This window comes from Notamacropus eugenii, chromosome 1, assembly GCF_028372415.1.
Source record: "Notamacropus eugenii isolate mMacEug1 chromosome 1, mMacEug1.pri_v2, whole genome shotgun sequence".
Lineage (NCBI taxonomy): Eukaryota > Metazoa > Chordata > Mammalia > Diprotodontia > Macropodidae > Notamacropus > Notamacropus eugenii.
In genome coordinates, this window is record NC_092872.1 from 407,570,933 (window position 1) to 407,643,021 (window position 72,089).

Below are 72,089 nucleotides of genomic sequence, written 5' to 3' on the forward strand. Positions count from 1 at the left end.
AGATTCTAAATGGAAAAGAGTGTCAGCCTGCGTTGTCAGGGGAAAGTTTGCTCGCCTGGAATGCCAATGAAATCACATATCCCAAAGGGCATATGAGATTCTTGAAGGAAAGGTGCTATGCAATTTTCAAATAAAAAAAGCAAACTCGGTTCTTTCCATTGTCTCCCTTACCTTCTCTTTGATGGCTCTCATTAGAACCAAAGCTAGAGGAGGACAATAACTGGGAGCAGAGCCTTAGAAGAGGAGCATAAGGATGGGAGTAGGAGAAGGATCAACTGATGTCCCCCAATCTCCTGCAGACTCTATTAGCCTTCAGGGGCAGAACCATCTTCACATGCATATACACATGGTGCCCCTTCTGACTTCCCAGCAACTGCATTTAGCTCAATTTAACACATATTTATAAAATGTCTACATGTTCTGCCCCTGCTACTGATTTCTTGGAACAGTAATCTCCAACCAGACCCTTAAGGGAAGTTAATCACCTCCAAAGTCCCTGAGGAAGCTAATCACCTCAAACTGGAACTCCAGCTCAGGGGCTAAGCTGTCTGGATCACTGAGTGGGTAAGTACAGCCCTACCTAACCAGTCCCATACTTGACCATGCTTTATATCTCATTCCACTTTCCACCCCAAACATCTTGCCACCTGCCCTGTCACCATGGACAACCTGTTCCCACTTTTCCACCTCTTGTTTGGGTAAAGAGATAGAAATTGATACGCCATTGTTTGTCCAAAGGAAAAGTCAGTCGATTGCTATATGGATTGACTAACCATCCTTATAGTTCCTAAGATAAAGCCTACCACTGGCCCATGTGTTTTGACTTCCCGTGTTAGAATGTAAAGTGTTGAGCACGGTGCCTCGCATTTGGTAAGCATTTAATGCCTGCTTTCAGAAGACAAAGACAAAAGTGAAAACTGTTCCTGTCCTTAGTAAATTTGTACTTAACTAGGAAAAACAAATGTACACATGCAAAATATCCAAAAATACACAAAATAATTTCAGGTGGTGCAAGGAGGGGGCAAGATGGTAAGTTAATAGAGATACTGCTATCAATGTGCAGCACTGGAAAAATAAGACCCAGAGTCCAAGACCTATCTTGGACTATTTCCTCTCCTAGCCTGAAAAACAACTTCGACCCTTCAGTTACATGGCAATTTGGAAAGCGATATTTCTTAAAGTATGCTAAGGCAGATCATTTCCTACAGAAGAGAGATGTGGGGAAACAAGCTGCAGGCTACTATGCCTGCTGTCTGTGGTCAACTAACCCACTGCTTGATTTCTTTTGTATTGTATAAACAATAAGTAGGAGAAACAGAGCAATTACATTCAAAATAACTATGAAATAGGAAATATGTATGAGATTAACCACCCAAGACTTATATAAATATAACCATAATGCATTGTTTACAGATATTAAAGAAACCCTAAATAATTGATGAGATAGTCAGTGTTCTAGGCTGAACTATGCTAATGGAATAAAAGTTATAATATTACCTAAATAAACCTCCAGATTCATTGCTATAGCAATCAAACTATTGAGAGGACATAGAACTAGGCATAACAATAATAAAAATAGCCTACCAGACCCCAGGCACTGTGCTAGAGATACAAACAAAAAAGTGAAGAAGGAAAAGATCAAGAATTTTTTAAATTTTATTTTTTATCTGAATTTAATGAATGCCAAACAAAGAATATTTCTTCATAAGATAAAAGAGAAAAATGAGGACTATATGTGAAAATATGGATTTTTATTATGTACAACTTACTTTTTTAAACTATGTGGTAAATCCAATATGTTACTTTCAAAGTAGACCTGTTTTTCTGTGTTTTCTACTGAATCTGTTTTCTACAATGCATTTTAAACATCCATAAAACCTCCTAATCCCCTCATAAAAAGACAATCCTGTAACAAGTAAAACAATCCAAAAATGTACATATATCTCATTCCTCAAAAGTTTAAAAATAAGACATTGTTACTGTGAGCATGATACTATACTAATCCATTCCTATAAGTGTTACTTCAAAAATTCTGGACTTCCCTGATATACATGTTCCTGGTAGCTGGAATGATTATAACCCATCTATGTTGTAACTGTTAATCCATTTTTTCAGTCACATTCAACTCTTTGTGACCTTATTTGGGATTTTCTTGGCAAAGATACTGGAGTGGTTTATCATTTCCTTCTCTAGATCATTTTAACAATGAAAAAACAGGGTTAAAAGATTTACCCAGGGTCACACAGTTAGTAACTGTCTGAGGCCAGATTTGAACTCAGAAAGATGAGTCTGCCTGACTTCAGGCAGGCCTGGCACTCTATCCACTGCTCCACTTAGCTGACCCATCCATAACCCATCTGTACCTTCCTAGAATGTCTTCCTGTATTGCCATGGGGCCAAAAAGAAAAAAGAAAAAAATACCCACAACCCTCACCTGGTAACAGATGTCATTGTCACAATTCTCCCCAAACTTAACTAGTAGCCTGGTCCTTAGACAAGTCAGTCAATCAAACAGATGTATTAAGTGCCTATTATATGCCAACCACCATACTATGCTCTGGTGATACAAAGAAAAGCAAAATATTAAATACTAGATTGTTGTGTTTGTCTTTCATTCTCAAAGAGGACCATGACATCAAGATGATGACATGACTTGAAGTTGACTTTGACTTGAGTGAGGGAAGGCTGTGCAAAGTCACCAACCTCACTTTCTTCTCCTGAACCATCTGTGTCCAGTGGCCTAATATTCACCACGATGACTGGAGACGACCCAGGATGCAATGTGAGATCCTGGCCCATTCAGGCTAAGGTCTTATCACATTCTCACTTTGAGTGAGATACATCCATTCAATGAATAGTTACTCAAGGGACTGCCCCTTTAAAAAAAAGATCAAACTGGGAAGGGGAGACCTTCAGCGTTCCTGGGTAAAACAGAAAGAGTTACTATTTAGTAACTGTATATGTAATTATAATAGGCATATAAATATGAAATAATCAATTGAGGGAAGGTACTAGAATCAAGGAGGACAGGAAAGACTTCTTATAGAAAGTGTGATTTTAGCTGAGATTTCAAGGAAGCCAGGGAAGTCTAGAGGCAGAGATGAGGAAGGAGAACATTCTAGGCATGGGGACAGCCAGGGGAAAGGTTTGGAGGCAGGAGATGTATTGTCTTATTTGAGGAACAGCAAGGAGATCAGTGTCACTGAATCTCTGAGTATATGGAGACATATGAGACTATTGGAAAGATGAGGGTAGGGGCAGATTGTGAACATCAAGTAGAGGATTTTGTTTTTGATCTTGGATGCAATAGGGAATCAACAACAAACACAGAGTCTATCACTAGTCCATACCCAAACCCTTTAAAGCTAAGAATGATGGGATTTTAAGCCAGGAATGACCTAATTATGTCACAAAAGCTCATAAATTCAAGGTAAAGGAGACTCAGATATCAGCTAGTCCAGCCTCTTCATTTTACAGATTAGGAAATGGAAGCTCAGAAAGAGTGAGTGCATTGCTAAAGGTTACCTACTTGGTAAGCGGTTCAGTCAGTATTTGCAGTTCTTCTGACTCCAGATCTAGTGTTTCTGCCAATAGCATAAGCTTGGTAGCATCTGTCAGAAGTTATATTCTTCAGGCAAAACCTTCAAGAACCCAGGGTCACTTCAAAGTCAGGAGAATGCATTAGATAAGGATATCTGTGATGGATTTATTTCACTATTCCATGTAAAAGATATACCCTAATACTCTATTCCTCTGGAAACATTAAAAGGAATTTTAGCAATGCTGCCATCAGGGTCTATGACAGGGGTGGGGAACACAAAGGTGTGAGGACCTAGAGGGCCACATGTGACCTCAAGGCACAGGTTCCCCACCCCTGGTCTATGTAATAGACCTGTCAATTCCTTTTAATGTTTCCAGGGAAATGGGCATATCTTTTAAGTGGAATAGTGAAAGAAACCCACAAAAGATGTCCTTATTTCATGTTTCCTTTACTTGTGTATGCATATACACACATATACGTATATATATAAATGAGTGTATATATATATATGTATGTGTATACATATATATACATATGCCTACATATGTATATATATGGTGAAAATGGTTCAAAATTTTTATATGTATGAAAATTAGTCTATATTAAAGGAAAAGAGCCTTGTTTTCTATTCTATTCTTATTTTCAACTGCATGTGCTTATGGGTGGTAATAGGGGATTAGAGGGAGGGGGGGCCTCTTATAGGCTTGATAGAAAAGAAAAAATGAGGTGATTAATACCTTTAACCTCAAAGAATAAGACATGTAGGAAATGAAAAACATGTAGAAATTGCTGCTACTCCTTCCCTTTCATCTTCTATGACCATATTTCCCAAATTTTCTTCAGTATGTAACACACCTTGTGAACCTGCCAGAACATACCTAGACACACCAGGAGCATGCTATAGTCCCCTTCATGTCTTCCAAATACATCCACACTTGTATCCCCAACAACATTACATTAGTAGATGGATAGACAACAGACAGATGGATAGGTGGATAAATACAGATAGATGATAGAGGGATAGATGAAAGAAAGGAAGAAAGAAAGAAGGAAGGAAGGAAGGAAGGAAGGAAGAAAGATGGAAGGATGGATATAGATAGATAATTTAAAGATATTATTGGTCTTCACTCCTTCCACACAGATCAAACATCTTCTATACTTTAGGACAAGAATTTTGAACTTTTCTGTGTCATTGATCCTTTTAGCACTCTAGTGAAGACTATGGAATCCTTCTCATAATAATGTTTTGTTACTCACATTCACATCTGTTGGAAATGCTTTTAGTTAGAGGTTAGTGAAAATAAAGATTTATTTTCTTACAGTCCAAGTTCACAGATCCCCTGAAATATATCCTCAGACCCCTTTAGGAAAGTCAGGGAACCCCCCTCCCCTCTGCTTTTGTGAGCTGTAACCTCTTTGAGGGCAGAGTTTGCTTTTTTTCTTTTTTGTCTTTGTGTTCCTAGCACCTAACACAGTGCTTGGTATGTAGTAGGTGCTTAATAAATACTTGCCAAATCAAATGAAGCTGAATTCAATTGTCTTCATGAGTTCTTGTGGTTTAAAAAAAAATGTTGAGGTAACTGTGACGTGGAAAAAAGAAATTTACTTGAAGCCAGAAAACATGCATTAGAACCTGGGATGTACTACTCATTCATTTACTGGCTGTGACTGTGGGCAAGGCATCTGGTCTTTTTGAATCTCATCCATTGAATGGAATATACATGACACAGTATATATTTTATAGGTTTGTTAGGAGAAAAGTTTATCGTTGCCATTAAGGTAACATAAAAACATGAGCTATTATTGTTAATATTACTATCATCATCATCATCATCATCATCATCATCATCATATCATCCCTGATGATCAATCTTCAAGATAGTGAACCTCTTGTCATTAACTAGGTTGGTCCTCACAGGACAGTTACAGAGTGATTCTCCAGGCCTGGACTCAAAGCTTTTCCAGTTTGGTCGGACCTGTTAACTTTCCAATATACCTTGTCAACTCTACATCTTAATGGTCTAAGAGGGAGACTTTAATTGAGGTGATAAGAGGAGGAATTAGAAATCAACATCTTGATTACCAAGGTACTTACCACAACAGAACTCCCAGATTTTGAGAAGGTCATAGGATTCTTAAACTGGAAGAAACCTTAGAAATCACCTACTCCAAATTCCTCAATTTACCAGTAAGACAACTGAAGCCCAGAGAGGGCTGAGTGATTTGCTCATAGTCAACAATAGCACTGGAAAAGACACCACCAGATAAACCAGTAGTGACACTGGAATTGTTCTCAAGCTTCAGGAGTCTATAAACTTCCTGGGATAGACAGAGCCTCAACCATAATTGCTCTCCCCTAGTAAACAGAACATATATTTGATTGATGGCACAGTTTGCCTGTGACAGCATCCTGACCACACCCATCTTCCAAAATGGAGTAGACTCTGGAGGTAAACAGATGGTCCTGTCCACCACTGAAGCAAAGTTCAGGCACTTGGTCACTGGGGTCATTTAGGCTAGAGAAACTGTCACTCAAAGACTCCTTTGGTTAGAGGCTTCCTAGTTTTGGTACAGTCATGTTTGATTATAGAAGAAGCAACTACAGGAACCAAACAAAACTCTACAGGAAAACCCATGAGGACCCCTTAGTAACAGCACAGGAGCATGAACAAGAGGATCTAAATGGAGTTTTTTTTTACTCTTTCCCTGCCCCCAGGCATGTATGTAAAAAGAAAAAAGAATACCCCTCCACACACACACCAATTACCTTTGAGATGAGATTTAATGTACCAAGAGCTTGCCTAGGGCAAATTTTTACAACTAAGATATAAACGCCAGAAAAACAGAGTTTATAATGGAAACACTGAAGTTCTTACAGGGCCTCTGTGGCTATAGGAGAGGTGAACATTCTTGGGGGGGGGGGGGGGGGGAAGAGGGAAGATAAGTGGATTATACAAATATTTACTCAGAGAAGCTACATTGCAGATAATGAGGAATTTCTGCTTCCCTCCCCAAACTCTAACTTTATTTGTTTTCCATCCAAACTGGTTTTTATCACATTTGGGTTTTCTTAATAACAAAAATTGGTTGGCTGGAGAAGAGAGAGCATATCTATAACTTCTAAACTGTTAGTGGAGTATTGTAGTTTACCTTAGAGGCACTGAATCATATACCCTTAGAGCTTCAGAGCTGCAAAGAATCTCAGAGCTAAGTTCACCTAGTATAATTCCCTCATTTTACATAAGATGAAACTGAGGCCCCCAAAAAAGAAATGGCTTTTAGCATCATGCAATTTAGATCTGAAAGGAACCTTAGTGATTATCTAGTTCAATGCTGTCATTTTACAGGAGTTAACCAAGGACCATAGATGGGAAGTGGCATAAAGACCATAGGATTTAGAGGAGACTTAGAGATGATTTAGTCCAATGCCATTATTTTTATGAGAAGAGGAAACTGAGCCCTGAGGAGGTTAAGAGACTTCCCCAAGGTCACAGAGGAAACAAATAGTTGAAACAGGAGCTTAACCTTAGGCCTCAGCTCAAAACCATGTTCATTTTTCCTCCCACCCTACCTTTGTATAAGAAGTCATTGCTGGTGAGTAGAAGCACCACAGGGTTGAGAGCACAGGCTTTCTTACTCCTTGCCCAGGAATCCTACTTCCTAAACCCTTTGTGGGGTCAAGAAGGCTTCACAGAAAACACAAGGTCATTTCCCAAAGGACATGATTTACTTTTTGCCATTAAAAGACTTGGAAACCCTTTCTAAGTCTAAACTAATGCTTTAAGTCAGAGTAACAGAACATCTTGGGAATGGAAGCCAAGAAGTCAGAGGTAGTCAAATATTGGGATAAATTCAAGAACCATGAGATGGAAGAAAAGTACTTCTCTCAGAGCACAAATAATTCCAATATCTCGCAGCTGATGAAAGAACAGAAATGTCTAGAAAGAGAGTTCTGAGCCTCAGTTCACTCCACTTGTAAATAAAAATAACGTTCTAGATAATCTTTAAATTTCCTTTTAGTTATAGATCCTATGGACCTATATCACTTCCTCTCTCCACAATCAGTTGGAATAGCAGTAAACTGGTTACACATCAGCTGAAATGGACCTTGGAAATAATCTAGATGGATCCTATCATTTTCTAGATGAGAAAACTGAGGCTCAAAGGGAGTTGCCCAATGCTGCACAGGTTACAAATAGAAAAGTTGGAATAGAGTTTACCAGAGTTAGGTCCTTGTGTGACTTCTCATTTACTTCAGCAGCTAATTTCAAAGCAAAAACCAAAGGGAAATAAAATATTTCATCTTAATTCTACAACTTTGTGATGTCGGGCAATTCCTTCCCTTCGTTGGACTTCAGTTTCATTTTTTGCCCCTAAAAATGATTACATGGTCTGTAGCATCCCTTTCCTCTCTGACTGTCTATGACTGTGATTCTTTGAAGTAAGGCTCTCTGCTGTCTGTGTTTCAAAATGTGATGTGTCATTATTCATCTTGGACCTTGAGTTTCTAAACACACGCCACAGGAGACAAATAAAAATAACACAGAGAGGTTGTTTTTTTCTTTGTCTTCCTAAACAAATATGTGGAAGACTATCCCCTCACTTCCCAGGGCTTTTGTCCCCTCCCCCCAACTTGAGTTCCCTTTAGCCCAGGGGGGTTTATACCCCATTTACTCCCAAACAACTTTTGCAAATACAAAGTCTCCTCTTCTTCCAGGCAAGGAAAAACTTAATGCATTGCCCACACCCACTGCTACTGCTTCAAACAACTAGCCCATAATTCTGACCGTCAATCAGATTCCATTGTAAGGCTGTTGCCTAAGTAACCAAGATCCAGCCACAGAAATGGACTGAAGTGTATTGAAGAAAAAAACTCTCAACCTTCTTTTTCTAAGCTCCTCCTAAAAGAGTGAACAACTCTACTGGTTGCTTTAAAAAAAAAATCTGTAAATCATGCTCATGTTCATGGGAAAAGTACTGTATCAATATATATGTAGCTTCTTTCTTTGGCATAGCAAAAATGAACAAATAAATAAATGAAAAATAATCCGGATGTTCCAAAAACATGGAATAAATGAACAAAATATACAACAGGATATCAACAGAAAGGAATATCATTGTACTAAAAGAAATGACAAATATGAAGAATACAAAGAAATAAAGGAAGATGCAGAAAGAAGAAGGTAGAATCAGAACAATAGTATACAGAATGACAAGTTAAAATTAGAATATCAAACAAAGAATATAGAATAAAAAGGGATTAGGAGACACAGAAGCAAATAATTCATTACTGATTGGAAGTCACCTTAGAAGTCATCTAGCTCAATCTCTTATTTCACAGATGAGGAAACTGAGGCCCAGGTAGGTAAGTGACTAATCCCAGGTCATGTACCTAATAAGCTTAAAGACTGAGATTTGAACCTAGACCTTTTGACTCCAAATCCAGGATTCTTTCCACTATACCATGATATTCCTTGTTAAAGATTATACTGTATTTGTAGTCAAATAACTTGGATTCAAATACTAGCTCTATTACCTCTGTGACTTTGCACAGCTCTTTTAACCTTCTGGGCCTCAATTTCTTCACCAATAGAATGAATGAGTTGGTCTTACAGTATCCTTCTACTTCTAAATCTATGATCCTACAATCCTGTAAAAGTTAAGATCCAGTCTTTTATTTTTATAAATTATAAATAATTTGAAGTTGATTGTTTATGTATGGTATCATTTCTTCTTATGATTGTTCATTTGAAAATGTGTTTTTGTTAATGGTTATTAAATTTATAATTTTTGAAATTACTTAAAAAGAAAATACTGTTACAAATGTGTGCCTATTTGAATCCATTTTGTCAAGAGAAGAAATGGGAATTTAGTTTGTGTAAAAACTAAAGAATTAAGAAGGAATAATTCATTCCCACTTCCAATCATCAAATGTTTACATGGAGGCCTGAATGAATATAAATACACAGACTTCTGTAAACATATGCTTTGTGCCTCCAAGCCAGAGTGGATTATTGCCCTGGAATTATTATGAGTTTGCTACAAACACACAACGCTGAATCATTCAGACATGGTATCCTCTGACATTGTGTTCAAGCAATTCCTCACTGTAGAATGGGGCTAATTATAAAGTCAGAAGGACCTATTGTCAAAGAGCACATAACGATTTCTTGAACTGTTTGAGAACTGAGCAAACACCAGGCCATACTGGATGTCCTGTACTGATCACTATCTCCAGTTCCCTGGTGGCTTTGAAGGTCTGCTATGACTACAAGTTCTGTGGTCTCCATGTCAGAAAGAGTTATAGCATTGTACACCTTATTAGTTGTTCTCAGCCTCTGCTGTTTATTTTAAGGCATTGTGCCTAAATGAAGTTCTAACTGATTCATTGTGGAGGGGAGGAGGGGTGAGTTTATTTTTTGATTTTTGATTGGACTGTGGTTCAACTCTCCTTATTTTATTGGGTAAGAATTATCAATGAGCAAAGACAGGAATTGTGAGTATGAATATGGACGTGCCATCAGCCCAGCCATTCAATTCAACCAACCTTGATGAGGCATCTCCTAAGTAGAAAGTTCTGGTGCTGGGGAATCAGAATAGAAAGATGACACAGGCCCTGCTCTCAAGGAATTTACAGTCACTGAATTATAGAGTTTCAGATTTGGAAGGAAATTCAATGGTGATCTAAGTCTAAGAAACACACCTGAGTAATGGTCATACATCCTTTGCTTGAAGGCCTTCAGTGAAGTAGAACTCATTAGGTGTTGAGACAGATCAATCCTTTTGAAGAACACAAATTAATTGGAAGGTTTTTCCTTCTATCTGCCTAAATTTGCCTCCTCTGTGCTTCTTCAAAAAATTAAGAAAATGAAAAATAAATCTGATCGTGAGAGTTAGGGAGAAGTAGAAGGACACTACATTTGGAGTCAAGGTCAAAGAATCTAGTTAAAATCCTGATTTTGCTACTAACTAGTTGTTTGATTTTAGCCAAGCTACTTTCTCTTCTCTAGACATCAATTCCTGATCTATAAAATAAGACAGCACTGCTAGATGAGCTCTATGGCCTCTTCTGGCTCTAGATCCAGCTTATAAGAGTACAGATAACAAGAAAAAAGAGAAAGAAGAACAAGGAAGAGAACTGTTTGAAGAAAGAAAGATCACTTTTAGCTGAGAGGAATGGAGTAGGGATGAGTTTAGGAACACTTCATGATTTGATCTGGACCTTGAAAGAAAGGGAAGACTTCAAGAGAAAAGTATCGGAAAGGAGAAAATCCATTCCAGGCATGGAAGATGATATAATCAGTGGAGACAGGAGAGAGTAGGACCAAAGGGAAGAGAGGTAGGACTCTCAGAGGAAAATTTGGAGGGTGAGGAGATAGAAAGAGAACTATTCTACCACAACCTAGAAGATGTGAATAAGTATCAAGTAAACCCGGACAAATAGGTAAAAGGCAGGTCTCAAAGACTCCTAAATTTGTTAGGAATTATAAACCTGGACAAATAGGTAGAAGACAGGTCTCAAAGACTCCTAAATTTGTTAGGAGTTATGGCCATCCCTTTTTAACAAACTCATTTTCGAATGCTCTATAGGTTAAAAGCAAATAAAGGAAGATTGGACAAAACAACAAAGCCAGTTAGTCATCTCATGTCTAATTGGCAGATTCGTTCCTGCTTCTTCCCTTTCCATTAAACAACAGGCTATGCTCCTCCACACTTTGCCAAAGGGGCACAACTCTCTTGAACCAAACATGGATAATCAACATCTAAGGGAAGATACTAAATCCATCTCTGGTCCTGGAAATTCTGCCCTGTTTAATTAGAACACATTTATTAACCTATCCAATGCATGCTATAATTGATCAAATAAATTGATGTTTCAAATGATAGACAACATATACTTTTCCTTGTTTTGCAACATGTGACTTGAAATGCCAACTGAGTATAAATCAATGAGAGCTTATGGTCCCATGATTTTGGGACAGCACCATATATTCCATTGGTTCCTTGTGTGATACAACTGAAAGAGTGCTTGATTTACAGTCAGAATACTAAGGCTCAAATCTTTCCTTATACCTGAGATGAGTAGGGAGATTACCTGTGTGAGCTTGGGCAAATCACTTTGTCTTTCTGGATCTCATTGATTCTGGATTAGCAACCAGGGCACTGGACTTGGAATCAGGAAGACCTGAGTTCAAATCCTACTCCATTTAGCTAGGCAAGTGACCCTGAGCCAGTCACTTCTTATATCTATGCCTCAGACATAAAATGAGGGAGTTGAACCTAATAGCCTCCAGGGTCCCTTCCAGCCCAAAATCTATGATGCTATGGTCTTATATCTAGTAGTGTGATTCTGTGTTCTCAGAAGGGAAGGCTTCTTCAAAGTTGAAGGTCTGAAGGGGCAAAAACAGAGATAACTAAATGCAAGGGTGAGATCCTGTGAAGTGCAAATGAAGCACTCTATATTTTGCAAGGAACCAAAAGCACTGAGTAACTCCACTGCTTGTAAAAAAAAAAAAAAAAGCCAATAGAAGCACTGAACTTGCCCCTAGTGCACACACTCTCTCAATACCATTTCACCCTGTCATTCATTTGCATAGACCAATAGGACCTTGAGAAATATATTAAATGGTCAATAAATTAGGGTAAATTCCCTTTTTGAGGAACTCTATCTCTAAGCCAGGAAGAATATCCCTCCCACCCTCAGCCTGGGAAGTAACAAACCTCAGAGACAAAATCATGAAGAAATGGAACTAAAAAGGGCTTCACCTAATATAGGCCAAGGGTCCTTGACCTCTCTGAAAGCACCTTAATTGAAATAGCAAAACTACATTCTTTTGATCCTTGAGTAAGTGATGAAAATGACAACTGCCCATTGAAGAGCAAGCCTTGGAAGTTGAACAAATCTGCTTGTCCCACAGAGTCACTGTGCCCTGCAAGGAACAAACCCAGTTGAGACACCTGTCAGATGAGGCACCATAAACAATGAGAAGTCAGATTAGCCTCGCAATAGAGTGACTCATTCTTCACAACATGTCCCACCATGAACTTTGTAAAGACTTTCCAGAAAGAAGAAAGATATCAATGCCTTGAAGTTCTGCAATTGTGAGTCACCTTGAACATTTATGTTTCCTTTACCTATATTTGAATAACATTGCATTTTAAGTTTTTTCCACTCTCCTCCCACAGTATCTTTGTGTATTTGTGGCAGAATGTACCCCAGGGTTTGGAGGAAATTATTTGTAACTATTCCTTCCACACAATTTTAGTAAGTCTTTCTTAGGAGGTAATTTAGTCTACTGAATGATTGTTATTGAAAAGCACACCAGTGGGGACTCATGAACTACAGTGTTAGGAGTAGTCATTTGCAGAATTACCCCTAAAACTGAAGATAAAAGTCCATCCTTTTGGAACACCACTCATTAGTGAAAATGCAAGTTGAGAGAAGATATTACACATAGACTAGAATTTCGAAAATTAACAAGATACTTCAATATGCTTGCCAAGTAATGGGTTAATCTATTTAATCACTGGGACCAAATCAGCTACATTATCACTATGCTGATTTATTTTTCAAGGATCTGTTTTTTCTTCTATGTTAGTAGTTTCTTCACTATCATAAACCACAATGTAATGGTACAGTGGAAAGATCACAGGTTCCAGAATCTGAAGTCCTGGGTTCACACTCCTTCTCTGCTGTTTCCTATCTCTGTTGGGCAGATTATTTCACCTCTCTCCTCCTCAGTTATCTCATCAGTAAAATGAAGTAGTTGTACTAGTTCAAATAGTAGGTGGCATTTATACAGCACCTTTCAGGTTTGCAAAATACTTTGCATATATTGCCTATCCCATTAGAATGCAAGTTCCTTGAAAGCATGGAATTTTAACTTGTATCTTTTAAGACCCAGGATTTAACACAGTGTCTGTCATCTAATAGGCATTTAATAAATCCTTATTGATCTCATTTGACCTTTATTACCATCCTGTGAAGCCATTTACTACCAATCCCATTTTATCAACCAGGAATCCAAAGGCAAGAGATGCTAACAGCTTTTCCAGAGTCATACAGCTGGTAAATGTCTGAGGCAGGATTTATACTCATAACTTCCTGACTCCAAGTCCAGTTCTTTCTTTACTCTGCTTTGAGTATCATAGATTCCTATAGATTTAAATCCCAGATTCCCCCATATGCCTCAGTAGAGAGTCTTTGTGAGTTACTTAGTTGCCAAAAAAAATTCATCACCCAGCATGCCCACTTCAAGCTTAGTTTATTTGATCTTTGGTTGACAAAGTCCATCATTAGGATCATTCTTAAAGCCTTTCTAGCTTGGTAGGACCTGCTTTATAACCCAACGTCACCTCCCCCCTTCCGATACACCCCATGCGGCAGTAAAACTTCAGAGCACTAGAATGCAGCATCTCAAATTTTGTAAATTTATTATTTTTACTTTTCTATTTACTCCCATTTTAGTTAATCTTTCTCTCTCACTCACCCCACTGAACAATTTAAAAAGTAATCCTCGATATATAACTGTATGGTCCATCAAAAAAAAAGCCATATTATCCATATCCGAAAGTATGCATCTCTGCATTTTAAGTTTGTCACCTCTTTATTAGGAAGCAAATGGTGTGTTTCATTTGCATTCTTTGGAGCTCAGGTTTATCACTGCATTGATCAGAGTCCAAAAGTCTTTCAAAATCGTTTTCCTCTCTAATGTTATCACTGTATAAATTGTTCTAATTCTGCTCACTTCACTCTGCATAAGTACATAAAAGTTTTCCTAGTTTCCTCTGAAAAATATTTATTTCACCATTTCTCATGGTAGAATAGCATTCCATTATGTTCACATGCCACAGTTTGTTTAGTCATTCCCCAAAAGGAAGATACACCCTTAATTTCAGTGTTTGGCTCCCATAAAAAAAGAGATGCTATAAATACTTTTATATGTATAGATACTTTTCCTCTCTCTTTGATTTGGGGGGTGGAGTTTAAGGCTCATTTGTGTGATTGTTACTTTGGGGTCTCATTTTATGTAGTAAAAACTCCTAATATGTCTACACTGTGAAGAAGAATTGCTCCATTATGCAAGAATGGGTAGATTTTCAAACCCAAATTAAATCTTCAAATATCCTTCCTTCATTTTGTGTTATCTCTAAAATAGATTAAAAATGCACCATCGATAACTAACCAAGTGCTTTTGAACAAATCTCTATATATTGTTTAGAAATGGTGTCTGTGTAGAAACAAAACCTGAGTCACTTATAGGCAAATGCCACTAATAATCAACTACTTTCCCTAAAAGCATAGTCTTGAGTAAAAGATATCTCAGGGGATAGTGTCACAGGATAAATGATGATGATCACAATAAGGATTGTTCATATGTAAAAATATTGCTTCACCATTTACATAGTGTTTTATCAACAAAATCAGGTTTGTAGTACAAGTTTTGTGTTTTATCATCCTGATTTTATAGATGAGGAAACTGAGTCTCAGATAGGTCATTTGTGTTACCACAGGCCACCTTCCTTCTAAGTGCTGAAACTGAACTAAGGGATGTTTGCTTTCATTTTCTCATGCAATATATCCACTTTGCTTCTCTAAGAACAGTTGTTCATTAATTGAATGACAGACAGGTATAGAAAGGAAAGGCTAAGGACCAAAAACAAACTTCCTCTACCACAAAACTGTCCCAACAACTCTGTGAAACAGATACTACTAACCCCCATTTTACATGATGATATGAGAAATTCAATGACTTGTCCATAGTCTCATGGCTAGGTCAAGGAAGTTAGATTTGAACTCTAGGTCCACCGCTCTATTCAATTTATCAAAAATCAGAGCTCATCTTGTCTGACCTCTCACTTCATTATCCTGAGGAGGTAACAGGCCCAGAAAGGGACATTGGGACTTAATCAGACAGCTGGTTAGTGGTAAAGTTTAGAGATTTGGGTTCTCTTAATTCCCAGACTATTACTCTTTACAGTACCCTACAGGACATTCCATATTTGACTTTCATTGGGAAACATCTGGTTTGTTACATATAAAGCCTTATAAATCATCTATCTATGGCCTGCTGTGATCTTTCGTCTCCCAGTAAATATGAGTTCAACTCAGAAACATTTGGAGCACTTATAATGTGCAAGGCATCATATTATCACTAAGTGGATAGGATTGAGTAGTGGATAAAGCTCAGATCTTCCTTGTCCTTCCAGGACTTGCAGCAACATAGAGCTCTAGAAAGATCTCTGGGTCTGTAGTCAGGGGATGTAGGTCCAAATTCCATTTTTCTGCTTACTATCTCCATGACATTAAACAAACCCCTTCCTTTCTTTGGGTTTCAACTTCTCTAGACTTAAGCATTCTTAACTTGGTACCCTTGAATTTTCTAAAGTATTTTGATAACTATTTCAATATAATTTCTTTTGTAATTCTATGTATTTTATCTTATGCACTTACAAACATTATTGTGAGAAGGGGTCTATAGACTTCACCAGACTGCCAAAGGGATCCATGATACAAAAAAAGGTTAAGAATCCCCAGTCTGGAGGATCTCTGCTCTAGTTTCTATGATCAAATGACCCAAATAAGATTGCCAAAACTAAGAGTTAAACACAGAGAGATATTTTTTAGATATCTTCTCACAGTTTCTCTTGATGCACCCAATCGTTCAGTAAGCACTCTTTGCAAGGTTCCCTTGAAAGTACCCACACTAAAAATTGTAACTCTAGTTAGATTGTAAATAATTAGCTCTAAGGTTTCCTCCTTATCTTATCATTCAAACAACTATTGAATAAGGAAGGTTCTTTTCATCCCAATATAAAAATTTCAGATATGTGGAATATGTGAGCCTTGAAAGCCATCCTTTATAACTAGTGATCCAGGGAAATATCTTTGTACTAGAGACATAAATATCAATAACAAGGGTTCTTAACTTAGAGATCAAAGATTGATCCTCAAGGGATTCAATGATAGATATCAAGGGATCCATGAACTCAGATGAAGGAAAAATTGCAAAGGTACTTCAATATAATTGGCTTCTTTTGTAATTCTGTGTATTTTTAATGAATTTTAAAATATTCTGAGAAGGGGTCTAAGGCTTCATAAAACAAAAAAAAAGGGTAAGAAGAATTCTTGGTCTAAAGTAATTTCTGCAATGTGTCTTCCATACCACAGCCCATGTAATGCTCTAATGAATTTCTCTGATCATATCAATCTTCTATTCAAATATTTTCAGTAGCTATCCATTTCCTATCAAATAAATAAAGTTTGAAGTCTAGACTCTGGCACTAAATTTCCCCCACAGTCTAGCTCTAATGTACCTATCCAAACTTATTTTGTTCCTGTATTTTTCTGGCCAAAGGACTCTCTATCTTTGTTTTCAACCTTTGTGCTTTTCCATATGCTGTCCACTAGAATGGACCCTTTCTCCCATCCCTATTTTTATCTTGAGACATTACTTCCTTTCCTCCAAGTCTCACCTCAGTTGCCAGCTCTTTCATGAAGTCTTATCTTATAGAGAGTCACATATTCCCTAAGTAAAAGGTGGTGCAGCTGATAGAGAACTAGGCCTGGAATCAGGAAGACCTGAGTTCAAATGTGACCTCAGACTCTTTAGCTAGCTGTGTGACCCTGGTTAAGTCACATAACTTCTGTTTGCTTTAGTTTCCTCAACTATGAAATGGAATAGTAACAGTACCAACCTCACAGAGTTATTGTGAGGATCAAATGAGATTTAAAAATTTTTTTTCATTTTAAATATTTTTCCAATTACATGTAAAAATGTTTTTTAACATTCATTTTTTAATTTTTTTATTTTGAGAAAATATTTATTTTTTTTAAAACCACTTATTACTGTGCCTGTTACATAATAGGTACTATATAAATATTTATTCCCTTTTGTTCTCTTTTAACTTACTGCTGTAGAACGGAGTAATTTTTCCTTGCAATATAAATTTCTCATTTTTCTTATATCAATCTTCCTTATAGCTTTGGTTATAACTTTCCTTGCCTTTCCCTCTTTCCCCCATTTCATTATAACCTCCTTGAAGGCAGGGTCTATACTTTTACCTTTCTAACCTTAGGGATCACATAATTTTACACATATGAGGCACTTAATAACTGTTTGCTAAAAGAGTATTTTGTACATAACTTCACTGATCACTAGATTATAATCTTGCGTATAGGAACTATGCTGTTTTTCACCTATATATCTTCAGGCCTAGTATAGAGCATACTTTGTACATATTAATTGCTTCATGAATGTTCATTAAATTTAACTAAAGGGAAACAAACTGGATCCAAGTGAATTAAAGTAAGTGTGTCAATTCAGCAAAAGTTCTGGTCAAAGTGGGTGTTGTAGCCTCTACAGTGACAAGGCAACTGAGTTTGTTTTTTTTTAATTTTTCAGCCTATTGTGGCCTTGGATAGCCAATCTTATGATTAGAGCAGGAAACTAGGGTCCAGAGAGAGTAAATAGCTTGCCCACTTAGTAAGTGGCCAGTGCCAGAATCCAGATGTTTTAACCCACTACTCAGTGTTCCTTCTACTCTCCCAGCCTAACTTTCTTACAAAACCCTTTACATAAGTAATTAGAAATGATGTGAAGGAGAGCCAAGCAAGGCATGAATGTGAGCTACATTTGGAGCTGAGGAAATCCAAGTTAAATCTTAAGTCATAAACCACATGCTATGATTAGGGTTAGCTTATGAGAGGACATTGCTATGAAGAAGTATAAACAACACATCACGCACGTATGAACTGAGTCAATAAAATATAATAACAGCTAAGCTACTTTAAAAAAATTGTAGAATGAACTAAGAGATAACTTCCCTCCTCTCTCCCATTCTCCTGCCATAATTTAAAACACTTCTCTGATTCTTATCATGCCAGGAAGGTGATAGTTTTCAAAGGCTACGTTAGTGGGGTGCCATATTGGACAGAGTGTTGGGCTTCGAGTCAAAAAGGTCTCAGTTCAAATCTTGCCTGAGAAACTTACTAGCTGTATGATACTGGGTAAGTCATTTAACTTCTGTCTGACTCAATTTCCTCAATGGTAAGATAGGAATAACAATAGCCTCTACCTCTCGGGGTTGTGAGGATCAAATAAGATAATGCGTGTAAAGTGCTCACCACTGCGCCTGACACATAGTAAGTGTTCTACATTTGCTTGTTTGTCTTTTTTTCCCTTGCCTTCTTATAGCAGCAGAGCAGAATCCCTTGCAGATTGGTCCCAACTGGCAAGATTTTCAGTTCAATCACAGGGATAAGAGGCTATGTCTCTGTTTATGTAAGGACCACACTAGATAAATTTCAAAGGGTCTCACCACCAGAAAGCTGGTCACAGGGGCATTCCCCAACCTTAGCAGTATTGACCATTTATGATTCAGAGTTTGTATCTGCATCTGTGAGGGCATGTGTCTATATTGACTAAAGCATGAATTCTCGCTCAGAATACATTTTTTTAGAGAGTTGAAGTTCTCTCTAAAACTTAGTTTTATCATCTATAAAAGTAGGAGGGACTGGAAACAGATAATTTCTCTAAAGATTCTTTGGACCGAACTCTGACATTACTATAGCAATGCCTTTTTAAATCATTTCTCAATATGAACAATTAACCCAAGTTTAGAAGCTCACTTACCTCCAGAAATAATCTTATCACCCTCCAATTTCACAGATTCATAGAACTTGGGAGTTAGAATTCAGTCAATCAATAAACATTGATTAAGTGACTACTATGTGCCCAACATTGAAAAACAAAGCAAAGGACAGATTCTATTCTCCAAGAGCTCACAGTGTAATGAAGGAAGCAATATGCAAACAACTATATACAAAAAATGTGAATATGTATGTATATGTTCATCCTCTATGGTGAACTAGAAATAATTAATAGCATGAAGGCACTAACTTTGAGGAGGACCAGGAAAGGCTTCCTGTAAAAGGTGACTTTTTAGCTGGAAGCTGAAACCAGGGAAACTAGGAGGCAGAGATGAAGAGGGAAACATTCCAGGAGAGTTGAGGGAAATGCTTGGAGTTGGGAGATGGAAAGTCTTATGAGAGGAACAGCAAGAAGATCAGCATCACTGCATGGAAAAAGTCAGGGTGCAAGTGGGAGAGGCAAATTATAAAAGGCATTGAATGCCAAACAGGAAAGTAATAGAGAGACTCTGGAGTTTATTGAGTAGAAGAGGTGGTAGGTGATATTTTCAGACCTTTGATTTGGGATAGCTGAGAGGAGGATAGAATGGAGTAGGGAAAGACTTGTAGTAGGGAGCTCAACCAGTTGTTATTTTGTCGATTTCGGTCATGTCAGACTCTTCATGGTTCCTTTTTGGAATTTTCTTGGCAAAGATACTGGAGTGGTTTGCTATTTTCTTCTCCAGCTCATTTTACAGTTAACGAAACAGGCATATTGTGTTAAATGACTTGCTCAGGATCACATTGCTAGTAACTGAGGTCAGATTTGAACTTAGGAGGACCGATCAATCAGCAAAAGGTTAAGGACATTAACTAGACTGTTTCTAAGGTCTCTTCTAGCTCTCAATCCATATCCACCGACAACCTGAAAAGCCGGGAGGGGGGAAGTTCACGAAGCCAACAATTGGCACACAACTGGGCGGACCAGTCAGAGATCAGAAAAGATCAGAAACCTGAGGGATAGAACCCCAAGTCTATGCTACCCTCTAAATCACAACTGCCCCCCCCCCCCAAGAAACATACACATTGCATAGTTTTATCAATTCCTGCATTTGCGTATGGAAAGATACGCAAAACAATACTGAATCACTGTCTCACCCACCAGCACCCGTGGGACTGGGGGTCCTAGCAAATAGGCTGAAATTCAACTCTTAAACCTTGTCGTGGCAACGGAATTCATTTGGGAGACTTGTCCCATTCCCCAGTAGATTGTGATAGCTTGTAGGTAGCGCCTGACCCCTAAGCCGTCAATCCTGTGAACGACTGAAGCATCAGGGTTTTCAAAGTTTCAGCTCGAAATAACAGTAAGAAATTCCAAACTATAACAGATTAACGTCTACGAAATACCTTCCCTGAAGAAACGCTGCGAAGTAGACTTTTGGACCAGGGATTTCATTGATTTACTGAGGGGGGTGGGGGGGGAGGGGGAAAAAGCGGGGGAAGGTTGAGATTGACGAGAGGGACTTCTTTTACCTACTCAGTAAGGTATTTTCTCTGAAATTTCTAGTGTTAAAGCAGCCTAAAGTACTTACAGGTTAAGTGACTTACCCAGGTTCACGAAGCCAGATATGTGTTGGAAGTGGGACTAGATCTCACTCAGGTCTTCCTGACTTTAGTTACAGTTAGGTCTCTGTCCTCTATCTACGTGGCTGCATCTCTGCAATGTAGGCAGTACTAAGTAATTACCGCCATTTTACAGATGATAATACCAAGGATCAGATTTGTCAAGTCACTTGACCAAGATGACCAAGTAAGTGTAATAGCTGGGATTAGGTATAATTGCCTTATCTCTAAATCCATCTTTCTTTCCACATAGTCTACTCAACTACTTCTCAATAATCTTTAATCTCGTCTGTTTTTAATGTTAGAACTAAGAATACTTATCAGTCGTTAACTGGGGAATAAGTACATGGAAGAAAATAGTTTATCTTAATTTTAAAAAGATAAGTCTGACTAAAGAGAAACTATCTATTGCTTTTATCAAAAGAGACAGAAGCAGCTTTGGAGAAACTGAAAACTATGACCATCCTCAGGTAACATGATGTTATTCTCACATCTAGGAGTCAGAAGCTAAGCATTCCAGTGCTACCTCTGTTAGTATTTTATGTATGTCACCTTGGGCAAGCTATTTTTCCTTTCAGGAACTTAATTTCTTCCTCTGTAAAATGACGTTTGGACTCTTGCAGATGAAGATATTATAAAATTCCCTAATACTCTGAAGAACCAAGGCATCCTCCATCCTTAGCTCAGGTCACCCCAAAGAACCCCGGCTTTCTGGAATGACAGTAACTATAAGAGTTGGCTTTAACGTTTACAAAGCGTTGTACATGCATAATCTAATTAGCCTTCTTAATTATGCTCTGAAATCCTGAAATTCTCCCCTCAGGGAGGGAAGAAAGGAAGGACTGAGGGAGAGAGGGAGGGAGTGGGGGAGGAGACAGAGAGAGAGAGACAGAGAGAGACAATTAGAGACGGAGGGTGGGGGGACAGAGAGAGAAACCTATAGCATCCACACCCTCACTAGTAGCTCAGGATTGTAAGGCCAGGAGGATGCAGAACATAATGACATCTTAATGTCCTAAATCTTGGCACTGAGAAATATTAGTTATGTGACCACTGGCAACTCAGTTAACCTTTCAGTGCCTCCAGTTAACACTCAAACACTCTGCAACATTCAGTTATCAAGCAGGTGCAAACTTACCTTGGTAGGGGGGTTCCTGTACTAATTATTAATCCCATTTTACAGACTAGAAAATGTAGTTTTCCCTGTCACTCACTTTTAGAGCCTGAATTGCTAATCGCCTGACCTTCGGTTAAGACAGGGCTCTTCAACACCAGCCCCAGGCAATCACACAGTCATTTTTAAAGTAGTTGGAACCTCCGAGGAACAAGCCCTTTCATTTTACAGATAAGGAAAATGAGGTTCAGAGAAGAGAAGGTGCTTGTCCAAGCTCAGGGTGGAAGCCAGGTCTCCTGGCTCCTTCATTCAATGTTTTGGCCTTTGCTCTGACATTTTTCTTTTTCCTTCCTTCCTTCCTTCCTTCCTTCCTTCCTTCCTTCCTTCCTTCCTTCCTTCCTTCCTTCCTTCCTTCCTTCCTTCCTTCCTTCCTCCTCCATTCCTGGTGAAAAAGTTAGTGGTCCTGCTTCCAAGATTCCAATAGGATAAAGTGCTGAGAGTGGGGAAATATACCTCCCCCAAGGGTTTTCACTCTGCTAACCAGCTTGGAGTATGAGTATTTTAAAGATTATCTGAGGGAACTGTTTCCAGTTCTTAGAATATTTCCTTGCAAAGGATGAATTTTCTTTCTTTAATTGCATAGTTTTGAAGGTGAGGAGGAAGAGACAGAAGAACAATCAAGATTTCCTACATATGAACCCTGGGTTCCCAACTTTTCCTACTTCTTGGATTTTGTTTGAGTTAATGACTTTTAGGTCCTCCCACTGGAAGAAGGGAGATTTAGATAGATAGATAGATAGATAGATAGATAGATAGATAGATAGATAGACATACAGACAGACAGATAGAGAGATAGACAGACAGAAAATAGACAGAAAGAGATAGATATACTCACATACAAACACATGTTTAGATATACCTACTTTCTTAGAGGAGAGGGAAGGATTTGTCCAGATAAGGCATTTCACTCATCAGAAACTCCCAGTGTGGAAACTTCCATAGTCCATTAAGATCATCAACTTGTAATTTAAAGAGTCCTTGATAGCTATCTGTATATGTATATAAACACGCACATTTCTACTTATATTGACGTAGATACCAAGGAACTGCTGCAAAGTTTTTGAATGATCCAAGTCAGAACTCTGCTTTTCTTGGTGGTGGTTAAGTTCCCATTAATTCTCTCACAGGGACAGTGAGGGGATAGTCATCCTGAAAGGCAAGTGAGAGTAGTCTATTGTGGCCCTGCAGTCCTGGATTCAAATCTTGCTCTGAGAATAACCCTGGACATGTCACTTAATTTCTCAATGCTTTCAGGCAGCTGTTTAATTCAGAAGAGCTGCCAATCTTCATTAATAGTGGTAGTCTCTAAATCAGAGAGTTTTCACATGGTTGAAATCACAGGACTAGATATATATATATATATATATATATATATTATTCCAAAAGGACAAAAGGGTCTGAAATGGAAAAGAAAGTCTCCTTGGGTCCACCACACCACCTAATGATGAGTTGTCTTCCAGCTCTGACATTGTATGATCTCTCCATTTGGCACCAAAAGTGTGCCACAAAACTCATCAAGGGCCTGGGTCTGGGAGCCTGAAAAATATGCTGGTTGTACTGTAAGAAGAGAGGGGCATTTCAGAAGGTAAATCAGAGTTCCATTGCAATGTTTGAATGACTAGCATTAAAGTATATTTGGCATTTCCCCCCAGTAGGAGCTATGATTACTTAGCCATGAGGTTGTTTGTAATGTGTGAACTGATAATTAAAAGGGGGAGTGGGAATCCAAAAATATTCCACCATTGAAATAGTCAACCTTTATTAAGTGACTACTACGTGTTTATCAATCTAACAGGTTCCACTGGAGAGAGAGATAGAGAGGAAGAGGAGGAGAAGGATGCTGGTCATGATCTCATCAGCCCCAGTCATCCTGATGAATGTCAGGTCACTGGATTCAGAGAGCTCTGGAGAAGTGAGGCTGGTGACCTGCACAACCCTCCTTCACTCAAAACAAAGTCAAGTACAAGTCATGTCATCATTTCTCTGATGGCATGGTCATCTTCGGCAAAGAAAGGACAAACACAAGCAATGAAACAATAGCCCCAATGGCTTTAATTATCATCTCTATGATGATAATTCTCAAATTTACCAATTCTGCCCCAATCTTTATACAGATCTCCAATTTCACATCACCAACTTCCTTTCAGACATCTTCAGCTGGATGTCCAGTAGACATCTTAAACTCAATATGTCTAAAACTTAATTCATTATCTTTTTCCCTAACCTCCTACCTCCTCTATTACCGAAAATGACATCATGAAACTCCTAGTCCCCCAGTTCACAAAACCTAGTATCCCGAATTCCTAACTATCTCTCATCTATATTCAATCAATTGCCAAGGTCTGGTGATTTCAATTTTGTGTATGTCTCTAATCTTTTCTCTCCTCTAACAGTGATACCACTCTGGTTCAGACTCTAATCACTTCATACCTGGACTATTGCAATAACCTGCTGCCTGCCTGTCATGTCTTTCTCCATTCCAATCTATCTTCCTTCAGCCACTAAAGTGATTTTTCCAAAGTACTGGGCTGATCCTGTCACTCTCCTGCTCAATAAACTTTAGTGCATCCCTATCACCTCTAGGATCAATTATAAAATCCTCTCTTTGATATTTAAAACTCTTCATTCATACCCTAGCCTCCTCTTACCTTTCTAGTCTTCTTACATTTTACTCCCACCTCATACTCTTTGATTCAGTGAAAATGGCTTACCATTTTATGCTTTGCATGTTTTCTTTCATTGATTGGAATGTTGCCCCTGCTGCTGCTGTCTTCTCTGGCTTTCTTTAATTCCCAGCTGACATCCTATCTTCTACCAGAATTCTTTCTCAATGTGTCTTAATTCCAGTGCCTTCCTTTTTAAATTATTTCCTTTCTATCCTCTATTTAGCTTGTTAGTATATATTTGTTTGTTTGTTGTCTCCCCATTAGATTGTGAGAATTCCTTGAGTGTTGTCGTTGTTGTTTGATCATAACCTTATGGACCATACTGTCCATGGGGTTTTCTTGAAAGATATTGGAATGGCTTATCATTTCCTTCACCAGTGGCTGAAAGCAAACAGAGGTTAAATGAGTTGCCCAAGGTCTCATAGCTAGTAAGTGTCTGAAGTCGGATTTGAACTCATTTCTTCCTGACTCCAAGCCCAGAGTTCTGTGCACTGAGCCACCTAGCCACTCTCCTTGTGGGTAGGGACTGTCTTTTGCCTCTCTTTATATCCCTAGTGTTCAGCACAATGCCTAACATGAGCTTAACAAATGTTTATTGATTGATTGAATTTAAGACATAATTCCTCAAGGAACTCACTGTCTCCTGTAAGAAAATCACACAACCAAGTAATTATATAATATATAAGAATACCTGATAAGTGAAACAGTGTATTATAATGGAAAGAAAACTGGACTTGAAATCAGGAGGCCTAGGTTCAAATGTCTGTTGTGTTTCCTTGGTCAAGTCCCTTAACACTTTTTGGAACTCACTCTTCTCTTCTGCAAAAGAAAAAGATAGACTAGATCAGTAGCTCTTAACTTAGGGTCCATAAAGGGGTCAAAGAAGAGATTCCAGGTGGTTTGTGAACTTGGCTGGGGAAAAAAAAATCTTTATTTTCACTCGTCTCTAGCTGAAAGTTAGTATTCCCTTCAAACATGAAACAAATCACAGTAATGCTGCCCTTTACCGGATAACTGAAAGGTTCAAATGCACAAAAGTTAAGAACTCTTACACTAGATGCTCTCTCAAGTCCATTCCAACTTTAACATGCTGTGATCCCAAATTACTTGAAATCTTCGAGTTTCAGTTTTCCCTCTTTAAAATGAGGATAATCAGAGCTGTGCTACTCTTCTTAGAAGGTTCTGGGGAAGCATTTTGTAAACCTGAAAGACCTCTAAAAATGGGAGTTGTTATTAGAAGTATCCAGGAGAGGCCCAAATGAGATGATACTGTCTGTGAGGTGTGAGTCAAGAAAGGATCTTGTCAGATTGGGATTCTTCATTTATTTTCTTCAGGCTTGAAAAAAATCTTACAGAAGGATGAAACACCACCAAGGGCCAATACTAGCAGATTCAGCCAAAACTTAAAGGGCCCTCTTAATCTTAGGTTGATCAACAAGCCCAGTTTTCAACATACCCAGTCTGAAGAGGACAGTGTGGCAGTTCTGGATGCTGGGAAGCAAGCCCCAGACTCTTGAGCCTAGCTTCTTTCTGCCTTTCCACAATCAGCCCCATAAATCGATTCTTTTGTTAATAGCCCAAGACAAATTTCTCTTTCCAATCCATCCCACCCCTCCAGTTTGATATTTTAATCTATTTAAAACCCACTGGGAATAAAAGAAAAATAAAGATCTCCCAGATACCTTTTAGGGAATGCAGTTTCTTTGGAAAGAGGAGAAGGGATAGAGATGGGAGTCGTGAACTTTGTACCTCCCTAGCCAACCTGAGAAAGCTTTGACCATAGAATTGACCATAGAATTCTGAGAACTCGGAGCTCCCAGCTCCAAACTGAGAGAAGCTTTATTTTTATAGCTATCTGAAATTTAAAAACCATTTTGTGTGCAACTTCTCGGTGTAATGGATGGGACAATTAACATAAACCCTATTTTATGTAGAAGGAAACTAAGACTGAGGGGATAGAAGTTACTTGCTCAAGGTCACCAGGGAGTGTTAGAGAGGGAACCCGGGACCAGGTGTCCAAAGGCAGTGCAACATATTAGAACTGAATTTGAATCCAAACGATCAAGGTTTGAAATTCCAGCTCTGGTACTTACTACCTGAGTTTGTCTTGGACAGGTCGCATCATGGTCTGGGACCTTGAGTTTTCTCCCTAAAAATGCAGGACCAGATAACTTCTTCCGTTCCATTCATAAATCGTGTCTCTGACCAAATCTAGCCCTTTCTGCTCTAAAACTGGAACTTTAGTAGCAGGTTTACCTTTCGGAATCTCAGTCTGTTTTTTTCCAAACAAGTCTGGAGTTGCCAGTCTAGCTTCTACGGACAAGTGCCTGGATCAGTCCAAACCAGATGCTTTTTAGATCCCCATTGCTGCCCTGGGCTTTCTGTTTCCTAAGGTAGGGACTGGTCAATATGTCACAAGGGCCCTTAGAGATCATCAAAGCCTACCTTGCCCATACTCCGCCCTGAATTTACAAAAGAGGAACGTATCCCAGAGGGGGTTTAGTAATATGCAAGATCACACATCTAGATTTTCTGTTCTTTTCACTTCCACAGGTTACTTTCCCACCCCCACCCCCATCCAAAGTATATATGAAAAGATGGGGTCGCTAAGCTCGTGGTCTCTTTAGCCTGTAAACCGAGGCTGAGTTCTTTCATCCCTCAACGTGCCCAGAATAGTGGAAAGCCTGAAAGACTGGCTGTGCTCTGTTGATTTCTGAGAAGAGGGAGGAAGGAGGGGGAGGCGTACACTCTCCCAACAGTGTGAGGGCCCTGGCGCTTGGGTGCCAACCTCTGCCCCTTGAGGAAGCCTCAGGAAGATCTCGAGTAGGGGATCCGGGAGCACTCCCAGTACCTGAGGAAGAGCCTGCAGCCCTAGGAAGTCTGGAGCTGTTGGGAGGAGGAGGGGTGTGGAAGGGAAACTGATCTTGGTTGGCCTTCCCAAAATCCCTACTTTGCATTTAATAACAACCTCCCAGAGAGATGATCTCAGTTCAATAAATGTCTGAGTCAAACCAACCGTCGGAATTCGAATCCCAGGTTGGGGCTAGTCATTTCTTTTTTTCCGAGATTTATTTTCTCATTGATAATGGAGAATCAAATAATCCAAAACTGAAAGGGAATTCTCATTTCCGAGAGAAAGAAAGAGGTCGGGATCCGAATGTAGGATTTTGGGTTGGCTTCCGACGCTTGCCTGACTCTAGTGACCCTTCTTCCCCCTAGTTTTCCCCACCGCATCCCTTAACTTACTTCTTCCTCCACCTCACCCTCTTTCCCCTGAGCTTTTATGAAAGGGACAGTAGGAAGGTGCCCTTCTCTCTATGCCAGGCTCTGGAAACTTGTAGGAAAGCCACCAACAAGAAGCTGGCAGTTCTGTGCTCAGGTACTTTCAAACTAATTCTGGGTGAATCAAATATGGAGACACTTGCACTATTTTCTTCCCAGGCTAGGAGAGAGGAAAGCGATTTGTAAACCTTAAAGATCTATAGAAAAGCCATTTATTACCAGGAACACTGGGAATGGGATTTAGGGAGATAGGTCCGGAGGCGTTCACATCAATTCTATTAAGTACTGTTAATAACAAGCCCATTATGGTTATTGTTATTAATATAGGTGTAATCAAGAGCGAAGTGGTGCTGGTCATTAAAAAGTGTAGATAGCAATGCCTATCTCAATTACGGAGCCCCGGGTGCGGCCGCCTCCGCTGAAGTAGAATTCCGTCCCTCGCCTTTGCTGCGGTTGCAGCAAAGATGAAGGACCCGGCTTGGGTATGGGGTAGCTCTTGCCCTGGGGAAGGGGTGGGGGCGGGGCTGCCTGGGACTGCCCCGCCGCGGCTGCTGGAGCCGGTCAAACAGCACAGCCCCTTCCCCCAGGAGCTTTCCTTTCATCTTCCCGCTCCTGGCGCCGGCAAGCAGCCTCTGCTCGTCTGCAAAGTCTCTCTGCTCTACCCTCCCGGCTTCCCCTCTCCCCGCCTCTGCCCTCCTTTCCCTCCCTCCTCAGCCCTCCCTCTATTCCCAGCCCTTCCAGGGAACTGGATGAGGACTTCCCCACCGGGTTCCCTGCCCCGGGAGAACAGGGTGCATAAGGGAAAGGGATAGAACTTCCAGAGAACCCAAGAAGCGCAGAATCAGTTAAAGGATAAATCAGGGGATTTGGAGCCTGAAGGAACTTTATGGATCATGTAGTTCAAGGAGTTCTTAACCTTTTCTCTGTCGGGGAACCTTTGGATAGTCTGGTTAAGCCCTTGGGTTCCTTCTCAGAACATTGTTTTTAATTGCATAAGATAAAATGCATAGGATTACAATGGAAACCAAGTATAACAAAATACAGATAGCAAAAAAAAAATTTAAGAAAAAGCAAGTCTATTGCCCAAGGTTAAGAACCTTTGTTCTAGCCAGATCCCTTCATTTTAGAGATGGGAACACATACCTTAAGAGGGAAAGTGGTTTATCCAAGTTTAGGAGTCAGTGAGGCCTGGTGACAAATCCAAGGACCACTTTCCACAGGCAGCAAAGTGCAGTGGCAAGAGGCCTGGACTTAGAGTCAGACAACATGAGTTTCAAACCCCTCTCCAATAACTTTAAAACTGTATGACCCTGGGCAAGAGACTCTAGGCCTCATTTCCTTCATCCTTAAATGATGGAGCTGTATTAGATTGATAGATTTATGAGAGAGAAGGGTCTTGGAAACAATATGGTATAAACACCTCCATTTTGTAGCTAAGGAAAAGACCCTACCTAGTTTTTTTGGTAATAAATAGCAACAAATTTGTTGTTGTTTTGATTTAGACACTGATTCCATAGGTGGCTCTGAAGTTAATGCCAGTATCCTTTACCACGCTGTAATAATCCCCTGTACCCCATAGAAAAGCTGTCCTGAAGTCTGTTTTCTCTTCCTCTACTTTATTCCGACCTCGGTGAACATAGGTTAATCGACTAGGACTTCTGAGATGATATATGTCTAGTATCATGGGACTTACAACTTGTAAGGAAAAATCAAAGAACCCTCCCCCCTCCCCCCCCCACACACAATTTTACAAATGAAGAGACCGAGAACCCAGTGTGAATTGCCCAAGATAATAGAAACAATAAAGAGCAAAACTGGAAAATTTCCAGTTGGGGTCCAGGGTACCTGGATCACTAAAATTTTATTATGAATTACAATTTATCTGCCTGTGTATATCTGCATAGTCATCAGCATACACACATACTCAGACACATACATTTATGTTATAGCACAAAAATCCTTGATTCATATACACACTGTACTGTTTTCAGGTTCACAAAAATAATTCATATTCTATTTTCCCCCAAGAGTAGGAATCTGAGCTGGGGCTACTTCAGGTAGTTTAGAAAACTAGCCAAAAATAATTGTAGAATCAATGCCTCACAATTCAAGTAGATTTTCATACCATTTAAAAAGATCCAATGGATTCTTTAATCAGAAAATACTGGGATGACATATTTAAAGGTGATGAATATTAACAACTCATTTTGGGTAACAATCACAAAAAAAAAAAAAGTGAGCATATAAAAATTCTAGGGTAGAAATTACTCTCCCCCCAATGAAATATTGATAAATGTTGGTTACATAACCACAAAGAATTTCGTTTTGCCTTTTCCAGTTCCCCTACCTAATTTAGTATCTGTCTTATATAATTTAATCTCTAATTTGGATTGAGCCAGGACATTAAGATTTCATATACAATTAACTACAACTAATTGTGAATTTAGACATTTTTCTGATATCCTTTGTAAGTTAAAAAAAAACTCCATTATTTGAGAAAACTGTAAAAGGTAGCTGTGGTTTATCACAGCAAGTGGGGATGGGGATAGTATTGATTACCTCTTTCCAATTATGTTTAAATAGCCTGCTGCCCTCCTGAAGGTAGAGAAGATACAGACATTGGAAAGAAATCAGTGTTACCAGGAGTCCCTGCTGGCCCAACCTCAGTAAAAAGGCCTAAATCAACCTTCAGGAGACAAAACCTTTCTCAGACACATCTGAGGGCTTTGAGAGGGCCAAATGACATAGGAGCCTTGGGCTGCAAAAGGCCTGAGCTTTTCATACAGAGAAAAGGCACAATTCCACAAAATATAGAGTAGGAGACCAGTCAGCATACAATATCCAGAACCATTATATCTTAAGCCTACACAAAAAGAGACAGAGACACCTAAGAAATCATTGTTCATTTGAATTAAAATAACAACAAATTCTTGTTTTTCTTAAAATGCCCATCAGGCTAGTATCTTTTGACCAGGATTTAGGAAGAAAGCAGCAGCATAGAATCTGTCTTGAAAAGTGTTTTCCAAAAAACAATGCAAGGTAAATAGTGCAAGTTTTATTATTCTATTTTTACATATGAGTCCAAGAGATGTGATGTAACTTGTCCAAGTTCAGGCAGTGTTAGAACCAAGAACTGGGTCTTGGTTTTCCAGACTACAGTTTCATCATGTTCTCCATGACACTATTGGTAAGGCATATCTATAGCAGACAGTTGTCTTTTCTAAATCTGTAAGGAAGGATCTCTGCCTTTCTTCAAACCCAGCTCTCATCTATATCAGGAATCCCTATGTTCTCTTTTCCCAGGAAACTGTAATCAGAGTGGCTCCCACTACATAATTGTGGGACAAAATAGTTATCAGAAACAGGAAAATCTATTGCTTTTTTCTAACTTGTAATTGAAAAAAAATATGTTCTCATAAAAGACACAAAGGCCGCAAATGCATGCATCATATAGGACCCAATTCTCTCTACAATTATTCCCCTCTTGTGTTCTGTTTTATTGGTGAAGGGGGAGGGAGGTCAATGATAGTCCTCAAAACCGAGATGCAATGACCAGAGAGACAAAGAGATAGAGATAGAGACAAGTAGATACAGACTTGGGAAGGAAGACTTTTAGTTTAACAGATAGACCAAGGCCAATTCAGAGCGTCAAAGTCTTACGTGAGGGCAGGAGGTGTTTCTGATTGAAGTTCTTATAACTACCCTGGAGATCATACTTTTATCTTCCCCTGAAGATAAAAGCACAACCTCCTAGAAACATCCTCAAACTCCCAGGGTTCACAATGATTTTGTCCTCTTCTGAGTTCCCATGTAGCATTTATTGTCCCTCTCATATATTGGACATCGTGCATATTCTAACTTGTATGTAAATACTGTCTCTCCAATTCGACTGCGAAGACTTTTGAAAACAAGGACTGCTATTTTTTTTTTTATCAACAGCATCAACACAGTGACTTGCACATGGAAAGGGCTCCAATGTGTGTTGATACAGATGGATGATAATAGCATTAAAATCTTATTACCCTGTTCCTTAACACTCTTCCCCATTCTCATATTCCTTTTCCCTTTCAGGCAAAGAGAAGTGTTCAAAACAGCATAAATAGAAGACTATAGGAGATGGAAGTGAGTAACTCACAGGCATTGGAGCTGGAGGGGACCTTAGTATTCAATGAACTCAGAACAATTCAGGTGTCTTTTGTGTGCAAAGGTCTGATGTACTGGCAAGAGCGCTAGATCAGGAGTTAAATGATTTAGGTTCCAAACATTTTTACTACTCATTTGGCCTTGGGCAAGTATTTGCCATCTTTGAGACTCAGTTTCCTTAGCTGCAAAATGAAAGAAAGGGTTGGACTAGATAACTTTTTTCTACTGTTCCTTTCTATTCTAACATTCCATATTCTAAGGTTCCTTCCAGTTCAAGAATGTACGTTAAAAGACACCTTTTAACTCTAAAATCCTAAAACTCCGAGCAGATTTGTAAAGGGTGGGGAGTAGTCTTTAAAGTGGGGTCAAAAGAGAAGAAAAAAATGGATTCTGTGAGCTTCCTCTTTATAGAATCAGCCTTAATTATCCCAGTGACTTTTCAGTGTTGGTGTGATTATAGCCCTGGAGGGATCGCTAATAACAGCTCAGTTCGCTGCTCCTGTAATTAACTCCTAATTTATTTTAAACCAAAAAAAAAAAAAAAAAAAAATCCACAGCCACTCTGCTCAGCCAATCAGACGCGATCTACCATTACGTCATGCCAGTGGCCCCCTGGGATTGGCTGCGTCGGCTTTATTCACCTTCCCCCAGGAGGAAAAGACAACAACCTTACTCCCCCCGCTCGCACCCCCCCCAAAAAAGTTGAGTAGCAGCTGTGGGGTTGGAAGTGGAGTCGGTGCATCCGGAGCTGCAGTGGGGCAGAGAGAGGGAGCGAACTGCGGCAGGCGCGGCGCGCACAGAGGTTGCCTGCGCGGCCCACGGGGGAAAGGATTCCACCTTGGGGTGCTCCGAGTCATGGCTTCTCCTTCCAAAACGAAGGAGGTTTTCTCCTCGGACGAAGAGGGTCCTGCGGCACCGCCGGCGGTGGTCGCGGACTTGGGCTTGGAGGATCGCAGGGTCAAAGTGTCTAGCCTGCCCTTCAGCGTGGAGGCGCTCATGTCCGACAAGAAACCTCCCAAAGAGGTGTCTTCTCTGCCAGGGGGAGGCGGAGGCATCGGCAGCGGCGGTGGGAGCAGCGAAGGCACCTCCAGGACCGTGCTGCTGCCGGGGCACGGCGCCAGGGAAGCTCACAGCCCCGGGCTGCTTACAAAAACCTTTGAGACATCCTCGGTCAAGTCAGAGAACTCGGAGGACGGGACGTCCTGGATTCAGGAGACTGGCAGATACTCCCCACCGCCAAGTGAGTGTGTGTTGGAGGGATGGTACAAGAAAGGAAGGGAAGGGAAGGGAGAAGGACGATGTGTTACATTTGGAAGGGATCGTCTAGTCATTTTACAGATGAGAAAACTGAGGCCCAGAAAATTATCATAGGACTTAGATTTGGAATGGGGTGCTCAGTTTCTTCTAGCCTAGCTTCATTTTACAGATGAGGAAACTGAGGTGGGGGTGGAGAATGCCTTTCCTAACTACTCCAATAAAAGAGGTTGTGCGGGCATTCGAACTTACACCTCCTGGTTGTCAGTCTAGTGCGCTTATCCTTATCCCGAGCCTCCTTCCAGTTGGGCGAGCCCGGTGGTACAGAACTGGAAGGGAAGGATCCGGCATGCTAGGGGTAAGGCGAGTTTGGAGCCAAAATAACCTCGGGCTTCTACTGCTGGGAGTCTCTGTCAGCGTGTTAATAAAATCCGGGCAGGGGGTGGGGGATGAGGGAGGGGAGAGCTTAGGAGAAAAGCGTGAGGAGCGAGATTGGATAAACAGGACCGAGAGTGGAAAGTGCGCGGGGCTGGAAGACTGTTTCCAATCCCGGGTCCGACACAGCCTGAATGCGCGATAAAAAGGCTTGCGCCATCTACCCCACAAGTTTATGAGTTACCCTTTGTAAATCTTAACACTCAGAAAAATGTAAGCTCCTATTTTTCTTTGTCCTGCCGACCCGTTTTCTTTCAACCCCATCTATTTAAAAGACTCGATTTTACCTATAAAATGACGATCCAGTTTAAAAACTAGATGGTCTCTAAGATATCTTCCCCTCCCCCCCATTCTAAAATCTGTGTAAAGTATTTTCTAGTGGTGGAGCATTAGTTGATGTTTTCTGGGCGATCCAAGACGTCCATAGTTAAAATTTTCTATCATACTTTGAAGTTCCTGGGGGTATGATTTGAGAATCCAACTAAAGGATCTTAAGTCTACGCTGTTAACACAGGGAAAGGGCAAGAGAATCGTGAGGTTTTAAGAGTTTTAAAGGACAATAGAAAGTTATTTTATCTCCCCCCCCTTAAAAAAACCACAGCGTTTTACAGTATGAAATTGAAGGCCCAAGGAGAGAACGTTGCAGAAGGTCAAATAGGTACGAAGCAATTCTCCAGAAATCCATCCCTCTGTTCATTATTACCTCACATTACCTTTCATTCAGCGACCACATCCGAAATAGTGTAATCCAGGCCAAGACTGTCCTTACTTCTGTCTCCCAGGGCCCCCAGGCCTCTGCTATTAAGAAGGTGAAGAGAGAAGAAGAAAGATCGTTAGCCTAAATTTGCCCGACCGTTTGCCTGCATCCATCTCATTGCCAAGAGCTTCGTAGTCGTTCAGACAGTCGATTCACCATTTGTACCTTACAGGCTCCATGACAACTTTAAAATAAAATCACAAACATTTTTAAGGTTCAAGTTAAATAATTTCCCCTCCAAAATGCATTTCTACACCCCAAGAAGTTGTTCACCAGAATCCCAATATTATTCCTCTGTGTATGTTGTTGGGGTTGGTGTGGGGAGAGAGACTACAAGTTTGGGGGGATGCTATAAGAGTCAGGGACCAGGAGGTCACTGGGGAAGAGGACCCACTGAAACAGAACTGGTGTATTAGGTGTGAAGTACTTCCTTCCTTCCTTGAGAGTGGCAAGGGGAAAGGACATTTGTGTGAGAGACAAAACCTTACTTGAGTGTGAAGACTTTGGTATAAAGTTTGCTCAACTTAGGTTGTGTTACCCTGGGCAAGTTATTTTTGCTCCAGTTTTCTCTTCTGTAAAATGGAGATAATACCAGCCATTCCCTGCTGTAAACTGGTGATGATAATGCCTACTCCTACCCACTAAGTACTTGCTGTGTGCAAAGTAATAATGTGTATTGTAAATGTAAGTCCTTATTATTATAACCCTGTGTTTCTAAGCCAAGTGACTTCGGAGAGCCACTTGGCCTCTGTGTCCTTAGATGTGAAAATGCTGTTCCTTGCACTCTCTACCTACAGAGAAAGCTGAACATATACGGTCTTAGCAAGATTTATCCTATTTTTCAACCTATCTCCTAGTTCTCCAGAGCCGGCTCACACCCCTTATTATGATAGGTTTGGGATTCATGGGTCCCTAGGGCGTGGTGGCTCAATTTTGTCTTTTATTTCAACTCTACTTTGGAACTACATTCACTAAAGAATGACAAAGGGGTTTACTGGAGAAACAGCCTTAGAAGTGAATAGGGCAGCCTCTTTGCTGGCTCTCCCTTGTCCCTGCACCTGCACCCTGGCTGGTGGGATGGCAAGACTTCTACATTAAACAGGCAGAAAGGAGTTTCTTGAGAGGGTCCTTCTCACCTGTCGATTAACTGACTTGGCCAGATTTCCTGTAGTTACCCCATATGGAGCTAGAAAAGCTTGAATTCTTTCTCTTTTCTTTCCCCCCCACTGTTCTCTTTTTCAGTTTTTAATCCCTGTTTCTCAGCTTCTGGACTGACCTTTTTACCTTATGTATAATTTCCCATCCACTGTTTCTATACAGTTCAAACTCTCCCCACCCCTCACACACACACACACACACACACATGCACACACATGCACACACACACATGCACACTATCCTTTTCTGGGGGAAAAAAAAGCTGGAAAGGGTTATGAATGATAGACCACAAATCACAGATTTGGAATAAGATAGATATTTAAAGATCCTCCTCCATCCTCATTTTATAGACAAAGAAATGAAACTTGAGGAATGTGAATGACTTATCCAAGGCCACACAAATGGTAAGAAGACCTGGGATTTGTATCCAGATCCACGAGGTCCAAATCCCTGGACTCTAACTTTATAAAATCTGTAGTGACATCTTCCTCCCTACAATCTCTACACACAGCAATGCCCAATGTCTTTGTTTGAAAATAAAAGTTTTAACATAATTTGAAATCATTCTACCTGGCTCCCTCCCAGCCCTACCCTTATAGTCTTTCTTTATTACATGAATTTAATAGGAATGTTTTGAAGGTCAGGGAGAATCAGGGCCAAGACCCATGGGTCAGAAAACTTCAGAGGGAAGTTGAGATGCAGGTCCTTAAAAAAGGTTGCCATGGAGGAAAAAAAGTGCTGAATTTGAAGACCTAAGATAGATCCAAATTCTTTCTCTGCTATTTACTACCTGTATTGCTTTGAATAAGATGATCTCAAAGTTATTTTCAGCTCCAAATCCTATGATTGTATGGTTTGTCCTAGGCTAGGGACAGCTGTAGAGAAGGAAAACAGTAAGACCAGAGTTATTTCTGAGAGAAGCCAAACCAGAGCCCTTACATGGTAAAGGGAGGCACATTGATGGAATTGGCTTCGTGCTCAAGAGTAGGTGATCACATTTAATCACAGAGACACCCTGACCCCCTTACTTAATACTCTAAGAAGTCATAAGGTCCAGGGGGGAGGTGTCAGTTGTGAATAATGGCAGATCCTCTGGTAATATAGTATAAGTAGAAAGACTGCTGGATCCAGAGTTAGAAAATAGGCTGTCATGACAATGCTACTCACTCCCTTTGTGCCTTTGAGAAAAGCTATTTCACTCTGGGTCTCAGTTTCCTCATCTTTACAATTGGGGGATATTGTTGATTAGGTGACCTCTAAGTTTTCTTGCAGCTCTAAAGTTTATGATTCAGATACCCTGACCTAGATAGCCTGGTCTCCCCAGTTTAGCATTCTGGACATCATCCTTCTCTTTAGTAGGAACCCTTGAACCCCCCCAATGCCCTTCCTGGTAGGGAGGCTGGACAAAAAGCATACTTTGCTACATTCCAGCCTCTCTCTCTCAACAGTCCTCAAGAGATACCTGTGAGGACTTCTAGAACACACAGAGTTGTGAAAGTTCATTTAATTTTAAAATAAACAATGACAAAATCTTGTAAGCTGATGAACTCAAATAAGGCCTTGCAAAAGTATGGGGACAAATCATTAGTCAAGGGATGCTTTGAGTTGTGTGAGCCTAGTAACAAGTGGAAGCTTGGTTGGTAGTAGCCTAGGAAGTAAGTTAAATGTATCTCGTATAATCACATAGTCCTCTGTTCATGAATTTAAAACAAAAAATGTTTGGGGGAGAGGGATGCTCAATAGTGTTGTGGACGCTGTTTTGATACATACTTGAAAACTGGTAGCTTGGTTTTGGTTTTTGTTTTTATTTGTTTTCTTCCATTTAAATGGAGTCCTAATGGTCTCTACCTAATTACTTTGAAATCTAATAATGTCTTGCTGCAGAAGATAGAAGGAATCTCCTAGGACCTAGAGCAGGAAAAGAGATCTAATCCAATGCCCTTGTTTTCTAGATGAATAAACTGAGGAGTAGTAGACTGAGGGCTGAAATGGTGAAATGACTTGCCTGAGGGCATCCTGGTAATAAATAGCATGCAAAGATTTAAGCCCCAGTTCTTTGACTGCAAATCCACTCCACTTCCCTTTATGTGTCTCTGATTTGAGAGAATAGGGTTGAGAGCAGATTCCTAATTTATGATCAGGTAAAGAATATGTATGTGCTTAAATGTGTTTTAATCACTTCATGGATGACTTGTAATCTGTATTCCTGTAGGAAGCACTGGCAGTGATAACATTGAAAAGTCGATGAGTTTCTATTGAACTGTCATAGTTAATATGGTCCATATCTAAGTTCAATTCTTAACTAACCCTGGTCCTTCCTACTTACTCTGTAGAGATGAAGAAAAAAAAAAATCACATAAAATAACTGTGACTGAAAACATTCCCCTGTGCCTTACCCTCTGGATATGAACCCTGCCATACTTAGCTAGGCTAGTCTTTGGATGACAGATATACCATCCATTGCTGGGTCATACCTGAAGCTATTCAGGTATTCATCCCATCAGCTTTGATGGGACTTGCTAGCACTTGGCCCTACCCTGCAGAAGCCAGGTTCTTCCTCAGTCTATAACAAATCCAATGGAGGAAGAGACATAAGCCGCCCTGTGCCCTTAGCCTGCAATTTAAACTGTATTTCTAGGACCAAACCAACTGAACAAGAAATGCCACATTCTCTGCATGTGTATTGGGTTTAGCTGCTACAGCTACATATTTGAAAATTAGCGTACCTCATAAAAGCCAAATGCTGAAAACTAATTGCCAAGTATCTTCCCCCCTCCCCCTTCCCTTCTTCCCCTGTGGCTTCCTGGCAAACAAGCACAGACGGCAGTTGTTGATGGGATCACCCGGGATGCCCCAGTCTTATGACTTCCTCATAATTGATTTCATTTTGAACATGGAGCCTAAATGTTGTTGACACACCTTTATTTTCGTCATAATTCTGCCTTCCCCATCCCTGCGGCATTGACACATTTGCACCAAACTAGAGAATATATCTAGGATATGACTAAGATGTCACATCTTCTTAATTCTGAAGTGGCATGATTCTTCTGGACATTTTACTTTTATGGGAGAGCTAATTTCCCACCCCCCACTGCCTATTTTCTCAGTCAGGTTTGCTTTATGGAAACACCAAGCCAAGAAAACTGTCTCTCAGAAATATCTAGGAAAGGGAATGTTTGGTTTTTATCATCTGTAGACAGAAAATAATAAGGAACATGCACTTGTTTATGGCATCTTTATGTGCCTTAGGATATGATTAACTTGGCATATATCTGGGATGATAACAGCTGTAATAATAGTCCATCATAAATCCGCTCCTCAATTCACATAAGAACTCTCATTTCCCAGAAACTAAGCTCCCATTCAGTCCAAAAGAGGTTGGGGACTAAGAGTAGAAAGAAAGAAACATGGTTTTCTTTTCTAACTTCTTCCCTTTTCTATTCTCATAGGACACTTGAGTCCCACAACCTGTACCCTTCGGAAACACAAGACAAATCGGAAGCCGAGGACTCCCTTTACCACCTCCCAACTTCTAGCCCTAGAAAGAAAATTCCGCCAGAAACAGTACCTCTCCATTGCTGAACGTGCTGAGTTTTCCAGCTCCCTGAACCTCACAGAGACACAGGTCAAAATCTGGTTCCAGAACCGCAGGGCCAAGGCCAAGAGACTACAGGAAGCAGAACTGGAAAAGCTGAAAATGGCAGCCAAACCTATGTTACCCTCTGGCTTCAGCCTCCCTTTCCCCATCAACTCTCCCCTCCAAGCAGCTTCCATATATGGAACATCCTACCCTTTTCACAGACCTGTGCTCCCTATCCCTCCTGTGGGACTCTATGCTACTCCTGTTGGATATAGCATGTATCACTTATCTTAAGGAAGATCTCCCAGCAAAGGAATAGTTAAAGAGACTTCATGATGGATGTGTTTGTTTTAAATTTTTTTCCTCATCCAAGAGTACAGTACCAAACCCATCCTGGATCACTTTTTTCTTTTGCTGAATATTTTAAGAGCACCATGCCAACAACTTAGGTGTTCACAGTACAGAGCAGATCTCTTCTTGCTCTTTAATCTGGGACACCAAACTCTATGTCAGCATCACCTGATGACATCCCCTCCTTTTCACAAAGACTGATCCTGAAGGCTTTTTATATATAAATATATATAATAAAGTATAATACATTTTTATACTACAGACGTGAAAAGTCAAAGTATTTTGAAAAGAAACAAATTATATATATGCATATGTATATATATTCAATGTATTATTTTCCTGAAGGAGGCCTCCAACAAGATAATTTAGGGGTTGTTTTTTTGGGAGAAAGGGATATTTTTTATAAAGGATAAGATACTTCTAAAAGAAATCTTGTCAGATATAATTTGGGGAGGTTTAAAAAGTTTGATGGAGTTTATTTTTATAATAACTCTCATTTCTATAGTGCTTTATGGTTTACAAAGTGCTTTCCTCATGTCACAGCAACCCTATAAGGTAGGTGATAAAAGTATTTATGCCTATTTTATAGATGAGGTTCTGAAAGGAGAAATGATTTGCCCAAGGTCATATGGCTAACTAGTAAGTGACAGAGCTAGGATTAGAAGCAGATTTCCAGGCTGGGGTCCAATGCTATTTTCCAGTATGCCTGGCTGTCTCCCAGACAATGTAGATAGAAAATAGATGTGAATAGATTCTTTAATTTTCATCATTTTCCCACATATAAGCAAAGAAAAAAAATATGTAATGACTTTTCCTGTGATTCTATTTCCCCCCTCCACTCTTCCCCACTCCCATCCTCCACCCTCAAATCATTCAATATTGGAAGTGTTTCCCACATGAATTAGAAATATTGAAGGGCATTAGAAAAAAAATGGGGCTTTGAAGTAGAGATCAGGTACTTTATAATTCCACCTCAAAGCTATTGCTTCCCATCACTACATGTAAGGCTGGATTTGAAGAGTTGAGCGTACTGTAAAGGGAGGGAGGAAAGGGTTTTGGTGAAGTGGTATTTAAAGAGAGAAAGACAACCAAAGCATGGGTGATTTTTAAAAACCATTCATTGTAGATATTTGTGGTTTTAAAGTATCTCGTAGACAATTCCTATATAGTAAGTATACTTGAACAGTAATAGATCTAAAAAGGGAGGAAAAAGACAGGAATCATATGCTTTTTATGTGTGTATGTACATTTGTGTGCTGATCTTAATAGGAAAGTTACCAGAGAGAATGCAGATCAGAAGGCAGAACATAACTCAACATTGTTTGGTTTGGTGTGTGCATGTGGGGAACTCACCAGCAAATTTTGTTCTGCTGAAAAATAATGCTGTCAACCTGACCACTTTCACTTCACCAATCCCTGGTCCCTCTCCCAGCATACCCCAGTCCCTTTGAAAGGGATGGCTTGTACGATTTTATATATTTTATTGGAGAGTTACTATTTCTTATCTTTTATTTGGAATTAAATTAAAATCTTGTTTAATTGCCAGGGGTTGTCAGAGCTCACTTTTCTTTAAGGGGTCCCTATTCTCTTGGGGGAGAGTTAGAATATCATCACAAATTGGATGGTCATCACAGTTGGATAGGTCATGGGGAGGGGTTAGTGAAGAAATAGCTTTATTGGGTTTCTTTATTTTCGGAAATTTCACTGTGAAGGAATACTTAATTCACAAAGCAAAGGCCAGAATTGGACAACTGGAAAGAAAGTCAGTGTTGCGATGCTCTGGATTGGTCTAATGGCTCTTTTTAAACTTTTCCCTGAGCCCGAATTACCGGATGTGAAAGAACTGGAAGGTGGTGTGTAGGAGTTTTTACAATACTATAAAGACATTAGTGAAAGATTAGTTAATGACGGGTGTGGTGGGGTGGTGGCCTTATGGGGTAGTTTGCTACTTATCTGACAAGTTTTTGGAGAATCTTTTTCTGAAGTCAGATGGAGAGCAGAGGTCTCTGTTTTCCGATGGGATGAAAGAATATTGCCGGCAAATGAAAAAGAACAATTTCCTTCGGTGTTCAAATCTCAGTTTCTTTGGGCTGAGGCAGGGGAACCTTTGCCACTTGAGGTTCAAGTTACCCCGGAATGGATGGGGCAAAACAGGCTGTTTTTCTTTTTCCTTCTTTCCATTTCTTGATTTTCCAGAGAAAGACAAAACTGTCTCACAAAAAGTTAGAACAAAGTAGATATCCGGGACCTCAGAGAGGAATCCGAGAATCATTTTGCAGAGCAGGAGATGAGCCAGTGGCTCCCCTCAAGGTCACATCGCTTAATAATAGAACTGCGGGTTCCAACTCCCTGCAAATTCTGCTATGTTCCCCACAATAGTGCTCTCTCCTAGATTACAAAAATACCTTTTCGAGTTTGACTTTCCACGAATTCCATGGCTATGTAAATCTGGTGGAAATACTTTCCCCTAATCCCCGGACCTTACTCCTCTGCCTACCGAGGGGTAACTCAATTCACACGTAGATCTACATAGATTCGATCAATGCATGTTTTTTTTAAGAAGTGGAGAGTTTTAGGTAGGCGCAAAGGACTTCAGCCTCCCTAATTTTCCACATATATTCACCTTTGTCCCACAGTACTTAAAAAAAATTAATCAGGAGGAAGAATAAGGGTGTTGCCAGACAGTTCTAAGTAACTCAAGAGTTCTCAAAGTTGCTACATTAATCAAAGTGGTGAGTGGATATCTTTATCCTTAGAAACACTGGGGAACACTGGTCTTGGAAACTGGGACTTTTCAAATGTCTTATGGTCGAACTTCTTCAAAAGGAAATATTTTCTGTCCTCTTGCTCTACAAATGCCCTTCCCAAGCACTATCCCGTTTCTGTTTTCCCTGTCTCTTTGCCAATTCCCAGATTTTGAAATCAGAAGACCTCGAGTTCAAGTTCATATTTTGAGACTAACTCAAAGTGTTGTTGGACAAACTACCTCCCGACTTTGTGCCTCAGTTTTATATATTGTAAGATGGGTACATTGCTATTTGCACTTTGCACCAACTCTCTCTCAGGACTCTGGAGAGGAAAGAAAGCGCTTTGTGAACCGTAAAACACTACGGCAAATGAGAGCTGTTACTGTGATTGACTCCCTGCTGTACCCACTCCCCACCTGGGATTCTGGGCTTTCAGCCCTGCCTCGCTAAGCTACTTCCTGAGCCGGGAGCGCGGCGTTCGCCTGGCGCCCATTATTAACTTGTTTAAATGAAAACCTTTCGGGAAGCCCCAGTTAATTGAGTATTATATTTTATTAGAGGGAGGTGTCAGGCCTTACTCAGAGAAGACTTCATCACGGACCCTAATGCACAATGCCCCTAGGCCCTCCTGAGAACAGAATACATTTATCACAACGCGGAACAGCCGGAAAACTGTCATTAAAACCTTTTAGAGATGAACTTAAAACACACACATGCAGACACACGCGCGCGCGCACCTCCCCATTTCGTAAGCCTTTGTAAAGGTGGGTCTCTAATTATTGCTCCCTATCTCCTCTCTCTCTCTCTCTCTCTCTCTCTCTCTCTCTCTCTCTCTCTCTCTCTCTCTCTCTCTCTCTCTCTCTCTCTGTCTCTCTCTCTGTCTCTCTGTCTCTGTCTCTCTGTCTCTCTCTGTCTCTGTCTCTGTCTGTCTCTCTGTCTCTGTCTCTCTCTGTTTCTCTCTGTCTCTCTCTGTCTCTCTCTGTCTCTGTCTCTCTCTGTTTCTCTCTGTCTCTCTCTGTCTCTCTCTCTCTGTCTCTCTGTCTCTCTCTGTCTCTCACCTCTACTTGCAAAGGGAAGTCTCCGGGGTCTGGAGAATGCTGTAAACTGAGTCCCTGTCTACCATGACTAGCCCGTATAATCACAACAGTCCACTAAAACCCAATTGGTGCTGGGCTTACGTGTCATTTACGTGGTCAAGTCCCGACCTCTTGGCCTCTTGACGACCCAAGAGCCCAGCGGAATGTCTTGTTCTTCAAGCAGGGCTGTGGAGTAGTGGGGAGAGTACTGGACTTTAGGTTTGGTACTGAACTCTCTTCCCTTCTATCGACACCAGTTTCATTATCTGTAAAATGAATCGAGATATCTAAGGTCCACTCCACCTCTGACATTGAGAGCCTAACAGCTTTGCGGGAGGGACTGGGAATGCTGTAATGGATGGATAAAATTTGATCACAGGGTCAGGCATCCTCTTGAAAATCCCTCTCCTGGAGATTGTCATCTTCCTAGGTAAGGTTAAGTAGAATAGTGACTTCCACTTTTGTTGGCGAGAGGTTTTGGGGAGATTAGTAACTTTGATTTTCTCAAGAAAGGTCACTCAGCAGCAGCAAGAACTCAGGAACAGTCCTGACAGGTTAGACCTTATATTGAGACAGGACACTGTCACCTTCCATCCCAGCTCCACCAGTTTAGCAGTGGTAAAATGAGTGACTGGGGACATCGATGATGGTGGTGGTGATAGCCATGACTGTCTATCATCATAAGACAGCATCTAAACCAGAGAACAAAGTTATTTTTTTGAAACAATTTCTCTGAGAGGTAAATGGTATCCAGATCATTGTCCTCATGCTACATAGAAGGAAACTGAGGCACATATAAGAGAAATGAGTGGTTTACTCAGCTATAACATCCAATAAGCAAGCTTCTTTTATTATTGGTTCCTGCTAGCAAGAAAGGCCTAGTTTTCACCTCTGAAAAAAAAAAAAATGAGTTGGGTTGAATTAGATGACTTCCAAGACCCTTCCAGCTCTGATATCCTATATTCTAAATTCTAAGGTTCATGTCAGATCTAACACTTAATGAGACAAAACTAGCCCATCTACTGAAGAGGCAGGTTGTTTAAGGGGTTCAGAAAAAAACATCTTGTCTGGTTCTTCTCTTTTTGCAGTTTTGAGCAAAGGACTGGAGTCAGTCATTCAGCCTGTGAGACTTTCTGTAAACATGGAGGCTGGGGTGTGTGTGTGGGGGGAGAATAAACAGAAAACACCCCTCTACCCCCAAGATGTCATCCAGTTCCATGTAAGGGCCCCATATGATGAGAGAATTCAACAAAAAGGAAGAGAATGCATGCTCTGGGGGTGGGCAAGTGCTTCACAATAGCCACAACCACCCTTTTCTCTGACCTCACCATAGAAGACAGGAAGGCCTGACAGTGAGGAAGCCTAGGCTGACCCACTTTCAGTTCAGGACAGAGATGGTGTTAAGATTAAGGAACAAATTCTGCTTGGATTTGTGTTAGTATCTGGGAGCAGTGCCTAAGTACCCATGAGTCCTGAGGCTTTGCACAGTCATGAATTTCAGGGTTGGGGGTGTCCCAGATACCAAGAACCAAAATGCCTTCATCCTGTCCCAGCCTACTTTGCCTGCCTGCATGTCTGACTGCCCTTCCTATCCTGCCCTTCCCTACCCTCCCTCTTCTCTGCACCCAAATCACCTAATCCATTTTCAGTTTCATCTCAAAATTAATTCCTCAACTCTTGGCCAGACTTCATGGTGAATGTTTATCACTTTAAAAGCTTGGACTAGGTACCCAACTCAGCCAGAGTTAGGATTTATTCTCAATCTCTATTAATAAAAAGAAGGAAGGGGCCTTAAGGAATACCGACAAAAGTCATGCATTTTCGAACCCGACACAGATCTTTAGATGCCCACCTAGTGAAGGCATTGCTAAAATGACAACGCTCATAGACCTATAGCTCCTTTAAAGTATTTTCTCCCAGGCTTTCTGTGAAATTGGTAGTACAATTATTACTACCCTCGTTTTACAGATGAGAAAAAAAAGAGGCTGAAAGCTAAAACAATTTGTCTTTGATCACACAGCTTTCTTATTTCGTATGCTTGCGGGTCTACTCTAAAGGTTAAGAATTATAGTCCACCACCATTTAGCCTCCTTAGTTCTCTATCTTCTGTACCATTTTAGCAGGAAAATATTGAAACCATTCTCCCCTTTCCTTCTCTTTCTCTTCATTGCACTTTTTCCAGGAAAACTGAAAATGGTTTGTGCTTATAAGAAAAAGTGAAAGTCAGACTGACCTGCCAAAAATCAGGCAATGGCAAGGCTCAAAGCAGCTTTCTCTGATGAAGTGTGGACAACTCCAACGAATTTTCTGTGAACTTTGGTTCTGCCTTTCTTTGCTTCCTGTGATATCTCCACCCCCGGCTTGCAACAACCTCTTCACATTTCTTTATGTCTTGGTCCATGAATTCAATAAACTAAAGTCTACTTTGCTGGCTCTTGGTGGAGATAGAAAGTTTAGATAAAACAGGATCTCTGACACATTAGAGATTTTACAACTAAGCAGGGGTTGTGATACATAAATATATGTATTATATATATATAAAATTATAATACACAATAATATACAAATCCAGCCCTAGACTTCACTTTCAGAGTACCCTTACCGCTAGATGAAGGGAGCAGACAACTTAATCTTTTGTGAAAAGCTACTATATTTCTTTGTGCTGAGGTCCAAGCTGGTTCTGAATCTATCTTCTTGTTTCTCCCTTCTGATCCAACCCCTATGGGTCCTTCCTGGAGGCTGGAATGGTGAGTTGTTACTTACAGAAAAGCTTGGAAAAATCATAGACCTAGAATGAAAGTCCCAAGAGGAGATGGGTGTTCTAAATGCAACTCTGAGGCCATAGTCAAGTCACTTCTCTCAGCTTCTGCAAAACAGAATTTGAAGACTCTTATCTGATCGCTAAAGTTACTTGCTGGTTTATCATTCCGAGGGAATTCACAACTTTGAATGGAACCATGTTGGAAGAAATTAAAGCCCTCAGTGACATTACTTTGAGTATTACTGTGCATAAAAGCAGGTCATTTGGCTTGTGTTTTTGTTTTTGTTGTTGTTTTGTTTTGTTTCGCTTTATTTTAAGACAGGAGGAAGGAACCAGACTTTTTTTTCTTTTTGCTATGGTTAGATTTAGAATATGCATGAAAATCGGATATACACATACACGCATATGTATATATGTATATACGTAATATATATGTATATCTCCCCCATCAACGTGACAACTTTTATGAGGGAAATCATGTCAATTCCTCCTATCTTTATTTCAGATAGGATTATTTTTTCAGGAGCCTAATGGGAAGGGCAAAGCGTCAGGGTGCAGGGCAAAGTTTTGGTCTTGGAGTCAGAAGTTTTGGGTTTGAGGGTCTACTCGGTCCTTAATGATAGACTAAAGGCAAGTCCCTTCACGACCCCAAATCTTGATCTTCTAGTGTATAAATTTAGGGGGATATAAGTAGACAATCTCTCAGATACCATTCCATTTTAAACCTCTGTGTTTTAAAGATTCTCTCTAGATATGTTGTTCTCTGTGCCCCATGTTTTAATACTCCATGCTCTATAGACTCTTCTCACCTTAATATTGTTTTCCTGAGAATCTTGATTTTTAACTTCCTGGGTTGGTCAATTTCCCCAGTGCTGCACCCTAGACAAATCCCGGAGTAGCAGGTTCTCACCGCCTGTTCCATCCGCCCTCCTCCCCTATTCTTCCACCTTTCTCCTCTCACCCCATCCCCCTTTCCCTACGTCTGCGTCCCGGGACAGAGAGGGGGAAAATAGAAAAATAAAAGTTATATAGTTAATTTCAGAACACCCGCACATCAAAGCTGGGTGCGGAGGAGCTGCGAAATTCCCGACCTCCGATAGGCAGTAAGCTAACAAAGCCAGCCCGGTCCCACCTCCGCCGGACCCCGCTCGCTTGCTCTCTCATTCTATCTCCTTAGCGCTCGCTTTTATTTGTTGAAGCAAACACTTTGATGTCCCAAGTCGTCCAAACAATTATTATTATAATTTTAAACAACCTGGTGTTTTCCATTACTAACGGCTCAGGCTTTGAAGTTACACCTCATAATTTCCTAAATTAAATAAATCATTTTAAGTTTGCACTGGGAGTCTTTTAATAGCAGAGAAAGGAATATCATTATCTTATTGAGACCCAATTGCCGTGGCTCCAGTTTGGCTGTAGCTAGGGGCAAAGTAGCTCACTATAACAGACATACTTTATTAACCTCCCATAACTCTTGAAAGAACATTTTTATATTTTCTTTGATTTCCCCCCTCCCTCTCTTGTTTTAAAGCTGTCCCAACCTTTAATTAGTGCCTAATATGAAAAGCATTATTTTTTTAATGCTGTGCAATTTACCAGCGGCAATAGGCCAACTTAACAATTGTTTATTGGGGGTGGTTTTTCACACAGGGCAAAGAATGCCTCTCCGAACCCAGCTTTTCATGGGTGGTTGCACTAATTAATACAGTGTCTGCGGCTCCTAGGGGGTTTTTTAATATTGAAGCCTATGGGGCGGAAGGGGTTTTTAGAAGTCCGGCTCCTGCTGACGTTTTCTCTCTCTCCCTCTCTCTATGATTTCTTTCATGCTGTTTTGATCCTTCTGTAAAGTCAGCACATAGAGAAACTGCTCGCTGGCCCAGAGGCCTTCAGATCGCTCTGCAACGGGGCAGGGGACACACACACACACACACACACACACACACACACACACACACACACACACACACACACACACACACACACACACACAGTATCCGCACTTGTAATGTATAGCATTGTCGAGGTTTGAGTATCTTTTCCAGGCCAGGGAAACCTCCTTTCGGAGACAAGACGGAGGGGCTGTGGGAGAGGCATCCAATACCTTCGTGTTTTAATTTTGCACCAGGTAGAGTGGTCTAGTTGTGTCCTAGTGGGAATGAGGCACTTGAGACTAAAAACATATCTTCCCAGAACTTGAGGGAAAGGGAGCAATTCGGTTCTAGTTCATTTGGCCCCTGTAGATGGAGTGGACTTGTAAATAAGATGGCAACATTTTCCTCCTCTCTCCCTCTCCCTCTCCTTTCTCTCCCCTGCTCTCCCTTTTCTCTTCTCCTTTTCAGTTCTGAGTTCACTAAAGAGTACGGGAAAATGATGCATCCCTCTTTGAGTTAAGGGTAGGACCCTCGCCTGGCTGCTGGACGATCAGCTACTGGACGATCAGCTGCTGTTACTATCCGGTAGCAGAAGACTCTCCTGGTCTCGTGCTCCCACCCCGTCCTCTCTGTCCCCAATCCCTACAGCTGAGATACCGAGGCAACAGGTTAGGGAAGGGCCCATATCTATCAACTCAGAGGACAGAAAGAACTGTTACTTGTGTGTGCGTGCGTGTGTTTGTGTGTCTCTGTGTGCATCTGTGTCTATGTTGGGGGAGGCGGTTGAAGATTCTTTAAAAAATAGCTTTCCTATTTAACAATCACTATCCTCGTGTGTCCCCCTTCCTTTCCCTTTTCTCTGAGTTGGAGAATAGGCAAATCCATCAAGTTGATAAATTGTGGGTGGGGAGGAGGTAGGGAACGGAGAGAGGAAGACCCTTTACTTCTGTCCTTCAACTTGTTGAGGTGAGGATTTCACTTTATTTCGACACTGCAGAGGCTATCTGGAGCCAGCAAACGAAAACTCAGCAACTTTAAGGGCCCCAAAGCTGTTGGCCCCGGGGATGGGTTTCGCTGGGCTCCTTTGGAAGGATGGGAATTACAGCCCAAGCCGAACAAAGCTGTTCCCTCCCAAATTGTCTTATGCTTCAGTTTCGCACCAAACTGGTCATTTCTCTTCGATTACAGCAAAGCTTTGTGTTCTTCCAAAAAGAAAGACACCTACGCGTAGTTCCCCGGGCAAGCAAAGTAGCTTCCTACCCTGTCCCCTCCCCCCCCCCCCATTTCTCCCATCCCCCTTTTAATTCACCTCCTTTACAAGTCTAATCTGCAGAGCTGCATTGCTATTTCTCATGTCGGACCCAAGCATTTCTCGGCTTAGCCCTTTTCCTTTTTGATGTAGCAAGTCAATTGAGGAATGTTGGTCTCGGTTATCAATCACCCAGCTGGATCTTAAAGGCCTCTGTCTAATCAGATTTAATTGCTCATGTAGCGCCACTTTTTGCCCTGGGCCACGACCGCCTTGCTCAATTACACCCCAAATACCTGCAATCAATAAATAAGGAATGACAACACGTTTAAGGGATTTACCCAGTAAAGGAACTGAACTGGAAACATTACAACCGGGAAGGCTTTTTAATAATTAAACTTACACCTCAGCACCCAGTGTAAAGAGCAAAGCAAGCAGGAAAGCACCAAAGGGACCTTTTCTGCCAGTGACAGTTCTACTGAGGGTAAAGGTACCTGTGTTGGCTTAGGAGGATGCTGGAGGCTTTTTATGTGGTTTTATTTCCACTCACAAACCAGTGAAATCAATCCTTCTTTTACTTCCCCCATTCTTCTGTTACCAGTATTTAAGTTGTGTAGGACTCACATGACCACAAGTTTGGCACCTTCTATGTCTGTTTAAAGAAATGTTTAGAGTCCTAGAAGAGCTTCCTGATTGAGAAAGGAAATAGTCGGTATTCATTCATTCATTCAACAAATTATTCATTAAGTACCCTGCTATCTTGGCTAGGCCTGCAATCAGTAAATTTAAAAATAAATCAAGCCTGGCCACTATTGGGGATGAGGGTAGGGTGATAATTTGGCATCATTGGTCTAGATAATTCTGTTGAAGATATGAAAACAGTTGTATGGAGCTTTCAGAGATGGGATATTATAGATTTAGAGTTGGACCTTATAAGTCATATAATCTAATCCTCTCATTTTACAAATTAGGAAGCAGAAGTCAAGAAATGTTAAGTGATTTGCACTAGATCATAGAGGTAGTAATCAGGAAAAGTCAAAATTCAAACCCAGGTCCTTTAACTCTAAATGCATGACAGAGAAATTTATGGTATCTACATGGTGGGTGAGGTAGAAATAGCGCTGGCTTTGGATTGAGAAGTTCAATTGAGTCTGATGCTTTCTGGCTTTTCCTTTCCCTCTTGGCCTCAGTTTCCTCTTCTGTAAAATAAGTGAGTGGAACTAGTATTTTTTTTTTTAAATTCTTAATTCTAAAAACCTATGAGCCTCTATGTATGAAATTTCACAGTGGTCACTGAAATGGCAGGAAAATACTTGGGAATGGAACACTTGCCCTATACCAATAGCTGCCAAGTAAACTTCATTTGGAAAACTGTAAATCCAGTAAATGATACTAATATATATCCTTGACCACTATGGTGCTGCTGGGTCATCTTCTCAGGTTTTGACTTTTTTTTTTGGCCTAGCAGTAAGAACAAAGACAAGCCCAAAAGAGAATGGATGGGGAGGGGGGGGAACACAAACAATAGAATATGATCTCTTCTGTAAAGAAAAAGAAAAGGAAGGGATTGTGTTATGAAATTGTAAAAGATGGTCAGGTTATGTTTTCCTAACAATTACTTTCTATACTTGGATATTCTCCAGGATACAAAACTAAGATCCAAGTGGGAAGGGGCAGAGGAAGTCTCAGGCTTATAGTTAGAACTTAGGTCCAAATTCCTATGAATTTCAAATGGGAAAATGGGTTGGAGGCACTTATCCTTTGCTGAATTTGGTCCTTTCACCAAACCACAGCCTAATTGGATGTGACTGTAAGACTTTTTTCTTGCTAGGCTTAGGAGGGTCAAAAGCTTGTCAAAGTCCTATGACAAGGAGGTTAGAACTCAAAAGGAAATAAGCCATTAATGTTGGTAGGAGAATCCTAGAACCTTTAAAGTATACCATGGGATCATAAGAATCATAAATTTTAGAGCTGGAATGGAATATTAAGTCATCTAGTACACTCTCCTTTCCCTATCACTCTCTCTCTCTTTCTCTAACACACACACACACACATAAATGCACACATTTGACATATTATGAAACTGAGGACCGGACTGGTTAAAGCAACTTGCTCAAAATCAGATAGACTCTCAATTTGAAGCTATTTTCAGCGCTTGTTCTAAAGCATCACTGAGAGGAAACTGAACTATATTCCATACCTTGATAAAGTCATGATAAATTTCTTTCAAGCCTAGTCCCTGGCTAAGACAAGAGTTAGCAAGATGCATTTGTGGTGTAAGCAGTCTCTCTGATATTAAAGTCAAAGCGCCAAGGTAGAGATTTCAGCTCTGCAAGCAAGTATCTGTTTTACCTTAAGCAAGACATTTAACTGCTGTGTGCCTGCTTTCCTCATCTGTAATATTAGGAGATTGAACTCTGTGTTTAAAGTCCCTGCCCGAGCTAGATATTATGATCTATTCCTGTGTTTTATTTTCCCCATTTGTAATAAGATTTAAACTATCTGTCTCAGAGGATTGTTTTGAGGGAAGTGATTTGTAAATCCTGAAGTGCTATAGAAATGCAAACTATTATTATTATTATTATTAGGGAAATTAAAGGGAATAACCTGGTTATTGGCAAGATGGTTTTTATCTATAAGATTTTAGAGCTGGAAGGGACAGGACCTTACAAAGACTAGAACAGATTTAATTTGAAATTCTTTAATATTCATCATTTCTTTCTATACAACAATGCTGTATTACATTCACCATTTTTCAGCCATTCACTCAACTTATGGACGGCTACTCTGTTGCTAGTTCTTTGCTACTATGAATATTCTGGTACATATTGGATCCTGTGGACAGGAGGACTGTGGCTTGCTTCTTTTGGCACTTCTTAGGATGATAGGAGCTTGAGAAAGCTTAGAGATCATTTAGGTAACTACCTCATTTTATTAAGGAAGATAGGGAAACTCAGAGAGGACAAGTCAGTTTCCCAAAGTCACACAACTAGAAAATAGCAGAATGGAGCACCTAGCGGAGTTCTGGGCACTAGGTAAGCATTTGTGCATTGATGATTATCATGCAGTGATAGAACATCAACAAATCATCCATTGCTAGTTCTCAGGTTGTAAAATTCAGCAACCAAAGTCAGGCAATCTTGTAGCACTTGTCAGCTCAGTTTTTAATAATCAAGGGTAAGGTTTCCTATTACTAAGACTTCATTTTTAAACATAATATTGCAGACAAACCATTTAATAGTATGTTATGAAATATGATCATAAATTAAAACTAAGCCATTCATGTCAAAATAAATTCACAAAGAACACTTTTGTGATAGAGTATGCTTGGTTTTTATGACATTTTCTCATCTTGAATCATAGACTAATAGAATGTTAGAGATGGAAAGAAAATTAAACTCAGAAGCCAATCCCCTTATTTTATTTAATTTCTATTTTTTAAAATTTATAAAATGACTTAGTTTTGGTGACTAATTTTTATGTAACAACTATGTCTGGATGTACATCTCCCCAATTAATTCTTGCCTGCCACAAAGGAAAAGAAAAACAGTTAAGCAAAAGAAATTGAAATGGTGACCAGGTAGAATAATGTGAGAGAGCTATATTTTATTATCTGTTCTCTGAAACACTTTAGGTTTTTCAGAATACAAATTCCTTTTAGTGAGCTTTTCATCTACAATGTAATATTCATTGTATATATTATTCTTTTGGTACTGATTATTTTATTTTCATTGGTTCATACATATCTTCCTATGGTTTTGGAATCCTTAATATTCATCATTTATTGCTATACAATAATATTATATTACATTTGCCATTTTTCAGCCATTCATTTGCTAAATCTATGGGCTGCTACTCTCCTTCTAGTTCTTTGCTACTATGAATATTGCGGTACATATTGGGTTTTTTGTTTCTGGCTTTGACCTCCTTAGGGTACATGACAGCTAGATGGTACATGTTGAAATTAGAACCAGAAAGATCTAAGTTTGGACCTTTTCTGAAATACTTGTCCAGTAGCTGTGGAACTCTGGGCAAGTCACTTAACCTCCCTCAATCAAAGTTTTATCACCTCTAACATGGGTATAATGATAACATCAACCTTCCAGGATTGTTGTAAGGATCAAATGAGATAACCTATGTAAAATATTTCATAAACTTTATAGATCTATATAAATGCTGGGTATTACTGTTTCTGTTGTGCTTCTTCCTCCTCTTCCTCATTCTTCTCCTCCTCCACCTCCTCCTCCTCTTCCAACTACATGACTTATTAGTTGGGTTGCTGGGTCAAAGAGTATGAACAATTTAGCATTTTTGTTGTTGCATAATTTTAAATTGTCTTATGGAATGGTTAGATTAATTCACAGCTCCATCCATAGTACCTTAGTATGCCTTGCTTGCCACAGCCCCTCCATCAGTGACTAGTCCCATTTTTAAAAATCTTCTTTGTTGGGTGTGAGGTGAAACCTTGCAATTGTTTTAATTTGTATGTCTCTTATTTGTGACTGCATTATGTTTTCAAATGGTTGTTTATAGTTTATAACTATTCTTTTGAAAGCTATTAGTATCTCTTAATTAGTTGCCCATAGTTCAATCATTTCGTTTTACAGAAGGGGAGGCTGAGGATCAGAAAAGGGAATTGATTTTTCCATGGTCACATAATAAGTAAATGAAAGAGCTCACTCTAGAAGCTATGTCTTCTGATTCTCAGTCTGGTGTCTTTTCCACACTCTGTCTATGTGTATATTGATAAAGGAAATAAATGACCAGGGACCTTTAGCAAGATCCAATCAGGTGATCCCTGAGTTAGACTTAAAAACTTGAAAGGTTCATGCTAACTAGTTGTTTGACTCTGGGCAAATCACTTCTCTCCTATGCCTCAGTTTCCTCTTCTGCAATACTTATATAAGGGTAATGTTTGTTATTTTGAGGAAAACATTTTATAAACTTCACAGTGTTCTAAACAGGAATCATTTTTATTATTCTGCCTTCCAAGCAAGCTCTAACCCAAGTGCTGGGCTCCTCCCAACCTCCACTCTTCCACAAGCTGAATATAGGTTTCAAGACAGCTAGTGATAAACACTTAGGACTCACATGCATACAGCCTGCTTGCAAGCTCCCAAACTTTCACCAATAGTCAAGGCAAAGTCAAGGACTGCCCTGCCCCTTCTCCTACCATGCCAATGCCCCTTAGGATTCACGGTGAATGCAGGTAATTTCTGTTCTGTTTCAAAACTGGTCTTGGCATTTATTTTTAACTTGGAGAAAGGGACTTGGAACATTCCCTCTAATTCTAACATTTTGCCTGAGGTTGCTTGGATGGGTCACAGAGAATCCGTGATTCTTAACCTTTTACAGGCTGATTAGACCCCATTTAACAAGTTTGCCAGTGGTTTTTTTTTTTTTTCCACCAGTAAATCCCAGTGCAGAAAGGTAATTAATTAGGCAACCATGATGATGGAAATATCTCTGCAAAACAGCAAGGTCTCTGTGCTCTATTACTATGCTCACACTTGGGCTTTTAGCAACATCAACAGCAACCAAGAAACTTCTACTTCTATGTCACTTTAAGGGTTACAGGGTGCTTTCTTTGCAACAGCCTTGTGAGGTGGGAATGACAAAATAACTATCTGTATTTTAAAGTTTAGAGTAGAAAGAGACTTCAAAATCTATCTAGTCCAATCAACTCATTTTACAGATCATTTTGTGGATGAGGTACAGAGGTACTGAGAAGGGAAGTGACTTGCTTAAGGTCATCCAAAGAGCAAGTGGAGTAGCAGCTGGTAGTGGTAGCACGTGGAGGATGAATCAAGGTTTTAAGATTCCAAGTTCAGCCATCTTTCCACAAGAAGAGTGCCCTGTACAAATGATTGGTGACTTTGCTAGATATATTTCCTACTATAAATTAAAGTATTAGCCTGGAGGAGTAGAAAACAATCTCTTTGTCCTTCCCTTCCTGTCTCTTCCACCAATACTGTCCTTCTGAAATTACTTTCTAGTTTACTAATTCTACTATTTCTGTTTGTATGTACAGTTACTTGGATGTACAGTTACTCTCCCATTAGAATTTGAGCTCCCTGAGGACAAAGACTGTGCTTTTACCTTTCTTTATATCCCTAGCCTTGACGTAGTGCCTAGCATATAATAAGTGTTTAATAAATGCTTATTGACTGACCGACTAACAGTTTGCTATAAATCAGTTTCCAAGAGAGCCTGACCACCTTTGGATGGGCTGATAAAATCCAGTTCCTGAGCTTGAACATCTGAGGTTCAGATGCTGGGTGTGTGATGATGTCCCCTGTGAGGCTCAGATTAAATAGCCAGCAGCCCGTTCTGGGTATCCTTTAGCTGAAACATTGATGACTACAAATTTAGGAAGAGTGGGAACCAAATTCACAGTTAGGGAATTCCCACTTTGCTTTAAATTCTCTTCTATGAAATACAGTACAAACTCCTCATTCTGACATTTCAGGGTCCACTGCTATCTACCTCTAGTCTGCTTTTCTCTTATTTTATCCTGTACCCTGACCTCCTTCAGTGAAACTGAATCACTTTTTTACTCCATCTTCGTGCTGTCCTCTCCATTTTCCATGTCTAGAATTAATATCTTTCTTCATTCCTACCCCAACAGGGTTGATGAAGTTTCCTCCTTCCTTCAAAAGACCAGGCCAGATTCCTCTTCCATGAAGCCTTCCAAGAACTTATCAAACTAAAAAAAAGAATTTCTCCCTTTAACATTTCTTAAAACATTTGACCTGAATCATGTTTATAACACACTCTTATAAACACACTCTTCTTTGTATGATAGTTTTTTCTATGCCTTTCTTTTCTCTGAATTAACCACAGAATCAAAGAAAGTCTGAGTTTGGAAGAAGCTTAGAGATAATCTAGTAAAAATTTCTTATTTTATAAAATGAGAAAATAAAAACCCTGAGAAGCTAATGATTCAGTCAATGAAGAAGTGCTGCGTTAACTATATCTTTGTTTTCTCATCAACCTTACACACAACAAGCATTTGTTGAATGTATTTTGAATTAAATTGAATTCCTCTAAAATCTCTTAGGACTTTGCTTTCTCTATTAGACCTAAGTTGAATGGCATGAGTGAATATGTCTTATCTAAATTTGGTACTTCTTTGGCACTGTGGCATAGCACACTCCAGAGAATAGGTAATTAACAAATGTTTATGGGATGTAACAAGTTTCTATATAAAAAACAAGTCCTCTGAGAGTCTTGAAACACAACTCTCCACTCCCATTTGTGGTACACATATACACTCTTAGAAACATGTATACACTCTTTCACTTACAAACTAATGTTGACTACTTCTACGATGACCCCATAAATAAAAGTATGAAATGAAAGTGTTTTAAGTGAGTCAAAAGAATAAAAAGTCACAAGGAAATAAATTGGTTTTAGAAGGTATTATTGCACAGGCAATAGACAACAGGAAAGAAATTGACAATGCTCCTACCAAAGACACTGATGTTCTGCCTTACTTTTAAAATGGTCAGTTTTACAAGAGCCACCTCCAATGTGTATTTAAAATCATCCATCCAAAAGATAAGTAAATTGTGACTATTCATGAAGCCTGAACCCATCACACAGCAATGTATTAAACTGGAGAACACTGAGTCTTTGCTGTTTCCTTTTCCCTTTCTTTTCTTCTTCTTTTCTTTGAGGCCTCAAAATGTTATGATTCATCAGCACTCCCCAATGTGCCAGTGAATTACAGACCAAAAAGATTTCAAAACGCCGAGGGGGAGCAGGGAGGTTGAATGTCCCCCTGTAAATCACAGGCATTTTCTATCCAGCCAACTGCATTTGTTCACTAGTCCTTTTGATCACTGTTTATAATAGCAGCTGAGCAGAAGAAATTAAGTTTTTGTCTTTAAACTAATCCAAGACCCTAGACTCTAAGAGGTCTCTATGAAGGGTTAAAAATAAGCTTTTAAATTCCTTGATGTGGACATATGTGGATTTAGATTTTCATAGGAAGTCTACTTAAAGAGAACTAGATTTAGAGGTACAGAATTTAGTATTTTGTTATTTTACTGATCACTATGAAAATTAAATAACTGCTATTAATTCAACAAAAATCTACTAAGCTCCTACTACATGTAATGATTGAGAAGAGGGGGGAGGTAGGGGGAGAAGAAGAAAGAGAAAGAGAGAGAGAAAGAGAGAGAGAGAGAGAGAGAGAGAGAGACAGAGAGACAGAGACAGAGACAGAGACAGAGAGAATGATCTTTGCTTGAATCATTCTTCTTGGTGGCGGTAGCAATGATACAATGTATTAGGGAAAAGACAGATTCTGACAATGGATTCCAGGAACAGTTGTGGAGGGAGAAAATATTTTTAGTTAAGTGAATCAAGAAACATTACAAAGAGGAAGCAATGTTTGAGCAGAGACTTGAAGGAAGATAAAGATTCTTATTGATAGAGATGAGGAGGAACTACATTCCAGATAAGAGGAATTTGTCCAAATGAAGAAAAATGGTGATCAAATAACGAGTTTGGGATCAATTATCTTGTTTAGTCAGAAGCAAAGTGTGTGGAGGATAGTAAGGTGAAATAAGATTGGGAAGGTAGTTTAGAATCAGTTTGCTGAGTTCTTTCATTGCTAGACTGAAGAGTTCTTTTTTCATCTAAGAGGCCATTGGGAGCCCCTGAAGGATCTGAGTGAATAGCATGATCAGACTTAGCTTAGAGAGATTAAGTCAGCAACCTTGGAGGCAGTGTGGTAGGGAGGGGAAGGACCTTGATTCAAATCCTGACATGGGTAAATTATTTAATCTCCTTGGGACTCAGTTTTTTTTTTTTAAAACGAGTGGAATGATTATAAGAAAACCATTGAATTAATAAATAAAACTAAAAGTGGATCTTATGAAAAAATATTGGCCAAACAACATTGGCTAATATGATTTTTAAAAAAGAAAACCAAATCACTAGTATCAGAAATGAAAAGGGTAAATATACCACTAATGAAGATAAAATTAAAGCAATTGTTAGGAGTTATTTTGCCCAACTATGTGCCAATTGATTTAACAATTTAAGTGAAATGGAAGAATACGTACAAAAGAATAAACTATGCAGATCAACAAAATAATAAAAGAGAGAATGTCTAAATAAATCTACTTTAGAAAAAGAAATCAAACAGACCATAAATGAATTTCCTAAGTAAAAAACATCAAGGGACCAGATGGATTTACAAGTGGTCTACCAAACATTTGAAGGTCAAATAATTCCAGTGTTAAATAAATTATTTGGAATAATAGACAAAGACGGAGTCGTATCAAACTCCATTTATATGATGTTGATATCAAACCAGGAAGAAGAAAAACATAAAAAGAAAACTATAGACCAATTTCACTAATAAATATTGATGCAAAAAAACTAAACAAAATATTAGCTAGGTGACTACAACAACATATCACAAAGATTATATATTGTGACCAAATGGGATTTATACCAGAAATGATATAAATGGTTCAATGTAAGGAGAACTATTAACATACATCATTATATCATAGCAAAAGTAACAAAAATCATATGATTATATCAATAGATGCACAAAAAAGCTTTTTAACAAACTACAACAATCATTCCTATTAAAAACACTGGAAAACATAGGTATAAATGGATTATTACTTAAAATATCAAGAAGAATCACCTACAAAACTATCAGCAAACATTATCTTTTGGTTGAAGCCTCCCCAATAAGGTCAGGAGTAAAACAAGGATTCCCATTATCACCAATATTATTCAAAATTTTGTTAACAATGTTAACAATAACAATAAAAGAAGAAAAAGAATAGGAAGAAATCAGAATGGGCAGTGAAATAATAAAACTATCTTTTGTTAGCAGATGATATAATGATATCCTTAGAAAATCCTAGAGATTCACCAAAAACCTAGTTGAAACAATTAGTAATTTTAGCAAATAGCAGGATATAAAATAAACCCACATAAATCATCAGCATTCTTATATATCATAAACAAAACCCTGCAAGAATCTGAAGAGAATAATGCCCCATTTAAAATAACCATAGCATAAAATACCTGGGAGTATACCTGCTAAGACAAACCCAGGAATTAAATGAATATAATCATAAAATACTTTTTATATAAATAAAGTCAGATTTAAGTAATTGGAAGAATATTAATTGTTGAATGGGTGGGCCAAGCCAATATAATGAAAATAACAGTTCTACCTAAACTAATCTACTTATTTAGTGCCATTGCAATTAAATTACCAAAAAAAAAAAAAAAAAAAAAAGAACTAGAAAAAAGGTAGCACAGTTAATCTGGAAGAAGAAAAAGTCAAGAATATCTAGAGAATTAACGAAAAAAATAAAGGAAAGATGTTTAGCAGCACCAGATTTTAAATTGTATTACAAGGTGTAAATTATCAAAATAATCTGCTACTAGCTAAGAAATAGAATCATGGATCAGTGGAATAGAATAGATATACAATATACAGTAGTAAATGATTATAATAACCTTGTGTTTGATAAATGCAAAGATTTAAACTTTTGGAATAAGAATTCATTATTGTAAAAATTGTTGTGAAAACTAGAAAGCAATCTGGTACTAAGTATAAACAAATATCCTATGCCATTTACCAAGATAAGGTAAAAATGGTTATATTTCCTAGAGATAAAAGGAAGATAGCATAAGCAAATTAGAACATGGAACATATTACCTATCAGCTTTAGGGATAACAGAAGTTATGAGACAACAAGAGATGGGGAATATTGTCAGATGCAAGATGTATAATTTTTATTACAATAATTTAAACAACGTTTTGTTCAAATAAAACCAAGGTAGCCAATATTAAAAGGAGAGGAGAAAATCATGGGGGGGGGGGGGGAGAATTTTACAGACACTTTCTATAATAAAGGCCTCATATCTTAAATGTATAAAGAACTTTGTCAAATCTATAAGAATATGGGTAATTCCCCCATTAACAAATGGCCAAAGAATAGGAATAGGTGATTTTTAGAAGAAGAAATTAAAGTGTTATGTAGTCATATGAAAAAAAATGCTCTAAATCATTATTGATTAGAGAAATGCAAATTAAAACAATTTTGAGATACCATCTCATACCTACCAGATTGGCTAAAATTATGGAAATGGAAAATGACAACTTTAGGAGAAATTTTGGAAAAATTAGGACACCAATGGCCTATTGGTGAAACTGAAAACTGATCCAACTATTTTGGAGAGCAAAGGAGCATGCTCAAAGAGTTATAAATCCATGTATACCCTTTGACCCACAATACCTCTCTTAGATCTGTTTCCCAAGTCATCAGGGAAAAAAGAAAAGAACCTATATAGTCAAAAATATTTATATTAGCTCTATTTGTGGTGGCAAAAAACTAGAAATTGTGAGAGGATGCCAATCTTTTGGGGAGAGAATGCTGCATATGTTGTGGCATATAATTGTGATGGAATACTATTGTACTGTAAGAAATGATGAGCAGGCTGATTTTATAAAATCATGGAAAGATTCACATGAAATAATGAGAAGTGAAATGAACAGAACCGAGAGAAAATTGTATACATTTAATAGCAATATTGTTCAAAGAGCAACTGTGAGTGACATAAAAGGTGATACCTTAAGTGAATTATGGGAGTATGTAAAAATGTACCTGTAAGCTCTATGAATAAGGGAAGAATTTGTGATCAGACAAGAGATAGAGAGCATCATGAGATATAAAATGGATAATTTTGATTCCATGACGTTAAAAAAGATTTTGCACAAGCAAAACTAACATATCCAAAATTAGAAAGAAAACAGAAATGGGAAAAAATTATAGCAAGTTTCTCTGTTAAAGGCTTCATTTCTCAAATATATAGGGAACTGAACCAAATTTGTCATAATAAGAACATTCCCCAGTTGATAAATGGTCAAATAATATGAACAGGCAGTTTTCAGAAGAAGAAATCAAAGCTATCAATCATATTAAAATATGTTCTAAATCACTACTGATTAGAGAGATGCAAATTCAAACAAACCTGAGGTACCACCTCACACCTATCAAATTTGCTAGCATGACACAAAAGGAAAATCACAGACACTGGTGGGAATGTGGGAAAATTTGGGACGCTAAGGTACTATAGTGAAGTTGTGAATTAGCCCAACATCCTGGAGATCAATTTGGTAATATGCCCAAAGGGCTATAAAACTGTGCTTATCCTTTGATCCAGCAATACCAGTACTAAGTCTGTATCCCAAAGTGATAAAAGAAAAGGAAAAAGGACCTCTTTGTACAAAAATATTTATAGCAACCCTTTTTGTGGTGGCAAAAATATTGGAAACTGAAAGGATACCCATCAGTTGGGGAATGGCTGAACAAGTTGTGATGTATGACTATGATGGAATATTATTGTTCTCTAAGAGATAACATGCAAGATGGTTTCACAAAAACCTAGGAAGACTTAGATGAACTCATAAAAAGTGAAATGAACAGAACCAGGAGAACATTGTATACAATAACAACAATATTGTAATGATGATCAACTGTGAAGGACTTAGAGATTCTGATCAAGACAATTCCAAAGAACCCATGATGAAATATGCTATCCACCTCCAGAAAGAGAACTGATGAACTCTGAACACAGACTGAAGCATACTTTTAAAGTTTTCTTTACTTTTTACTTGCTTTTTAAATGTTTTCTTTTGCAACATATCCAATATAGAAATATGTTTTGCATAACTTCACATGTTTAATTGATGTCAAATTGCTTGCCTTCTCAAAGGGCAGGGGAGGAAAGGGAAAAAAAGAATTTGGAACTCAAAATTTTAAAAAAGGTGTGTTAAATTTTTTTTACATGTAATTGAAACATTTAGCAAAATAAAAAATAATTTTTAAAAAGAAAAATTAAGACATGAAAGGCAGAAAACTCCAGCTAATAGTCCCCAGAAAGAGAGGAATCCAGGATTTCCTAAACTGAAATATTCCCTCCTGAAAAGTCATTCCACTTGATTGCTTGTACTTAGAGAAAGAAGCACAATATGGATGAAAAACAGACAGAGACTTGAGACCTAGTCTCAGGTTCACTGAGACAACTTGTGTTCTTGTTACTATGTGTGAACTCTTGTCATTTCTGGCAGGAGAGATGGGCAAGAGCTTCTCTTCCTCCATGAGGGGGAAGTCTAAAAAAGAGCTTCACAGAGCCCTCATACTCTTGGTAGATGGGAAGAAAGATCACCAAAGGGTAAAATCATGTCTTTTGAGCTCTACTTGAGGGAGCTATTCTTTTTTGATTAAGTGGCTAATACTCTTTTATGCAGTGCCCCATCATAGGGGTGGAGAAGGGCTTACAGGGTTACACGTATGTTTATGTAAGGGGCCAGAATTTCTATCCCATACCCCATTGAGCCAAAACACATGTTCCAAAGGGACATTACATTTCAATGTTGTTTTTCTTTCCCTCCACCCTCACCTCAGGTATGGGATATGGCAAGAATGCTTAGGAAAGGACAAAAATACTAGTTTGAGGTAGACCTTGAATACCAGGATCAAGAGCTTGGGCCATATTTGCTAGACAATGAAAAGTGAAGGAAAGTGGGAGTTCCCTAATTCTGAATTTCATTTTCACTGTTTCTAAAGTTGGGATCATCAATGTTGCAGCTCAAACTTCATGGGTGTAGGGCATCATCACTCACCTAACACCTTGGCCTCAGCTCTGCAAGCTCAGGAAAAGAATTTTATCTGTTCACCTAGAGGCAATCAGTCTATGAGTAACTGGTTCATAGCAAACTGTCAATCAACAAGCATTTGTTAAGCACTGTGCTAAGGTTGGTACATAAAGAAAGGCAAAAAACCACCATCCCTGCTTTCATGCAATTCACATTCTAATATGACAAAGGCAAATAACCGTGAAAACAAGATTGTTGCTGTTGTGTTCATCCTTCATTGCCAAAAAAGACCTTGCCATCTGAGAAATGATGACATGACTTGTACTTGGCTTTGTTTTAAGTGAGGGAGAGCTGTGCAAAGTCACCAGCCTCACTTCTCCAGAGTCATCTGAATCCAATGACCAAATATTCATCAGGATGACTGAAGATAACCAAGGATGCACTGAGACGTTGGCCCCTTTAGGATAAGGTCTACGCAAGTATTCACTTAGAGTGAGATACATACAGGGTGTATGGAAAGTAATTTCAGAGGGAAGGTATTAAAGAATAAGGGGGTGGGTAATATTGAAAGGATGAGAAACAAGAATCTGATTTCTACTCCAGAGAATTAATGCCTTAATTTATAATAGGATATACATCTGGCAAGATTGTCAGTCATTTGTTCAGGGCACTTTTCTTATGGAAGGAGGGATGGATTTGAAATCTTAACACCTTATTTCACTCTCTACCTGCTGCTGTGACCAGTTGTCACTCCATTTGCAACCTGTGTAACCTTGAGCAAGTCACTTACTTTCTCTGTACTTCAGTTTTCTCATCTGTAAAATGATCAGATTAGATTAGATGGATGACACAACTTTGTCAAGGGCTTTTTAAAAATCTAAGTAAGCTGTGTAGTAGCCCCAGATTTTTTAGTCTAGCATGTGTATCCAAAAAGAAAAATGGATAAGTCCACCATGACCTGTTCTTGATGAAGCAGTGTTGTTTTTTTTTTGGGGGGGGGGCATTATGACATATTCTAGGTATTCACCAACTATCTCTCATGTTCAAGTTCCCTTGCCTATAGTTTTTACATTGTATACTCTCTTTTTAAAAATCACATTTGCTCTTCTTCAGGAGACCTAGAATATGTTTTTAATCCTCCATGATCTTTCAAAGATCAATGACAGCAGCTCAGCAATTACATCCACTAATTCTTTCAGGACCTTGGGATCTAGCTCCTCTGGCCATGATGACTTGAACTCATCAAGGGGACCCAGTGGCCTTTACTAATTTCATTATTTGCTGGATGAAGAAACTGAGGCCCAGAGTGCTAAAGTGACTTGCCAAGCAAATTAGAGACATACTGAGATTCAGTTCAGTATTTCTTCTATTTACTGGCCAGTGCCATACTAACGATTCACTAGGTTTACCAAGAATGCTTTCATCCTGACCTCAGTTCTGAGGTCATTTTCTTTGTGATGACCTTGACCTCTTTCCACAGGTGTCCATTAGTCTTTTATGGGGTGACCAGACAAAGGACGCTTTTCGTTCTTTTTATGCTGCTGCTTGCCATTCCCTTGTTTTCACATGACTTTGGGCAAAGCACTTTCCCTCTAGAGGTCTCAGTTTCCTCATCTATAAAGTGAGAGGCTTGGACTAGGTAATATCTGAGAGTTTTTTTCGACTTTGACCTTCTGTGATCCAGATGACTACAAATAGGGTTGGAGAGATTTGTGAATTCGCCAAGATGCCTTCTGTGTCTTCATCTTTCTGGTGTACTTACTAACCCTCACCCTCTCCCAGATCTACTGCCTTCACCTAGCAGCTCACTGGTCACCTTAGCAAAATTTTTCTTTCTTGGGCTGTACCCAAGTCCTTACAATTTGTTGTATTTAATTTTATAGAATTATTAATAAGAGAGACACTATGGATCAGTAGTGAGGTAGTATGCTGTAATGAATTGAGTGGTATTGTTGAGGTTCAGGGGTGCTAGGGACCCTGAAATATCAACACGCCAGATCTTGCTCAAATGAATTTAACTCGATTTCTTTAAACCAAATGAAAACAAAGTATATTAAAGATTCTTCACCTTGGGTTGACTCTTAAGGAGCCTAACCATTTGTAACGTGTTCTAGTCCCCCTCAATTCCTTCATTTAGAAAACAAAGAATAATCAAACATAACATAGAGGGTCCTTATGAGCAATGGGCTTTACGAACCATAAAACTATTAGAATGTGGGTTGGGATTGTCTCATAATCATATATTACAATTATTATCCTCTTAACAAAAGTAGGCTTCCTTAAGTGCCTCATCTCAATTCATATCAAAGAGTTGATAACTGAGAATAATTCCCTAATGGAATGCCACTCCAGAACATTTGTGGTTAAGAAGAGGAGCTTGGAAGGGGCAAGTAAATGCCTTAAACTTAAAGGGAGTAAATTTTAAATGATCAAACTTCAAATATCATACCTGGGGGTAAGACATTTTTGGGTAGAAAGTCACTTAAGTGCTCCACAAATCATTTTGTGTCATGCATGTTCTAGATGGGATTATTCGGTAAGAATTTTAAAAGTTTTCATACCCTTTGACCTAGTGATATTCTATGATATTGCCTAAGGGTATAATGCATGGAAAATAATAAACAACCTACATAAAATTCTCACTACCATTATAATTCATAGTAGGAAAAGAAAGACACAGGGAACAACCTATGTTTTCTGTATGAGGAATGACAGAGCAATTTTTGATAAATGAATGCTGTGAAATATTATTGTCCCACAAAGAAGTAACAAATGCATAAATATATACAAGTATGTAAAGAATGTGGATGATGTATATGAAATAACATAAAGAGGAATCAAAAATACAACATATACCCCAACTGCCACTGTGCAAATTATAAGAACAGTAATCACAGCAAAGCCTGGACAAATATGCAGAGGAAGGAAACAAGCATTTATTAAATGCCTATGATGTACCAGGCACTGTGCTAAGTGTTTTGCAACATTATCTTATAGGAAATGAAAGAAAGAGAATGGTTTTGCCATTAATTTTGTTGAAGACGTATGCACTCTTAAAAATATAAACATTGGAAATATTCAAATGTAATATCCATATATATTATGTGAACATACAAATTAATTGATCTGAAAATAATAAAAGCAATTTTGAAATTTAAAGAAAGAAATGAATATGAAGAATACAAAAAATGTGAAAAGACACAAAGTGATAGAGTACAGAAAGGATCAGAACAATATTAACAGCAAATATAATGGTATAAATATGATTGCAGTTCCCCCTATCCCCAATGTTATCCACAGAAGAAAAAGAGAATAGAAAAGCATAGAGGTGTAAACAAGACATTATTTTCCATGAATCAAGGATTTAATTTAATTGTGGGTACTTCCCACTGCTAATGCAGATCGCAATCGAACAATAAGCATTTAGTAAGTGTCTATTATGTTCTAGGCAACCTTCTTCATGCCTTAGCATTTAGTTTTCATGGGGTGTTGTAGTTGAACATATTTAGCATCCAGTGGTCAATTTTCTGGTGATGAAAAGTATGATGTTATGTTGTTATTAACTAAAGTTAATATCTGTGCTTTAAAAATAAGGTAACAGTTTGGAACTTGTGGTTTTCTTTATGGTTTCATCTTCTATTTTGTTTCTCAGTTTTCGTTGGTGCTCATTAATGTGAAAGTAGCGCAGGCTGAGTGTTTGTTTAGTTGATACTGTGACAGCAAGAGTTTCTTTGTTGTGGTTTGTTTGTTTGACATCAGGCTTCTTCCTTGCTTTTTGCAACCCATGGGAAAATGGCCTGTCACTTAATTAACCAGATAGAGAAGATAGTAGTATGTCATTTGGCCACCAGATGATGCTGTACTCAAGCCACTCAACCAAGAGGTTCCATGTGCTTTAGTTGAGCATGTGTTGGCTGTCCCAAAGACTGCAGTATGCCTACTGCTCCCCTGTGGGCCCCCACTTCAGTAGTTCTTAGATTATTCCCTCTCTCACAGCCTGGAGCTCACAGGGTTTGCGGCAATGTCCTGGCTTGATTAAAATTTTAGCCTAGAGGAAAAAAATGAACTAATTCTGAAATATGAAAATTATGACACTCTTGATTCATCTCTCTGCTCTTACCCCAGATTTGAGAACTCTCTCACTCTTATTTGAACATTGTTATCCTTAAGATGCCCACACTTCAATTTTAGTGACCGTATGATTTATTAAACATGATGAAGTGGGTAACTAAGTGTAATTCCACAGCAATATTGTAAGGATGCTGCTTTTTCCTGACCATCTTTCCTGCTCATGTTCCTGATCAGTGTCCCAACTCCTGGGGTATGTGGAGAAGAATTAGAGGATGTAGTTGCACGACTAGAACCTCAGAGTTGAATCTAAGAGTCATGTGTGGTGTGGGAAGATTCAGTTTTGATCTCTCACTTGCTACTTCCTCCTTACTCCCCAATAATTTATCATCCTGTACCTCTCATATTCTCCCTAGAAGCGAAGCCTTCTGCAAACCTAGCCAGCAACTTGTATATACATATCTCAGTTCTGACTATTCCCAATCATAGCAGGCAATATCTTAGACAACAAAGCAGAAATTCTCTGGCACATTCTATCTCTTTACTTTCCAATACCTATATTGACACCAACATGGGAAAAAAAAAAAAGTAGCAAAATGGCTACATTGTATGACTAGAGTGGAATGGTGGTGGGGCAGTCTCAGTGGGAAGGACCACAGGCCAGGGACCATCTGTGCGGAAGGGACTGGTTTGCACACCAACATACAAAAATTTTGCGTCTATCACCTGATCTCTCATGTGATTTCATCCCTGAGACCATGCCTTCATTTACCATTTTCAATTATCTGACTCAGTTTCCCCTGTAGCAGCCATCATCTGCATAGTTGAAATATGTTGCAGGTCTTACTATGTTAAACTTCAAAAACAAACAAGCAAATATCCTGCTCCTTTTTTTTTAAAGAATGAAGAATTATTGCTGACGTAGCCAAGTTAAGAATGAGAGCACCTTCTCTACTGCACTCGACTCAATCTACCCAAGCCTAGAGACACAGGTAGTATCTCTTCTTATTTGCACATCTGATTATTAGAATCCCTTGAATCAATCAGTCAAGGAATATTTGTTAATCATGAATTGTATGTCACGTATTATGTATGCTTGATTCTGGACATACAAATACAAATAATGAAACAACACCTCCTCTCAAGAAATTTATATTCTAATCATGTAGACAAGATATATACATAAAGACATGTAAAATAAATGTATACCAAATAAATACAAAGTAATTAAATACAAGGTAGATAAGAAGGGTTGTAGGCTCTAATTTGAAAATCCAAAGGTCAACATACACTTATAAGATCACAAGTTTAGAACTGGAATGGACCTTCGAGGTCATCTAATAACAATTGCTTTATTTTGTTTTGCATGTAGCATCTCTATTGGGGCTAATTCCCTCAACCTCTATTTTCAAAAGCAGTGGTTCCCTCAGAGTTCTATTGAAAGTTAAGGCTGAGGAGCTAGGAGCTTCTAATGCTAAAACCCATAAGCCTCTATCTGGTGTGTTTTCCCCAATAATGATCAACTAGTTGACTTCAATTAAGTTTTACAAGAGAGCATTTCCTGAGTAGGAATCACCAGGACAGAAGTTACAGTCCCCAAATTGGGGGCACATTACCTGCTTGTATACATAATATCCCTTGAGTAGGTCTAAACCTATAACATAAAGGTAGTGAGGCATACATGTAGTGAACATTTCCCCCCAGTACTATGCAAGGAAGTTAGGCAGGCAGGAAGAAAGGAAGGAAGGAGGGAAGGAAGGAAGGAAGGAAGGAAGGAAGGAAGGAAGGAAGGAAGGAAGGAAGGAAGGAAGGAAGGAAGGAAGGAAGGAAAATGTAATTGATATAGAAAAGCATTGTTGGTAATCCTTCTAGTACTTCACAGCACAAACCTGTAGAGTCTTCCTGAGTATATTGCAATGAAGCTGGTGTGCATATTGTAATGAACCTTGGATTTAAAATCAGAGAATTTGGATTTGGATTCACTCTCTTAATCGTTTCCTCTGTAACCTTGGGCAAACATCTTCACCTCCAGATTTCAAACACATACACACACACAAATACACACATACATACACATATACTTATACTAGCAAGTCATTATGTAAATATGAGTTATTACATGCTAAAAATGAGGAATTTTACATTGAATTAATTCTCTCTAAGGTTCCATCTTGCAACTTTATGATCTGTATCAAGAAGGTCCTATCAAACCCAAACCTATATAACCTTTTTACAGTCTTTGGGTTTCACTGACAGGTATAAAGTAATTGGACTTGCCAGTTGGGTCTGGACGGAGAAAAGAAATCAGTCCCAAGTGAAACCCACTGAATTCCATTTCCAAAAAGTTTGGCCTCCTAGGCAGGGCTCCTGTCCTGCTCAATGTGACACTAATTCAGGGGCACTTCTCCTTTGGTAATTATAGGCATAATGAGTCTATTTCCTTGTTTCAGAGCTCAAAATAAGTGCATTGGCATTCTTTTTAGTGGAGGCAACTATTAAAGCTTTAGTGCAGAGATTTGAGAGAAGAATGGATTAAAAAAATAACTTTGTGTTAAATAATTTGTGTTAAAACCATCTGTTCCTATGGGGGGGAGGGGGAGTGACAGATTTTCATCAACAAGCTGTTAAATTAACCCCCTTTTGCTGCTTGCAGCTTGTTTTATTCAATCAGCCTTGATTAAGAACATAGGTTCGATTCTGCAAGAAACAAATTCCTCTGTGTCTTTAAGGAAAATCATTTTAAGGAGTCTTTTATTAAGAAGCTTTACTGGCTAACCGATACAACATGCTACCAGCGTGAATCATCCGATTCAGAGTGACAAGAAAGCAGCTTGAAAAACTCATCCAGCCAAAATATTGGCAGGCTCCAGTCACTGGGGCCAGATTCCATCTCCTTTCTACAAAACGTTTTCGTTGTGATTACAAGTCCCTTTCAGGGGTGTGTCGGTATTTTGACTCTGTCCCTGCCTGCGGGGGCCCCCACAATCACAGAATTCTCGAAATTAGAGATGGAAAGACCCTATCAGGTCACCTTGCTGGGCCCCGTGCTCCCCCACACCCCCACCCTGGCCCCCATCACCACTAAAAGACTGTTCCCTATGGTGTATCCTCCAGTGTCCCGGCCAGTCGGGTTTTTTATTAACAACACATGTCATAAAAACGTCTCCCAGACTCTGACAGCAACAAGAGCAGTAACATCAAGCGGATGGATTCCAGTCTAAAAATGCAGCAGCTCCAAGCTTAACTCTGCATCCTCAGGTAGAAAAATGCATGGCTTTATCCACTGCTCGGTCCCCTGCTCCCCCACCCCCAGCGCTATCCCCAGGCCTCATTCCCAGGCTCAGGGCAGCGGCTTCCTTTAGCTCAAACACAAGCAATGGCAGAACCCCATGTTAATTACTGTACGTTTCCACTGTAAAGGGTGTCAGGGAAATAGAAGAGGCAATTAATGCAACCCAGCTCTCGCATACAAAAGATTCATATATTCTGACTGGAGGCCAATCGCAGACTCAGCCCTCTTGAAAAGAGCCGTGATAGAAACTTAATTCCACTCTTTTCAGTGCTGTTCAGACTGTGAAATCCACACAATCGGGCTGTTCTCTTAAAAGGGAGGGAAAAGGAGGGCCCTAATGGAGAGTTGCCCCGTTTTTCTGGGCTCAGAGCTGGGAGAGTTCACTTTGGGGACAAGGACTTCACACCATGTGCAAAGCCCCAAAGTCTGTTTGGCAACAATGTTTCTCATTAGACTGGGAGGCAGCTTCCCTCTGTCCTTTCCATGCTCCCTTTGATTGGATTACATCCCTCCCTCTCTCTTGAACATCTGCTCTGTCAGGTACTGCAAAAGTGGGGGGGGAGGGGCGCAGTGTTAAGGGGTAGCCAATCAATACTCTTTCCTCCTTTCTCCCTTGACCTGGGGCAAGTTGCTTAAGCTCCTCTATCCCTCATTCTTCTCTGTAATATCAAATAAAAACCCTGGATGACAGTTGAGTTTACAGTCAGGTCCCGATTAGTGCGAACAGTGAATTCTCCTGAAATGGTTACATTATTTGAATCCACACTGCATAATTCTATTGGGCTGGAATCATGCAAATTATAACTTTGAAGAATGAGAATTTGATTCCATGAGGCCACTTGACAGATGGGGGTGGAAGATGGGAGGTGGGATGGGGATTCATTATTTGCACTAACTGGGATCAAGTTGTAGTTCCAACTGGCGCTAACAAGCTTTGTGACTTCCGTCAAGTCATTTAAACTCCTTGTTTGTAAAATAAGGGAGAAACTCTAGTTTTTCTGGAAAGCTATATGCAACTATAGATAGTAAAAGTTAGTCAATTGTGCCTAAACATAAGCCTCAAAGAGGTTGAAGACGGAGTGTACATGTACAAAAATAATTGTAGCAGCCTGTTGGGTAGCGTCAGAGAACTGGAAACAAAGTAGGTGCCCATCAGTTGGGGAATGTATGAACAAATGGAATATTGTAAGATGTGACCGATATTCAGAGAAACCTGGGAAAATTCATGAGTGGATAAAAAGTGAGAACAATTTATACAAATTACCATAATAACGTACAGGAAAACAACTTTAAAGGATTTCAGAACTCTGATCCATGCAATGAAGACTCATGACTTTAGAAAATAATGATAAATCAAGCTTTCCAATTCTTGATAGAGATGTGATAGACTAGAACTATAAAATGAGGCATACATTTTTCAGACATGGCCAATGAGTTGATTTCTTTTATTTGACTATACGTATTTGTTAGAAGGAAAGGATTCTATTTCAATGGAAGTAGTGGTGGTAAAAAAAAGAAGAAAAGGAAGGAAGGAAAAAAGAGAAAGAAAGAAAGGTGGAAAGGAGGAAAGAAAGGAAGGAAGGAAAGAAAAAAGGAAAGAAAAGAGTATCAATGAAATGTTTTAAATAGTACTCAGAAGAAAATAGAAGGAAATTCAGAAGGGAACAGAAACAAGTAAGGCAACATATACATATGTAATATAAATATACACATATATAAGAAAACATATCATTTACATCTATAACATACATATACATATACCATATAATATACATATGTAATATA

General features: G+C 39.2%; 1 protein-coding gene and 1 long non-coding RNA gene across 2 annotated transcripts; both read left to right on the forward strand.

Moving 5' to 3' along the window:
* Positions 1–12,501: 12,501 nt before the first annotated feature.
* On the forward strand, positions 12,502–25,379 carry LOC140518666 (uncharacterized). Its single transcript, XR_011971979.1, has 2 exons — positions 12,502–12,643; positions 23,765–25,379. It is a non-coding gene; the product is annotated as an uncharacterized lncRNA (long non-coding RNA).
* A 7,356-nt stretch (positions 25,380–32,735) lies between these two features.
* On the forward strand, positions 32,736–41,140 carry MSX2 (msh homeobox 2). Its single transcript, XM_072631001.1, has 2 exons — positions 32,736–33,300; positions 39,114–41,140. The coding sequence occupies exons 1-2, from the start codon at positions 32,916–32,918 to the stop codon at positions 39,536–39,538; spliced, it is 810 nt and encodes a 269-aa protein (XP_072487102.1). The 5' UTR covers positions 32,736–32,915; the 3' UTR covers positions 39,539–41,140.
* The last annotated feature ends 30,949 nt before the right edge of the window (positions 41,141–72,089 follow it).

Coding starts and splice junctions, on each gene's coding strand:
- MSX2 (XM_072631001.1), top strand. CDS start 32,916: ATGGCTTCTCCTTCCAAAACGAAGGAGGTTTTCTCCTCGGACGAAGAG. Junction 33,301..39,113: donor CAGATACTCCCCACCGCCAA/GTGAGTGTGTGT, acceptor CTATTCTCATAG/GACACTTGAGTCCCACAACC.